Source organism: Mya arenaria, chromosome 11, assembly GCF_026914265.1.
Source record: "Mya arenaria isolate MELC-2E11 chromosome 11, ASM2691426v1".
NCBI classification, from domain to species: Eukaryota; Metazoa; Mollusca; class Bivalvia; order Myida; family Myidae; genus Mya; species Mya arenaria.
In genome coordinates this window covers 51,772,866-51,844,762 of record NC_069132.1, presented here as the reverse complement: position 1 = coordinate 51,844,762, position 71,897 = coordinate 51,772,866, and the positions used below count along the sequence as shown (strand labels likewise).

The window sequence follows — 71,897 nt, the reverse complement described above, 5'->3', positions numbered from 1 at the left end:
AAACAAAGTGCACGTGGTCGACCCCGATCACGTGGCCAGTCATCAACTAATCAGAGCAGACCGAGATCAGCCAGCGCTAAGCCAGCGATTACTACGTCACGAAAGAAGACACAGCTGACCAATCAGAGCGTGGTTTCAAATAGTGAACCTCCTACTGGGGATAATACCTAGGACGGTTGCAGTACTACCGGTGTATACATAGACAATGTAAATACCACAGTTAAATTTGCTTTATTGAACATTCAGGGATTAAACTTAAGCGTATAGACAAACTTGAAAGTAATGATTTACGATTGATATTTGGTTAGAATGATATTATATGTTTAACTGAGACTTGGGGAAGTGATCATTTAGATTTTACAGTTCGTGGATTTCAACATGTAGTCTTTAATAGAAAATAGAAACTTAAAGGCAGTACTCGAAATTCATGTGGAATAATTTTATATATTAGATATAAGCTAGCAAGTACAGATATGTGTGTTATGCAACAAAATGATTCTCATTTTTGGGTTTAATTAGATGGAAAACATTTTAATCTTATGACTGATTTGCTGATTTGTGTATGTTATATCATACCGGCTAACTCCAGCAAAAGTGCACTTGTAGAAAATAGTACTTTTGACAATATTTTAGACAATTTCGCCCATTTTCAGAGCACAGGTGGAGATAATAAACATACGTTTATGATTCTAGGCGATTTTAATTCACGCACAGGAACTTTACATGATTTTGTCGAGGATGATAATAATGAATTATCAAATCTAAATATTTTACCTGATGATTACATTGCAGATCGATTTTTTTTGGCCAGAAATAATAAAGATTTAAATGTTAAGTCGAATGGACGACTGTTGATTGATTTTTTAAAACAGTCCGGGATGAGAATAGCTATAGCTAACGGGCGTGTATGCGGTGAGTGTGGTGATTTTACTTATGTTGGCAGTAATGGGTCAAGTGTGGTAGATTACTGTATTGTGAGCGAACATTTATTCAATGTTTTTCAGTGTTTTGTCAATCATGGACCAAATATTTTATCGGATCACTGCCTAATAGATTTTTCATTGTTAAATAATGTTAACCAAAACGATTATAATATAGATTGCTAACAAAATGAAAGTTAAGCCCCTGGGTTAAACATAAATGCATATTATAAGTGGAACACAGAACATAAAGATGTCTATATGAAAAGTATTAATGATATTGATTTTATAAACCATGTACAAAAACTAAATAGTGGTATCAGTAATATTGCTTCAAATAGTGACATAGACTTATGTATAGAGACATTGTTATATCATATTGATAGTGTTTGTAAACCATTATTTGAGAAACATTCTAAAACATTTTCTGACTGTCATGATAGGTAGTGACGCCTTATTTTCAGATATATGTATTGAAAGTAGAAAATACTTTTATAACAAATTAAATATGTATAGGTGTGAGAAAACTGCAGAGAATAGAATAAGTATGATACAAGCAAGAAGTGTGTATCAGAAAAATGTAAGATCTTTTATTTACAATAGTAGAATAAAAACCCAAGATTTGTTAAAGGCACGTTCTAAAAATGCTAAGTTGTATTGGAATATGTTAAAAGAGACTGTCACACATAAATCACCAAAAAATATCTCATTAGAATGATTTGCTGAATACTTTAAAGCTATAAATAATCCTGGGAGTAGATTTTTTCAGGCTGATGCAGATGTATTATTTTTTAATAATCATCTATTAGGGAGTGAAATGAAAACTATGTTTGCAGAATTAGACATACCATTTACTATTGTTGATATAGATAAAGGCATATCAGAATTGAATCTGGGGAAAAGTGGAGGCCCTGATAGAATTATTATGAATTCTTGTATTATGGTAAAAATATATTTACTTTAGTATTAACAAACCTTTTTAATAAAATATTAAAAGTAGGCTATTTTCCTAAATCATGAGGAGAAGGCTATATAGTGCAAATACACAAGAAAGGAAGTGTTAGTGAAGTAAGCAATTTTAGAGGAGTAACTTTATTAAGTGTTATAGGAAAACTGTTCACCAAAATTATAAATACTCGCTTAACAAGATGTGCTGAGAATTATTATGCGTACGTCGAAGCTCAAGCAGGTTTTAGAGCAAAGATGGGCACTGTTGACAATGTTTTTGTTCTAAACGCATTGATAAATCATTGTTAAAATAATAATGACAAGCTATATTGTTTATTTGTGGATTATTCCAAGGCATTCGATTATATTGTTAGGCCAAATATTTGGCAAAAGATATATAGACTAGGTATAAGAGGTAAATTATTTAATATTATAAAGTCAATGTATAATACTGTTAGCTCACACTAACAATTTAGTGTTAAATTACTAGGTAAAATAGGTGATGCCTTTGAATGTTTAATCGGTTTCAGGCAAGGTGAAAGTTTGAGTCCATTTTTATTTGCAATGTATCTAAACGATTTAGAGGAAAAGCTTATGACAAAAGGTGCAAATGGCATTGATATAAACACACTAAAAATATTCCTGTTGATGTACGCAGACGATATTGTTATTTTTGGAACTACACCAGCAGATATGCAATCAAATTTAGATATTCTGGAGCAATACTGTAAACGCTGGAAATTAATTGTTAATAGAGATAAAACAAAGATAGTTGTGTTTAGAAAAGGCGGTAGACTGCGTAATGATTTGATTTTCCGTTATGAGGCTGGGCATATTGAGATTGTTAACAAATATTGTTATCTGGGTATTGTTTTCAAGCCTGGTGGTTCGTTTCAAAATACATGCAAAACATTAGCTGGCCAAGCGCTAAAAGCTATTTTCAAGTTGAAGAGATACTTATTTCATTTCACTAACATTTCCGTAGAACATATTTTAGATCTTTTTGATAAGCTGGTTATGGATGTGAGGTTTGGGAATTTACAGATGCATTGTTTGTAGAGCGCATACATTCTTTATTTTGCAAATCAATATTGAAAGTTAAGACATCAACGCAAAACGATTTTGGATATAACGAGCTGGGACGCTTAGACTTTGTTCATCTACTTTATGTATCTATTCTTAAATACTGGTTTAAAGTGATAGAGTGCTCGGATAGAAAATTTATTAACAATGTGTATAAAATGATATTAAGAGACATTGATATTAGACCAAGAAAACAGAACTGGGCCGGTAGTGTAAGAGACATGCTGTGTAATTTTGGGTTCAATGAGGTATGGTTAACACAAGGTGTTGGTGATATAAATGTATTTATCAGCTTGTTTAAGCAAAGAGTCAAAGATAACTTTATTCAAAATCTTAATAGTCGGATAAATGATTCATCTAGAGCAACGTTTTATATATATCTCGGTAATTTTGAATACCAAGCATACTTGAATATTGTTAATGTAGAAAAATATAGAATTGCTATGTCACGGTTAAGACTTAGTTCTCATCGTTTACTAATAGAAATTGGACGAGGGTCAAATGTACCAAGAGAAGATAGGATCTGTAATTTATGCCAAGTACTTGAAGATGAATACCATTTTTGATGGAATGTTATCTTTATAATACAATTAGAGATAAATATATAAAACGATATTATAGACTTAGGCCTAGTATGTATAAGACTGTACAACTTTTGCAGTCCGAAAACGTTAATACTGTCAGCATACATATAGTATCGATGACAACCATACATATGTATACGTACAAGCCTGATTTTGATCTTTCTGTTAAAAACTTAGTCCAAACTAGCAAAACATTATTGACGTTATTTGTACATAATGGGTACAGTAGTAACGAGAATTGCTAATCAAAATCCATGGTATCATTGTAGTGTTGTGCATAAGTCATACGGTTGATAGATATACAGTTAAGTTATAACTCATAACCGATAAAGACAATTATATTAAATTATATGAATATAGTTGTTAAATCTGTGAATATATAAATAGAGTCAATCAATCTGTTCCGCCTTACATGTATATATAAGTCATTGTATTACATTGATTTGATCACGGGTCATGTTGGCCTATTTCAAATATGTATTGTGTGATATATATTTCTTTGAATAAACTTTCTTCTATCAACGCTATTATTGTTTATAGTCGATACCCATCAACTCAAATGATAGCTTTAAAGCTGCACTCTCAAAGATTAATTATCTTTACAACTTTTTTATTTTTTGTCTTGGAAAGAGCAAATTTTTCGCAAATATCTGCAAACCAGTAATATAATATTGCTGACAAAAAAACGATCATAGATTTTCATATTTCCGTTCGAAAAGTAATGTTTTATGGCTTAAACCGTTCCTAACGGTTTAAGAAAAATGCATAAAACATCATTTTTTGTACTTAAATATAAAAATCTTTGATCTGATTTTTTGTCAGCCGTCTTATATAACTGGTTTCTATGGATTTTCGCAAAAATTGGCTCGTTCCAAGACAAAAAATAAAAAAAGTTGTCAAAACGTTCAAACTGTGAGAGTGCTTTAATGCAATCACATGCAACAATGTTAGTAACATACTAACCGATTAAGTACGTGAACATTCCCTGATTCATTTCTAAGATGGTTTTGAACACAACATCCAAATAACGTGTCTTTTGGGGGTAAATATACATCGGTACGTTAGATGTAATTAGCTGTATAATAATGTCATATTGTATTTTGACGAACTGTACATTGAATTATTGCAATTTAATGAAAAACCTATCAAAAAAGGGGACAGAGGAGAAAGCATTTAAAAACGTGTTTACAGCTGAATTACAGCTTTAGGCAGATGTCTATTCTCCCAGCACTGTTATGAAATAAAACGGTCAAATTTGAAGAAACAGTAGCAGAATAGTACCTGTTCAACAGAATAGCATTATATAATTTAAAGAGACGGATAATGCTAAAATTTTCCTCCAGTGTCTTGGCTTGTCTTCCATTGGCGGATTCAACGATGGCTATTTCGCTTATAACGATGGTAAAAACTATTGATTGCTACCGAAAGTCCGTATCAACGGAGGGTACACAGTGGTTACATTTGGGATGATTCAGGAGATATCGGAGAGTAAACAGTGGTAAATTTGTGGGGAACAGAGGGTTTTAGTGTTTAGTTTAGGTGAGGTAACATTACCTTCATGTTTATGACCATAAACTAATGCAACAGATACGTACATTTTTGAATGAATTATGTTTACAATATAGAATAACAACTTTGTGAAGTGACGAATGTGTCAGTATCAATTCCTAAATGTGGCCATTTGAAGCGGTATTTTAGCAAAGCCTCTGTCATTAACAATTATCAATTAATCATGTATTTACAGCGTATTAATTACAAATCAACATTGTAATATATATGACATCATGGATCGTTAAACATCATCATCGTTTTAATTTCATCGGGATAGTTCAAAGCCTCTGTCATTTTAATGCAAGCATCAGGTTTCTCGTTATACCTATATCTATACAGGTATGTATCACAAATCAGCATTTTAACCCGGGATACGACCATAGAGACTTGAATGTATGATACAGATCCCTGGCTTACTTTTAATAGTTGCATGTGGACTCAGTTGGGTAAAATCTGTAATTCAAACGGTAATATTGACAAACTGTATGAAGGAAAGCCACCACTATTTGATATTCATGAAAATCAGAAAAAAACACTAAACACAACAAAAGCCCCCTTTTTTGGTGTCATTAGAAAGGTTCTTCAAGTGTCATGTTGTGGGTTTATTCCGAATCTTATCAATTGTAGATAAAAAGTCATTATTTAATTTCAAAATTCCCATGTCTATCTACTGAGCATATGCTCATGTTTTCAATCTAGATCAGTGTTGTATACCACGTGATAAATTACGTAATATATGCTACGTCGGAAGGCAACATTTTTCTTAAAATGAAGACTTATATAAAAGATAACTTTTCTTTAACAACCCAATTTAACTGCCTTTGTTTTATGACGTCTCCATATTTACCCTAAATACAAATAATGGCCCTTGATTGACATTTTGTTTAATTTTTATTGCTTTTTACAGGCACATTTTATATTTTAACCAGTTTTTCACAAAGTGAACCCTGGTTATTAAATACGTCGTTGTTCAGGCGGGCGGCGTAAAACGCAGCTATGGTATCGAATAAGTTCAGTTTGGTTTGACATAAAGTGACTAAATTTGGTTTATATGAAGAGTTAACGGACACAATGTCAATGATATGGACACATTGTTTTGGTACCAAACACATTTAAAATGGCAGCGCCCAATGATATGGCATGTATTTTTGTTCATTTTCTCTCCATAACGACCGATGAGTTTACGAGACGTTTCATATACATCTGTATTATTTTCATCAAGTTTGACGCAATTATGATTGGAGATTTACAATGATGGTGATCGTATCCGATATTTTTTTCACATGAAGGGCAAATTATTTTATGTGCATGCGCACCGTAAGGCGATAGTATGATGATAAACATGACAGAACGATGGTGAACGATGGTGAAAACGCGACAGTACGATTATTAAAACAAGACAGTCAATGATGTAAATCCCACATACCCATGATGGAAACATGACAGTAAGAAAGGGAAAACATGACAGTACAATGACAAAAACATAACAGTACGATGACAAAAAAGGCAACAGTGCCATGCTGAAAACATGACATTCCGATGTTGAAAACATGACAGTACTATGGTGAAAACATGACAGTACGGAGGTGAAAACATGACATTACCATGGTGGAAACATGACAGTACGATTGTGAAAACATGACATTACCATGACAAAAACCTGACAGTACGTTAGTGAAAACATGCCAGTACGATGGCAAAAAAGGCAACAGTACCATGGTGAAAACATGGCATTACGATAGTGAAAACAAGACAGTACGATGGCATAAACATGACACAACCGTGATGAAAACTTGACAGTACGTTGGTGAAAACATGACAGTACGATGGCGAAAACATGACGGTACGATGATGAAAACAATGACAGTACGAAGGTGAAAACTTGACTGTATAGTGGTGAAAACGCGACAGTACGATGGTGAAAACATGACGGTACGATGATGAAAACAATGACAGTACGATAGCGAAAATATGACATTACAATGGTAAAAACGCGACAGTACTATGGTGAAAACAAGACAGAATGATGGCGAAAAGGCGCAGTCCCATGAGGAAGAAAATACATTACGATGGTGAAACATATAAAAGCAGGATGGTGAAAACATGACAGTACAATTGTGAAAACATGACAGTAAAATGGTGAAAAGGCGACAGTATGATGGTGAAAAAAGATAGTACGATGGCGAAAAGGCGACAGTCCTATGTAGAAAACATGACAGTACGATAAAACATGACAGTACGATGGTGAAAACATGACAGTACGATGGTGAAACATGACAGTACCATTATGGAAACATGACAGTACAATTGTGAAAACATTCAATTACCATGACAAAAACCTGACAGTGCGTTAGTGAAAACATGACAGTAAGATGGCAAAACAGGTAACAGTACCATGGTGAAAACATGGCATTACGATAGTGAAAATATGACAGCACGATGGCATAAACATGACATAACCATGGTGAAAACATGACAGAACGTTGGTGAAAACATGACAGAACGATGGCGAAAACATGACGGTACGATGATGAAAACAATGACAGTACGATGGTGAAAACTTGACAGTATAGTGGTGAAAACGCGACAGTACGATGGTGAAAACATGACGGTACGATGATGAAAACAATGACAGTACGATAGCGAAAAAATGACATTACAATGGTAAAAACGCGACAGTACTATGGTGAAAACAAGACAGAATGATGGCGAAAAGGCGTAGTCCCATGATGAAGAAAATACATTACGATGGTGAAACATAAAAGCAGGATGGTGAAAACATGACAGTACAATTGTGAAAACATGACAGTAAAATGGTGAAAAGGCGACAGTATGATGGTGAAAAAAGACAGTACGATGGCGAAAAGGCGACAGTCCTATGTAGAAAACATGACAGTACGATAAAACAAGACATTACGATGGTGCAAACATGACAGTACGATAATGAAAACATGACAGTACCATGATGGAAACATGACAGTACAATTGTGAAAACATGTAATTACCATGACAAAAACCTGACAGTGCGTTAGTGAAAACATGACAGTAAGATGGCAAAAAAGATAACAGTACCATGGTGAAAACATGGCATTACGATAGTGAAGATATGACAGTAAAATGGTAAAAATGCGACAGTACAATGGTGAACACAAGACAGTACGATGGCGAAAAGAAGACAGTCCCATGCTGAAAACATGACAGTACGAAGGTGAAAACATGACAGAACGATGGTGAAAACAAAATAGTACCTTGATGAAAACAAGACAGTATAATGGTGAAAACAAGACAGAATGATGGTGAAAACAAGACAGTATAATGGCGAAAAGGCGACAGTCCCATAGTGAAAACATGACATTACAAGGTGAAAACATGATAGTGCGTTGGTGAAACATGACAGTACGATGGCAAAAAGGCGACAGTCCCATGATGACAGTACGATGTTGAAAATGTGACAGTACGAAGGTGAAAACATGACAGTATGATGGTCAAAACACGACAGTACGATGGTGAAAAGAGGACAGTACGATGGTCAAAACATAACAGTACGATGATGAAAACGCAACAATAAGAAGTTCTTAAAGTGTAAATATGATGCTAAAAAAAGAAATGAAAATCAAAAAACAATTTGTTGCATTGTTTTCTTAATCCGATTGGATTGACCTAAAACATATATAATAAAATTCTGAAACGAAAACTTGTAATTTTATGCTGCTGATTTTATATAGTTTGCTTACGGTTACAAAATAATAATAATGCATAGATTGTACCTAAAACATACGTTTGCTGCATTCAATATTACGGAGGTAACGTTCATTTACATAGACAGTGCATACTTGTATATCAACGTAATGCACCAGTCAATTGTAGCCACGCACCAACCCCCCCCCCCCTCCTCCCAGGTCCGTGGAATAGCGGGGACTTTGACTTTTGGTCCAGCCATGATCCCCGTCCTTCGGGGAAAAACTACTGGTAAAATGCTCGCAAAATTTCCCCGTATGAACAATACGACTTGTATAGAGAAATTTCACATTTGTGTTCTAGCAACGAAATTGTAAGTTGATAATAAGGCGGTTATATTAACGTAAGAGCTGCAATAATTATGTAGATCTACATCAGAAATAATCGAATTAACAGCAAGTCGATTAAGAGAAAAACAATTTTGACCATATGAACTATATCGATGGTAACAGGTAGATTAAAAACTGACATTTTAATATTACATAATGTAGAATATCTCTATATGAGAAGAGAAAATGAAAGTGTACATGTGTATAAATTATTGTATAAGATAAGAGTTTGTATAATTTACATAAACAAGGACGGAAAACAAATTGATGTTGACGAATGCCGGAACTTTTGTTTAAAGCCTTAGAGGGAAGAATACATTATTACCATTAAATAATGGATTATAGCGCAGATATCTATAATGTGTTTGGCTCATAAATAATTTGCTTGATCAGCCTTGCTGAAAATCGTTTGCTTCTTTCATTTTCCTACAGGTGCACCACTACGAGTCAATGAAGCGTATGATATGTTGTCAGTTTTAGAAAACTATTACGACAATGCAATGTCAACATACGACAATCAACCTATTGCATTTACAGAACACTTTGATTCTGTTAATGTCTCTTCTGCAAAGTCATTACGTTATTGGAGTTTTACCTGTAAGTATTGAGTGACTTTTTAGCAACTTTAAACCTCTTGTTTATCACGGTTTCTTTTTGAAAATTGAGCCAGGAAAAAGTTCAAATAAATATTTTTTAAATGTGTACTCAGGAATAATATGTTGCGGTTAATAATTTCAGTACCCACCGTATAAGATTAAAGCTGGTTATCGGCAGGAAAGTTGTCAAACAGGACAATACTATCAAGAGGATATAAACGGAACTGTAATGTGCAGAAAGTGTTTCGTATGTCCTAAGGGATATATGGAGCTTTCGCCGTGTTCCAAGACTACCAACAGGTCTTGTACACCATGTGAAGTTGGGACTACTTTTAGTGACAAACCCGGAGGAATTTGCCGGAATTGCACTGAATGTAAACGAGGTCAGTTTATGAGAAGACAGTGTTTGCCTTATAAAGATACAAGGTGTCGAAAGTGTTCAAAAGGAACTTATTCGTTAGACGGAGAAAGTTTTGGGTGTAAATTCTGCTCTGTTTGCCAAGAGCATGAAGACGAAATATCGCTCTGTACTCCACGACAGAACCGAGAGTGTAGGCTAAAAGAAGGTATGTATACTGTTACTAAAATGTACTTATGACTACATTTATGTTCTGAATTGTCTTAACTGACTCACGCGATGCATTGACTACATATCGAATAAACCGTACGATACCATTCATGCACTATTTTCAAACGGAAGAAAATAGATGAAAGTGAAATGAATTGAAGTCCGTATTTTAAGTTTCCCTATATATGTATTTGAAACGGTGTTAAATGACATTGAAATTAATACATGTTTTGACCTTGTTTATCTTAACTGCATAACTATCACAATTTCACGTCCTACTTTAACTCTAAAACACTAGAATTTAAACCTCTGATTTGTTTTTGTTGTAATAATGTTATGAATTATTTCTTTCAGCGGTTTATTCCAACATAACCAACCCTTCGGATTCCGCACAAGAATACCAGACGGATTTCATTTTTTCAACACGACTTGTGCTCGTTTCTCTCTTAATAGTTATTGCTTGTGCCTTCTTAATCTCCTTGTTTGCAACTGTTTTACAAACAATCAGCTCTAGATTTCCAAGAATTAGCCTTCAAGTGTGAAGTGCTTCTCCATTATTTAGTGAATAACACGCATACACGAATAACTTTTTGGATTTAACATACGTGATAAGACATACATCTAATACCCTAAAAATATAATATAATCATAATAAAAATACAAAACACGTAAGTGTTATTTATATATATATATATATATATATATATATATATATATATATATATATATATATATATATATATATATATATATATATACTAAGGATTTATATCCCCAATGAATACTTATCAATTTAACTTTGCTGCTGCTGTGGATAAGGAACTGGACTTCTAACTTTAAGCTTTGCTTTGTTGAAAAAAGTAATGCATTTACTAAGGAATTAGATTGTTGAATTTAGACAAATAGCAAACAATCTAATAGTAAGCTCTTTAGTTTTCAATGCCCTGAAAATTAATAATTCAATTTGCTTTCAAAACTTCATGCCAAAACGTTTCAATGAATGCCAGGATAAAGACTCATGTTCTATTCATATAATTGGCACGATATTGATTATTCAATCCAGATTACTTTTTGCAAGCCTTAGGGTTTATATTGAGATTCATATAAAACGTGAAACGACTTGCTGATTCTTGTATACACTATTTAGAAATCATTGTCACTATCGGCAAGGTCTTCCATATATGTAATGTTATTTTGTAGGTGTACAACTAAAACCAGTTTAGCGTGTCAAATTGTTTGCTACAAGGCAATTGAAAGTCGTTCACCATTAAACATTGATGAGCATTGATATTTATTTGAACAGAAATATGTATTTTCAAGCCTAAAAGGATTCAATTTCTAATAACATTGAAATAAATAATGACAGGATGACGCCAAGCAGTGTGTGCAGTATGTTCACAAGCAATTGTTTTGTTCGTATAAATGGCAATAAATAGTGTAAATTGCACTGGAAATCACCTTTTAAAATTACTTTTTACAAAATATTTATCGAAGGAGATCGTCCGATTCTCCTCCCAAACACATGAATATATAAAACACCGAAAATACCAATATTCTTTAGAGTTTCGAAAGGCGGGGGCTCGTCCAAAAGTGCACCCCTTTGTAGATGGAGAGCATTTTATAAAATCATAAAATGGTTTATGGATGAGCTTGTATAAGAACGGTGTAACTGCGCTTTCAGTTGTTTAAATATTGCCAAAAAGTGCATTGGCTTCGGGAGTTTTAATTAAGCAAACAATCAGTATTAATTGATATAACCTCTATCGTTTGCTTTTATATCTTACAGCAAATGCACATGAAATATCAACGATATTTTTCAGTTAAGAAACCTCGTTTGAATGTCGTTCACCATTAAACGGTAATGAGCATTGATATTTATTTGAACAGAAATTTGTATATTCAAGCCTAAAGTTATTTAATTTTAGATAACTTTCATTGAAATAGACAATGACAGGAAGACGCCAAGCAGTGTATGCAGTATGTTCACAAGCAATTGTTTTGTTCGTGTCAATGGCAAAAAAATAGTGAAGATTGCACTAGAAATCACCATTTAAATTTACTATTTACAAAATATTTATCGAAGGAGGTCGTCCGATTACATTCGTCCCCTCCCCAAAAAAATGAATATATAAAAACACCAAAAATACCAACATTCTTAAGAATTTCGAAGGGTGGGGGGCTCGTCCAAAAGTACATCCCTTTGAAGATGGAGAGCATTTTATAAAATCATACAATGGTTAATGGATGAGCTTGTATAAGAACGGTGTAACTGCGCTTTCAATTGTTTAAATATTGCCAAAAAGTGCATTGGCTTCGGGAGTTTTAATTATGCAAACATTTAGTATTAATTGATAAAGCTTCTGTCGATTGCTTCTATAATCAGACAGGTAATTCATATGAAATATCAACGTCTCTTTCAAAATAATTCTATTATTTTTTTTAAATGAATTCTTATTTTCGGTAATTTTTTGCTAACGTACGAAGGGCAAACTTTCAGAGCGTCCTTTATAACATTTTGATTTGTTTTGTAATATGGACGTAACAATGTTTAAACATGTCGGTTATTATATTATGCGTATCAAGAGATTGTGGATCGGTTTACCCCATGGAACTGTCAAGCACTTTGCTCTTGGTGTTAAATGGGTCGACCGTAAGATGTCTGTGACTTTCATGACAGTAGTGTACCGATTGTGCTTATTTCAGGTTGAACCAATCATAGTTGGAGCAGGTACGTTTCAGGAACCGCTGGTCGACTGCAACATGCTTCAAGCCATAGCTTTTGCTCTTACCACGCGTCCCAACTTTTCTCTCTGACTGCAGTCCCTGATCTTTCTATCGATGTCAATTCTCTGAGCGTCTTTGACCCAGCTTCAATGTAATGAGTACTGTTTCGTAGCAAAAGTAGCAAAAGCTCTTTGTAGCACTGTTACATCATTGCTAGGTGTTTGCTCAAGACTGAAGACGATGCACTTAGTGTTGAAATAGTCCTTAGTACAGACTGTATCATGGTAATAGCTAGCAGATTATTTTTGGCAGAATAACGTGTTTCTACTTAGAATGCTTATATACGGCTCTTAAGGTACACATTATAAGTATTTAATATAACATACAAAACTTATTTACAACAATAATGATTACCCATTCAGTATATACATTGATTGTGAACTTTCGTGATAGTTCGTTCAGTAACCAACCAACAACTGTTCAAGTGTTCTAAGTCTTTATTGTTCAACGTTCTTTCTAAGTATAATAATCAGTATATAATACAGCATGACATTTAAGGTAATCCCACATCCTAACTGCCGTCCATTAAGGACCCAAGGCCGTGTATCTTATAGTATTATTAAAGTTCTAATAAACAACCTACAATACATGTTTTGTGTAGATGAAATACACTTTACAAAAGTGCTAGTCATACTAAGAGTATTCAAGATCGTTCAATATTAGATTCATACATATATGCTTAGAACAAAGGAAATTAACTTCTACCTGACTTGCCTACTCTTATTTACACACAAATAACTATTCGTAATTCCTATGCATTTCAACGTGTACAGCAATCGGTTAATTTGTAATGGTATTTTCAAACCATTGCAAAACACTCAATAACAAAGCGTTACATCGTGAGGGATGCCGCCATTGTAAGTTCTGCAGTCTTTTAAAAGCACTTATTTACTTGTAATCATTTAAGTCGAACCATATCGCAGATATAGAGCAAACATCATTTTATTCAGGATTTCTGAACGGTAATCATTTATCAGAACTCATTTTCAACGTGCTCCATGAAAGGCTACATGGATTTTTCTTCATTCACATGTAATCGTTTATAATCAGCAATATAAGTCATGGTTTGTGTATATACAGTAGGGTATATATTTACCAAACCGTGGGTTGTTATTAGTTTTACAATCATTAATGATCCGATTGTCCAGAACAATTCCATTTTCGATACAACGTATAGCAATTTGAGGACCCTGTTATGTATCGTTACTTGCTTGATCAAATAGAAAATATTAGTAATATTTGTGCAGAATAGGTATTAAACGTCCTGGTTAGTAAGAGACGGGTGCGACCATCTGTGAGTCAGCATTTTCAGACATCGTTTTACCACAAATATCAGGAGGATTTATTTTCGTCTAATCATTGTTATCCGGGTCATTCAACAATGGCTCTTTTCTTTTTGATTCAATAGAAATCGATTCATCATTCCTTGAATCAGTTTGATTTATTTCGGTATTCCTTGACTCAAAATTCCTTGACTCAGAATTTCTAAATTCTGACATCCATGAGTCAGCGTTTCTAGATTCAAGAGCTCTTGAGTCAGTGTTTCTAGATTCAAGTGCCCTTGAATCAGTCATTTTCGTCTCAGCATTTCGTGAAGTCGCTTTTCTTTTTTCAGAGGTTCCTTGTTTATGCCTTAATCTCTTTAGATCGTAGTGTTTGGTCCACATGAATGTTTGTTTACAATTTGTGCAGTACACAAAATCGCATCCTCCTGAAAATATAATTATGGTCGAATTTAGTTTCACCAGGATGTTTCCTGAACCAGGAACAATTTGATTTTCATTCTTCCTAAATCGCATGAATACAGTTTCATACAAACAATGGGAATGGAATGAGAAATTACTGTATACATTTACCGAATGAGAAATTACTGTATACATTTACCTTCCTTTTCTATACGAACGAGGCATTTCGGACATTGCTTTGTTGTTTTTTCAATAACGTCCTTCGTTTTTACTTTTTCTTGTTTCAGTCTCTGTAAAAACGTGTGTGTAGTTATATAACGTCATACAGCATATGTTATGGAAAAGTAATACAATATGTATTCTTCGCTTGTCTTGCATAAAATACATTTTAACATCAGCAATAGGTTTGAATGCTTAAAATCAAAGGTGTCTATTTGTATAATAACTGTACAGTTACCTTCTTTCGTTTAAGGATACGCCTGTGTGTGCATTTCTCACAAGTAGCATCCTCTTCCCAATCCTCATGTACACATTCTCCATTTTTAATCCCTCCATAAAACGGCTGCAAATGATATGTTATATGTCTAAGAACTGTACTGGAGATATTAATTGGTTTATTTTAAGAAAGCCTCTCCAGTAATATCCAAGTAGTGGACCGATACATACAAATCTTTATTGTCAGTATAGGTCAAGATTTGTTATAACTTGCACGCATTTTATTAAATTAAAGAACGTTTAAAATTTTAAACTAACGTGCTGTAAATCAAACCTGTATATTTTAAGTATGGATATTCTTAAAGCTTGTATAAAGACCTCTGAGAGTATTGATGAGAATCTCCATCACTTAAATTACCTTCTTACAATCGACGCACATGTAATACTGGTACCGATCCAATGCGTATCTGTCGCGGTCGTTGAAATACGGACTCTCTCTGTCCGTGATTTCCGCCGCAAAGAGTAGACCGTCTTTCCTCAACATGAGCATAGCTTTGTCTGTGATGTCTTCTTCTAACCCGGTCACAGATTGTAACATTGACCGTATTGCTGGATGTTTCAATTTTGCCTATAAAAATATCGATGTTAACATATGCACACCGTTATTTTTTAACATAACGGCATTTAAAGGGTCATTATAAAACGAAAACGGTAAGACAATTTTAGTATTTATTTCATCAAGAACACCATCACTAGAACAGCACATCAATACAAAGAAAACAAAAAGGGGCGAACAATCTGAACACAGGTACGAACAAACAAGCGATGTAAAATATAAGAAAGCAAAATCAATAAAGGGGACATAGTAACGCATTGGTCATAGAAATGACCTTCGTTCAAGTGCATAGCAACAATAAATATATATAGGTAAATACAGCGAAAGTTCAACCCAATGTGTACAACTATGATGTACAACTCAAATCACAGTAAACTGCCTTCGCATGTGTAGACCACGTGACAATTGCGAATGAGTGATTGCCATGTTCCAGTGGAAACTCCTCTTGCAATGTGGACAGTACATGTACTTGCAAACGCCTGGAATAACAATTTATTGACAGCTCTTTTTCATATTTCACCTTCACATAAACAATTCATAAATCACTTTTACTGACGACTATTTATTTAATGCCTTTCATATGTAATATAAATTCATTGATTTCATCGAGACAGTTAATTGGATAAGGCCTGCTAAGCTTGTCTTTAAAATGCTAAAACTATGTTTTGTATTGTATTTTTTATGTAAGTTATGCGGTCAATTCAGCTGGTACAACTGTTGAGGTTTCGTCGAAGGATAATCCCTGTAATGAATTATCTTATTCTAATGCAATCGTTTTCATACCGTTTCTTTCGATGTTCACCAAGCAGTGAGGACATTTCCTTGTTGTCCGTTTGATCATTTCTTCAGAACGTTCACTCTCGACTTCCCTCTAAAAATAAAGTTTGGAAAATAATAATAATAGATAAGAAAATAAACTACTGTTAAACGGCATATGTCACAATGTTGCTTTTGTAAATATCTGATTCGTCTCATTGTCTGTCCTTTTTATGGTCTTACAGTGAATGTGCAATCACACTGGACAAAAAAAGCATTTCATGGCTTGCTCATTTGCTTAAACCAGTTACACATAAAAATAAATCTGTTTTACATAGTTTAACCGAGTTTCACATAAAGTGCCACTGAAAAAAAGTTTCGACACTGTCTTGATCTTTCCTATTTCAGAATAAGTCTAAACTCGCGACGAATACCACTTTAAATTCGTTATGAGAGGCAGCACTTCTTTTATATTTGTTTGTGTTTGTTAAATCGTCGTTACCTCAATCCTCTGCCTTATACAGTGAGGACAAAGCACTGATTCTGGAACATAGTCTTCATCTTCATCAACAACACATTCTTCGGTCGCAGTTCCAGTAAAATATGGCTGAGGTATGGAAATATAGCAAAACCAATTATTATAGCCACATTTTATGATACCAAACTTAATGTTCAACACATAAAAGTAAAGTAGTTTTAAATCAAAAGTGGCATACCTTTTGGCACTCAAAGCATTCCGAAAACTTGTATCTGTTGGTCGAAAATCCTACTGGATCGTGGTAGAAACGGCTTTCCGAATGAAGGATATGGCGTGAGAACTCCAGTCCATCCCTTCTCATGTGCATAAGAGCAAGTTTTTGTACTTGTTCCTGAAGAGCTTTGAGCGGCTCGATGTACCGCTCCAACGATGAGTGTTCCAGGTCTTTCTTCGATGAAGAAACACAAAAGGTCGTTTCAGCTGCGTTTTCTTTCAGTAAATTACGTATGCTTATAAAGTTTACGTACCATCGTTTTAGTTGGTGAAAGGTCTTTGCAGTTTTAAAACATGTAGACACAAGAACATCGGTAAAATGTGAATGTTGTAAATAATGTACAGTCGAAACTCGCCATTTCGAATTATGTTATCTCGACGTTCTGGTAATGTCGTACTTTGTTCGCATATGTTGTACTGAAGTGAGACATATTTTTAAGTCGGTTATCGAGTTTTCGTTATCTCTAAATATTTTCCGACGTCTCGACTTCGGCTTAGCGAGTTTCGACTGTATTATTGGCAACTACACAATATATAATAACCGTAAAATGTTGTTGTTTTAAAGAAGCTTTTGTAAACCTCCAGCTGAATGTACTAGAGGCTTTATCAATATTACTATGTATATTAACTTATTATAAAAGAAATACATGTCGTTTCATAACGCGCAGTAAGGTAGTTAATCGAACAACATTGGTCAAGTGGGAATGCTAACCTACAGTACAGAGAAAATCGGTCTTTTACATCTAGTTCGAGCCAACGGACAATTCGAGACAAGCGAGTTCGAGCCAACTGGTTTCGACTGTAGTTAGAAAGATTAAACTCTGGTGTGTCTCTTGTTTAGTATTTATTTGTCCATACTCCTGGGTGTCTTTAAACTGGCTATTGGTTGAGTTTAAGGCTATTTGGTTCGTCGCTGTTGTTGCAATTGTTTTGTATTTTAGATAGGAACACTTTATGAAAATACTTACACTACATATCGGGCAGCGAAGGAAGTTGAAGTTGATTCTTGGACCGACCCAGCGCTTCTTTAGAACTTGTCTGATGCATTTCAGGTGGAAAATGTGACCACATTGAGACTGAAATGTTAGAAAATACCATATATATGACCATGCAATAATAATTGAATTTTTTAGTTGTATTAAAACTAAAAGCATTCCGTACTCTTCACCGAAAAATGTCGATATCATGCTTTACTCTCGTAATATTTATGATTGGCACTGAAATATTTTAACTAAGTCAAAAGTACATCATGTTTCTAGTATGTGCCTAAAACTCAACATATTTTAAAAAATCGTTAAGATCACTATCACACTGACACGATTCCATCCCAACATGTAATAATATGCAACCGGAAAAAAATGGCTGGAATTCATTGCATAAGGCCACAATTTGGCTGAGCAAAGATTGCTGGGAGTGTTTGTGAGCATATTTTATGACATATCGGCTATAATTGGATACGTTTGTCCTTGTTTATCAGACATTTATATTATAAAATTACGAAACTTTTTCGATAAGGCATAACATTAGATAATGTTGTACTATATGGTTCTAGTAACTACGATGTTGTTTTTATTTGTTTGGACGATTTTTATTCGAAGTTATACTGTATTATGCGAAGTAGGGTAAAAAAGTAAAGAGCAATATACGATTATTATCAAACACTTGTTAGAATAATAAAACTGGTGTGTTGTTTAACTACTATTTATAATTTCCACAACGCCAATAGCAATAAGGCTTCGCCTTCGTTGTCACTTGTCCCCTTAATAAAGGGTATCCGAAAAGTACGCAGAACCAAACGTTAATTATACAGAAGTTAAACTCAACAATCAGATAAAAAGGCATGGAACGTGGTAAAACATAGCAATAAAGGCAAGTATAACAATTATGATTTAGTTCATTAATATAGATGGAATGCAAGGTAAAATTCTGGTCTTGACTTTGAAAGAATTTATTTCTAAATAACATCGAAATTTTGTTACATTAGATAGGTAGTCTTTACTTAAAACTCAAATTTAGGGAAACAAAACGTGTATTAACTTCCTTTACGAAAGACAACAAAAACGACTTTTCCTTTGATCGAATATCAATACTCAATGAATTTCGCTGCTTTTCTTCCTTTCCCTATTACGAATATCCTGTTTTATACAAGTTTAATGAACTATTATTATTTCTATAACTACCTTAATGTTTCTCTAACTGTATTGATATCTATCGAATAATTATCCTGATAAAATAAAAAAAACAAACGAAGACACCAGTTCGATTTCATTATGAGAGTTATGAACACGCCCCATTTCGTAGCAAACGTCACAAGTACACATACATTTGACAGAGGTATACAGTACGAGCACAAGAATATGAATATAATCACTAGAATATGCAAAAACGGTCTTAATAGAAAATGTCTGACCTGAATGATCGGCAAAGCACCCAACATATCCATGCAGATGACACAGATATCCTCCTTGTTCTGTTCCCCATTCCCGCGGCAGTCGGGGTCCAGGCAGGGCGGACACTCGGCCTCATATCTGTACCCACAACACATATGGCCACAGTCAAGCTCCTTCGTGCAAACCTTTGACGATGCCAGCTTAGGGTGCTTCTTATAATCTGTGTGAAGCAAGACAATGTTTACAACATTTGGCGATTCGGTAACATTCTGTAAATAATGATTAATTATACCTTACTAGTAAACTAGTGAAATTATTTGAGTATTATATTGCAGACTAATAACTTAGTATACATATTTACCTGAATTATTATGAAGTGAGAATGTTTTAACGATTACCAATTCAATTTTAATCCAGGCTATATAATCATACAATACAAATTGTGGATTTGTATTTACGTTAAATGTTGTGTAACTGCAAGAATTCCAATTGGATATGAGACAAACAAAAACATCTCTCGCGTGCTAAACGCGTAACATGTCAGGAACGTAGATATAGCGACTACAACTTACAGTAAAATGTCGGAGGAGGTATAACAGTCCCCGTTTGCGTCAGGAATTTCTGTAAAAAAGTAGTTTCAGCATACGGAATATATCTCTCAATTGCATTATCCCCACTAAGCATTTTTATATTTCTAAACGATCAGATTTAGCAAGACATTTCTAGTATGCAACCATTTTGGTCAAAGAACATACAAAGCAGAACAAAGGCAGCCATTTTTGTATTATTATTTTAATATGGATTCAATAAAAAATACCAGTATTTAATGCCAATACTGTTTTACTAAACCATGTTCGCAACAATTCAAGCAGGCTCAAAGTCCATTTCATTAAACAAGGTAAGTTACTATTATATTTTAATGATGCATACTTTCACTGAAGTTGTACCTGAACTCCTTGTTCCGGATTACCTCCTCCTGCGACTAGGTAGACATCTTTTATACTGGTCCTGTGTTTCTCTGAGCTTCGAAATAGGCTACACATTGTGTGTAGGTGTCAGAGATAACGTCCGGTGGGTACATACTGAACCCCCTCCCCTGCGTCGGAAATGCAATGGATAACGCCTTCCTTTTGTGTGCTTCGTGTAGGCATTTCATAAGTGTCCGGAATGTTACCTGTATATATAATTGATTCAAATTTTATATTATATGCATTGACTCGAACGACAACCTATTCTTCAAAACTGATACTTGTATAGAACAGAAAAAAATATTTATAACGGTTAGTAGAGAGCGTTCCTCATCTATAATTAATTTACAAATAACTGTTTTTGTATTATTTTACAAATGCTCACCTTTAACGATTACAATAAGTAGAGCTCTTATCCAATGTTTGGTGATGTTATAACAGAAACTTCGAAAACGTATTATTTTGTTTCTCTACATATATATTCAAATAATATCTCAAATATTGCACCTTGCCTTTTGTGGCCACGTAGCTATCATTTAAAAAAAATATAACATTTATAAGGCTTATATTTTTTATTTTTTGACAAATCATATGCTGTATTTGTATCATTAAAGTAAAATAAGTTCAACGTAATAATACATTGAAATAAAAAAATAAAATTAGTCAAAGCGTCCTCAGCCAATAACGGGTTTCATTTAATTACATTTTACACTAGCAATGAACTTGCGAGATAAAAGCCATGTTCATATATTCTAGTTTATGGAGGTACCGTTATAAAATAAGCGTATTATATTAAAAAATAATCAATTTACATAGTCTATTCTTAGGTAATGACAGGCACTTATCCGTTACAGTTTGGGGCCACTCAAATATATTTTTCGATTCGATTGTTATTGCTTGTGAACAGAACTGTAAACAATGTAAACTGACATGTGTCGCACATATACCGTCTCCGTGGCCTTGTGGTTAAGGCGTCCGCCTACGGAGCGGGAGGTCGAAGGTTCGAGTCTCACAAGGGGCTTGTTCTGACATGGCCGGTTGCCGACCCAGCAGCTAGTTAAATCGAGGGGTACCGATTGCCTTCCTGCCAGGCGCCTGGCATTTGGAATAAGGAATTGGGGTAAAGATGTTCACGAATGTAGGTGTCTCATAAGCCCAACGGGCTGGCCCTTAACTGAGAGGGGTGACACTATAATAAACAAACACTTTTATAGTCTTTAAACGCTTCCAGAGCTATCATTTTTCTTGGAAAAACGAGCTAAAAAAGAAATATTAAATCTACCTGTCGAGCATCAACCAAAAAATATGGCGGCAGTGAAATGTGGAACACGTATTTGCATGCCAGTCCGTAACCTCCCGTTACCGCGAGACCACCGTACGTTATACCGTTGGGATAACGTCGGACGCACTCCGTTCTCAGGCCTATACCGGCAGCCTCTTGCAATGATGGGCTGATATCTAAGCCTTGACTGGTACTGTTGACAAGAACATCAGCCTGGTAAATATAAAGACGGTAAATTAAGCAGGATGGGTCCAATATTCCTGGTACAATCTGAAATCCCTTATATCAGGATCCAGCTTAGCTCATTAACTATGTTTAGTATAAATATCTTATTTTGGAATCCTAGTTTTTTAAAGAAAATCGAGCTGAATATCACTATAAACCATTATTCATTTTGTGAAATTTTGTTTGAGTAATATGATTAATTAACATGGGCTAATTAAAATAGAAAACCTAAGCTTTTTAGGCTCTAGGATTTGATGTAGTTTAAAATAGTACAAAATGAAATCCATTATGAGGCATAATTATACATAATAAATTATTTATAAGTTGAAGCAATATAAGGTCGTTAATGTTTTTGTTTTCTTTTTTCGTGCATATACATCCGCAAATAACATAATTATCATAAATATAAGCATAGTTATCAGTCTAAAAAACAATTTTACACAACGACAACAGATTACACTCCCTGTTATTATATATCAACCATGTATTACTTACCCTCACTGTCGAAAATCTCTTTTCAATCAAGTGCACCTTCATTTTAAACCATTATATCACAAACACCCTTATTCCGATTATTTTGATCATCTATAACGCCTTGTAGTATTTTGTGCCATAAATATTCATTATGATGAACAAAGCAAGTGTCAATTTGTGAATACAATTTGGCCAGCAGCCGATTGTAAAGAATGAAGTATTGTAAGATCGGTCATGTCAATAACGATTAAGTTATATCACTAGTTTAAGTTGCTTAGTTTAACCTTTTCAGCATGTTCAATATATTATTATGAGACGACTAGACAATAAATTTATATTATTATGAAAACAAGATTAGGTTTAAGATGTCGAAAAGTTGATGATGTGTTTTCGAAAAGAAAAAAAAAACATAGTTCTCCAAACTTGGTTTCACCACGTAACTGATTTCCGAACCGGTTTAACATACAAGGCAAATGTCAACAATTCGGAAAAAGTTACTTAGATTTAAATGTTCTCTTTACTTTTTATTAACACATGCCAGAGAATCAAGACATGATTATACAAATGCGGTTTCAAAAACTGGCTGAACATGCTGGGTCTACTTGATCTACTTTTTGTTTGTTTACTCGCATCATTGTTTGTACTCGTACACCGGATATAGTAACTTTATCTAAAACACAGTAGTTACGTTTCTACTATTCCTTTCTTATTACAAGCACAACTTGTTCCTGACGTTTTCAGCTGTTAAGCACACAAGTGGAACTTGTTATCCATTCATGGTGTTGGGAGTCGTGAAGCACCAGAAAACAGTCGTATCTTAAGTTCATGACTATGAAATATATCGGAAAATATTTAGTGGTGTCCGCCCTGTAAAACCTCAACTTTTAAAATAATGAATCATTACGTTGGTGTTTTAAAGTTTTGCCGTTTTTATAAATAACTAATGTTAGTTAAAAGAATCGGCGAGGTTACAGTCTTTGACGTTAGAGTGGGTTTAGGGCCGTACCTTGATCCGTGCGCCCCATTTCACAGGAATCACCAAAATAGGCTCTAAACCTGGAGAAGGTGTTTGGGATCCCCCCCCCAGTATTTGCGTAGTCTTAGATGATGTAGTGTTATAATAATTTCTATACCTCATTAACATGTTGTTTTTTTTACTATTGGTATTAAAAAAGAAAAGTTCTTAAGCTGGGAAATTTATTTATTAAGGATATCATTACTAAATAGGTTACATTTAGTACTTCTTTATATTTATTATGTTCCGTTATGTTAAAGATACACACTTACTCCCAAATAAGATGTACCACAATTAATACAATTGTTTTAATTTACGGAAACGGATTAATAGATATCGAGAACAATGGTCAATGATACCGTGTTTAATTTGATGGAGAGATGCAGAAAACATCCACTATGTTTAGGACACACCAGTCATTTAATACACGTGCGTTTTCAACTATTAAATTCACGGTTACAGTCGTATTATCAGTAATTACTAGTTTTAAAAAATGTATTATTAAGTAAGTAATTATCAAATTTAATGTTTGTTATACATGTGTATGTACTAATATTAAATACGAGCGTCACTCTAACATTTTTCCTATATAAACACTTTATACACACGTATGACAGATTACAACGGAGCTGATACACTTGTTAATGTGTAAGCTTAAGATAAAATGTTATCTGTTTACCTACTCAACTTGTTATGCGTGTCATTTGCCATTGTGAGATCAAGTGTAAAGTTTTGTACTCAGGGGAACTAAGAACGACAAAGTCTTCAAAGGCGGAAGTAAATTACTACATTTTAAAGGCGTTTAATTTGTTATTTAGGGATATAGCTTACGAGTTGTAAACAGTTTATTCAACAAGGAAACTAACAAACGACGGTGTGTTCGATTACGGAAGTAAATTACTGCATTCAGGTTTTAGAAATGTGGAAATTTTTAGAAACAATTTCACATAATGCTAGAAAGGAGAATTCTTCAAGTAAGATTAACGTGGCTTCATGTAAGATGAATGTGAAGATTAAAATTGGAAATCTGTCTGCTGAGGAGGTATGATTTGTCGTTTTATTTTGTGTGACTTTTTTAAACATAATGATTCACCATTAATTTTTATCTAGCATTTAGTTTTGTGTGGCGGCGAAAAAAGATCGTCCCTTCCACAGTGTATAGATTTATTACGAGATATTGTGTTTAATAGACTTTTAAAGAATCAGTAAGCCATTCAAAACACTGTATTGTCACTTAACGTAACGCCCAAGCGACATTGAAATTACTGATTTAAGTCCGCTACTTTTGGGTTTCATCGTACACAAATACACAAAATGGTTGTATGGTTTTATTGGCATGTAACATAATAGCAACTTGACCTTTTTTGTTGTGTGAATAGACAAGTGTTTCGGATTCTTATTGCGCAGTGTACATCATATAATACATTTCTTGCCAAAAGATAGTTCAGCCAGTATATATAAAGTATTTATAGTTGTTGAAATCTGCAATATATTTTTGCATTAGATTATAGCACACTTGTTAACACTCATATAGTAATAAGCTTAAATATTAAGAAACCAAACTTTAAAAAAATATATTTATATTTAAGAACAAATCTCTACTTTCACTTTCAACACAGGAATTGAAATCTCCGGTTGGTGATGAAGAAGCTCGATTTGACTAAGACTGGTGCTATCTTTCTCTGGGAAAAGTTTTGATTCTCTCAGATTGTAGACATTTCTTGGTGGTAACTCCTGAAGCATAAGCCGGATGATTCATCATAGACATTTCAAAGCACACTTGCGTGTTGCGGGTTTTGCAAATAAATTAATATTTTGGCGTTCATTGAAAACTGTACGTACATAAATATAATATATCCTTCATCTTCCCAAAGGCGATATTGCACTTCCCTTGTTCAGATGCCGAGTCCTCATAGTAAAACATAAGCTATACACCATATCCAGTTAATAGAATAAAAACCAAGTTATATGAAGATACGGGACAGACGTCTTACTGAGATCCCTGAATCAACATTTTCGAATCAATCTTATAACAAAAGACATCATTTTAAGCGGAAGGACTGGACGAAATAAGGGACAGCCTTTGTATTGAGCGCTCTGTACCAATGTTTTCAAATCAACCTATCTACCAATGACAAATTTTCAGATATAGAAACTAGACGAAATATGAGACAGGCTTGTGTATTGAGGCCTCTCAATTCAATTCTACTACCAATGGCATCTTTCGGGCAGATGTTTAGGTTAGACCCTACGAGACGAAACGGAATTCGTCCTAAGACTTCCGAATCAATACTGTCAAATCAATTTAACTACCAATTGCATATTTTCAGGCAGATGTTTTGGTGAACAGTGCCAATCAAACTCTGCAATTAAAGACTGGGCGGATATCGAACTCCATGCTGACAGTCGCAGGGCAAAAACTGCAACAGGAATGTACCAGACGATATCCAAATGGAATTGCTTTCGGAGAAGTTGCAGTGACCAAAGGATATGGTTTAAAATGCAAGAATGTATACCACGTGGCTGTACCTGTTTGGGATGCGTTTTATGTCGAGTCTTTACAGGTTGTTTCAGATATACAGTAACAGGCCCCAATGTGTAACAAAAAAACACATAATGTTATATTATTTTACACTTTTTGAAAGCGAACTTTCTCAGAATCTTAGTCGAAAACTTTGGTAAAACTTCCAAACAAAAGTCATTCTTCAGCAAAAAAATGAAATTGAGTAAAATATAAAAACTTCAGTCAAATGTTTATCTCAATCACAACTAATTTTACCACAACATAACATCAAAAGTTACAAAATAAATGATATGTTTCATATTTTAAACGCGCATTCTATTATAGAATATGTGTATTGAAAAGTGCGGTTGGGATTCACTCTTTTTCGAAATATGAACAAAATGTTTTCTAACATTTCCGTGTGCATTTTTCATTACTCTTGATGTTATATGTAACACGAGTAAAACACGAGTCATGTTATATTTTATAATGCGGTTTGACCTTTGACATTTCGAAAATACTCTATTATTATTCTATCTCGTTTAATTTTCATATTTCCTGATTGTTTTGTTTAAATATGCTGATGATTGTAATAATTATGACAGACCACCTTTAAGTAAAGGTTCAGGTTTTGTTATCTTTATTTTTTGCTCTATAACTCGCACTTTTTTACTCCTAGATTTTGACGCAAATCTTTCACTCGTGCCTGCAGCACGCTAACATGGACAAGATGACTTCAATCGCATTTCCAACTTTGGGATGTGGATATCTGAACTATCCACCCGAGGCAGTGGCTGAAACTTTGTTCCAGTGTATTTCAGTGTTTGAATCGGACGAAAAGCTTAAACTAACGCTGCAAGAAGTGATCATTGTCGTTATCCCCGGTCGTTCTGTCGACGACACTAAGCATTTGAAACAGGTATTTTTCTACTGATTTTTATTGTGGAGATACAGTGGAAACTTCTGGCCGAGATGTAACAATAATCTTTTTAAAGGCACAAGTTCAAGGCTTAAGAAATTCAACCACAAAGTATGAATGACATATCTATTTCCAGGTGTTCGAGGTTGCACGGTCAAATATACTGGAATCATCATCGGGAACATGCCATGGAAAATTGGCTAAAGGTAATGCATTGTTTTAATGGTTGTTTTGAAATTACACAATATTATAATTTACGGGGTTAGTAGGTGACCCAATATGGGATAAACTGGGCAAAGGAAACCATATCGGGTGAGAGCGAACGTATAACGTATAAAACACGTCGACAACCTGTTTACATGTTTAAATGTTTCAATTATTTATCGGAATAGGCAATTAAACGCCATTTCGGTACGATATAAATTTGTGACCCAAAATGGAAAAATATTGGGTCACCGCGTGACCAGTCCTGGACCAATGGCGTTGCTTCATTCATGTTTGAGGAGTGATATAGCTTTATATTATCAACGAAAAACTTCCAAGAAATTCATTTCACTAAACAATGCGAGCATTTGACATGCCGTGTTTGAAATGGTCTTGATTCAATAATTTCCAATTTCTAGAAGCGATATATTAGTTTAGTTTATATAAGGGTATTAAGCTTGATCAAAAAGACATTGTATCGATTTCTTTCCGTTTTCTGTGTTAAACCAATTACTGGTGTCCAATTAAAGAAGCCAGGAGGCTATCTTTAGATTCGTACATTGCTCCATCGCTATACTAGTATCGCCCTCATATTAGTTCACTTATGTAATTTACATTCTGAAAATCGTCTTCTTTCTAAAAGATTTTACGTCAACTTGCGTGAGGCAACTTGCGCTAAATTCATGTGACAAAACTCTCCACTGCGGTCATAAATGCGGTGGATATCGATATGAAAAGGATTGCCCACCATGCTTGAAGGTGGGATGTAAGGCCACCGGCAAGCAAAACGAAAATGATACTTGTGTGATTTGCTACACCGATGAACTGTCTCGCGCTCCAGTTATTATGGTAAGGAACACTTACAAGCAAGAAGATTTTATAATTAAGGAAATCATTGAAACGCATTATTTCCTATTGTCTATGATTTATTTTAACCATTTTGTGAATAATATGTACAATCATGAATCATGTTGATTTATGAAGGAAATCTAATGCAAAACCCGCCCCCTCCCACCATTTCAGATCAAATGTGGACACATTTTCCATTTGCATTGTGTTGAAAGAGTTCTTCAAAACAGATGGGTCGGAGCGAGAATCAACTTCAAATTCATGAACTGTCCATTGTGCAATGTACGTGATTTTTCACTAATTTCAGGTATCAGTAGCAAAATCAGTTTAATGTCAGACGTACACTAAAAAATATGCAAATATTGCATGTTATTTGTTTTTGTCAGTTATGCTTACCATCGTTCCTTAGGTTAAGATTGACCACCCAAAGCTGAAGGTTTTACTGGAGACGCTCTGTTCTTTAGAAGACAAGGTTAACAAAGTAGCAATGGCAAGGCTTGAAAAGGATGGCCTTACCAAATCCAAAGAAATTACCAGCCCTGGAGGACAGTATTTCAACAACCCAGCCGGATTTGCTACAGACAAATTTATTTTCTATTCATGTTATGCCTGCAAAAAGGTAACCAACCGTCTCTTAGCACTTGCCTTGTATTGGAATAAAGGGCACTATTTGCGTTTATTTCTTTCAAGAATCGTAACTTATATCAATAATACATTGGAAATTACGGGGACAAGCTCACTACTCAAATATTTATCGAAGTCACAAACACAAGATTATTTTTCACCAATTGGAAGATTTGAGGAACAAAACGTCATAAAATAGCACTGATAGGCCTTACATGAATCAAAATATAACACAAATGTTCGGGAGTGCCTTGGTGAGTAATAAGTCTACATTTGAAACATCGATTATTCAACTTAATATTATAAACAAAGTAATGTTTAAATCGCCTCTCTTTCTTTAGGCCAGTGTATTTATTAGTATTTATCAATAACAGCATTAATTGCTGGTTATATTTGGTTCCTTGGACGCGTCCGAAGTGTAATGCATCTAACCTAAAATACATTCTAAATGGGCTTGTGATATGTTACAAGATGACAACCTTTACCATAATGCAGAGAACGCCAAAACGTTAACTCATGTTCTGTTCATTTATAATCTCATTATACAATATTATATGGCAGTCAAACGAAGAATGGTCAAATAATTAACATGTAAGAAATTGCAAATGATCATACCCAATATCTGTGCTCTGATTTGTCTATCGATTTGGAGCGGTTGGGTGGGGTCAAAATGTATATGCCACATGTAAGAAAGTACAAATTATCTAACCGAAGTGTTTCAATACTAGAGCGGACAATTATACACTTGTAAAGAGACGATGGTGGTGGAGGTCAAGGTATTTAACCTCATAATTTCATGACTGTCTCCTTTTGCTTATTTCAGCCTTACTATGCCGGTGAGGATTCGAACGGCTGTGCATCAGCGATGGAGGACACTTTGGAAGAGGCCAATCTTATTTGTTCTACTTGTCTTGCAAGGAAAGCACCCAAAATAGTAAGACTATATATTCATCCCGAACAACACCTTTGTTTCTGCAGCAAATGCTGACTCAGTACAGTTCTTGTGAGGATATAATTGTGTTTTATTATTTGCCCGAAAGTACGATAGTACAAAAAAGTACATTTTATGTCAAAAACAAAATGCATTGTTGTTGTCTTTTAAAACAAAATTTCAACACAATGTTAAATATGCCTTTTGGTATAAACAAAACATCATACTTTGATGTTGCTCAATGACTTATTTTATATTTGAAATATTCTGCCGTACATTAAATGCATGGTTTGCAAAACAAGATTTATTATCTACTGAAGGGAAAGGACATACAGAAAGAAGAAAATGTGGAATCACAGAAGAAAATCAAATCAACAACGAAGAAGTGTCCACATTGTAAAGTCAACATAGAGAAAAATGGTATGTGTTTGTACATTATTGGCAATAAAGCAACAAAAACAAGAACAAAACCTTAATGTTGCAAAACGTAATACCTTACTTAATTAATACTGAAAAACAAAATCAATTATATGTACACCTCGCTAAGTATTCCTTTAATGAACTGCCTTGCGGCAACTGCGGTAATGAACGGGTGAACACAACATCTTGTCGGATATGTTCGGATCGCAAAACATCGCATAACAATAAACATGCACATCGTTTATCTTGTTATATTGTCTGTATTGTGTCAGCATGTCCCGTAAATAATTAATCAACATTGTAGAATGTGTTAATTAATGACATGTTTAAAGTATTGTTGCCATTAGTGTTTTAATTTACGTTTAAAAGTGTATTGTAACGTCATTTGATAAACTGTTTCTGGTTACGATCAGGTCGTTCTATTTCCTTAATTGGTAAGAAAGGATTACTGTAAGGTTTTCGTAAATGAAAACAATTTTTTTTTAACAATTATTGAATAAAACAATGAAGTATTGGTGTAAATTTAAGAAATGTACTGCGGGATTGATAGCGTTATCGGGGATATGAATGCTATTATGCTGGTTTTAAAGTACGCATAGAGTCCGGACACTTGAACCACTCCACTCATACCCGGATAATGACATAAATTTCGCAATTCATGCATTAAATAAAAGCAGTCTATTAACTCTCGTGTTGGCATTTCATCTTCTGGTACTAGTTCATGTTTCATTTACATTGTTTATTTCAGAACAAAGTAAAACAATTATACATAATGGTCTACATGGATGAAAATTGCTTCAATGAAAGACTTTTTTTTCATTCTTTATGTGCAGTGTGCGCTTTCGAAACATGTGTTCAAAAATATATGTGTTAATTGTATATTTTAGCTGGGTGTAACCAGATGACGTGCTTTGTGTGTGGAACCAACTTTTGCTGGTTGTGTGAAAAGAAATGGAAAGCCAGTTGTGGGTCGCATCAGTTTGATGGGACTGAATATGCTCAAGATCGTTACTTATATTTACTTGATGAAGAGAGTTCCGACGACGATTTTCCGCTTGTTGTTGACGAAATAGATATGAGGGAGCGAGCTCAACGTCAACGTAGGCGTATTGAACGACGTCTTTACCGTATTTAACACAAATACGTTGCTCGGATTTAACTAGGTGATATACAATGGAAAAGAAGTCATTGCACATTTTTAAAACAAACGCAATGTACGCACTATATATTATGGACGTTTTGTTTTTACTTTCTAGAGATATATGGGTATTCCTTGTATTTCATTCTTGTCGAGTTATTTTTGTAACTGAATGATTTGTTTCAAACAAATTATGTACGTTACATGGTTTTACAAAAATACGGTATATGTTAACTTACGAAAAAAGTACAATGTGATAGAAATCATTCAATATTATAAATTTTCAAAGCTTCAAAGTTTTATTTGCATAACCTTCAGAAGGTCATGACCCATGTGGACAAATATCATATTCAGTATTTTCAGGTGAACGCAAATACAACAAAGTAATACCATTCTAATAACCAATATTATACCTCACATAAATTTGTCCTTTCTTATATTTATAATCTCGATCGGTCCGTATATCACTGTATTTTGATGAAAATCCAGTTTTATGACGTCAGCGGTCCATATTATATTTTGGCCGGTCCGGACCTAGCCAAAAATGTAATATGAACCGCTGACGTTATACGATTGGTAAGTGCGGCTTGCTATTTTCACAACAGCGGAAACTTGTCGCAAGTAAACATAATCAGGTTTGTTAAATAAAACACATTTAAATCGCTTTAAAAATATTGTCTTGTATAAAAAGTGTTCGGTATAATATAAGAAATATAACACACCACTTCGGGCCATATGGCATTAAAAGGACCGGTCAGTCAGCCCCCGAAGGTGAATGGACCTCGGCTAACGCCTCGGTCCATATACACCTTTGGTGGCTGACTGGCCGTTCCTTATAATGTCATATGACCCTCAGTGGTGTGTAATATTTCTTAAAAATTAACTGAATATACATCAATCGGAAAACATCAAGCAATAAAGCATTCTATACACACTAATACTTTCATAGTATTCATATAGTTATGTTTGATTAACTCAAATCATTAACAGAAGCGAGACGCAATTCAAGCCTCAAAGCTTCCTCCTCCATTCTGTCGTGATTATTCTGATTTATGCATATTTATCACATGTCTATTTTCCACGTATTTTTGCTGTACTTAACAAACGTAATTTTCTTCCGTATCGTATTTGTGAATATATTTCACATGTCTATTTTCCACGTAGTATTGCCATAGAGAATCTTTTATTTGTGATTTGTATAGTTTGATTTTTTATTTAAATCAATCTTGTTTAAGCCACCTTCTTTTACAAAAATATACTATTAATCAGAATAAAGAAACTGTTTCGTGATTGGTTGAGACAGTTCCTGATACTGACTGAAAGGCAGTAATAAACGTCCTTTTCTTCCTTCTCGATGTTTGTTTCATAGTGTCTTATTGCACTCAGCAATAAGCTCCTTTCATCATATTAGCAAACATGATAAAAAATCAGACATTACATATCATTATGTGCCAAATTTCAAATTATTTAAACCACATATAATTTTAGATGTGAATATTTGGGGAGGCACTTACAACATCACTTAAGTGACAAAAAATATTCAAAATGAAAACTAAAATCTAGTATATGTACAAAGTGTTTAAATCTAATACATATCATGAACCAGGAAAACGACAAGCAACGGTCATATGATACTGTTATTAACATTATAATTTTAGTATGCCTGGAAATAAGTACGCTAAACTACTTTACCATCCCAAATAATATTCATTTTGTGAAGGAAGTAAATATTATTATCGTTTGTTCATAGAATATTGTTATACGCAAATATTTATACGATATATTGTTTGTTCCTTTATAAGTAACCTTTGCAATAACATTTAAGTAATTTTGTACCTCTAATCAATTGTAGAATAACTTCACACAAAGCAATACACCTGTGATATCATTGTTGATCAAAATGATTTAATAAACATGTTATTTGATTAAGCATTTTGTTTCGTTATATGAAATACCAAGTTCTACCAAGTCTTCTACATTCAGGACAGTACCTTATCATATCACAGTGTGGCCAAAAGAGAAAGATATTTTTTGACATGCCGCCATTATAATGGTTGTGTATTATATTCTCTCGAGTGGAATATTTAGATTTATTAGAAAATAAAAATGATGCTTCATTGCTTTAAAAAGCAAAAATATCAAAATATATGTTCTGAAATTTAACCTTGTTCTGATCTTCAAACACCAGCGCGCACAGGACTACGACGTCGTTCCGAATTGACATTACATGCCCATACTGTTTGGCGCGATTTTTTTAAGTAAATATAATTAAAAACTATGCTTTTTTAAGGCATTTAAAAAAAATCTCAAACAATTTCGTAACAACTTTGCAATAGTTTTCAGCTTTTAAAAAAGACATAAGATAATATTTAACTCCTGGCTCCGCCAATCTTGAAATTTTAGTTTTGGTGCTCATTCGTTGAAATATAAAGCGATCTCACATTAAAACAAGCATTTTTTCTCTATTTCTTCGCGTAAATAAAAGTAAGGATTAAAGAAGGAAATGTTTCAGATGAATAGTCTTCTTTTGTTTAATAATGTGAATTCGAACATTCCTGTCAATGTAATACCGCCTTAGTCGTTGACAGAGTTGCCCAAACTGTCGCTGTCAATAAATAGTTTCAAACAATCCGATATTATAATCTTAAAATGTACTAGAAACCGGACAGTACAAAAACCGGTTAATAAAGTATTTCCTCAAAAACAAACCTTGAATTGTCAATGCTAGCAAGTAGGATGCCGAAAATGTCAGATTTAACTGAAAAATGCAACAGGCATGTTGCTGTCTGATATAAGTTTCCCCTTTTAAAAATGATGGTTTCCAAGTCTAAGTTATATATATTGTTTATGAGTACAGATCAATATACCGACCACATTTTAAGGGATTAACGTGGAAGGGAGAATTTATTAACCTCCTTGATTCGAAATTATCTGTCTCCCAGAAGGTATTTATTAACATCATTACTGCTGAATGAGCTCTCTCACAATATATGTTAAAATCATTCCTTCTAAATGATCTCTCTAACAGAATACATGAACATCCTTACTTCCATATGATCTCTCTTACAGATGGTATTCATTAACATCATTGCTTCTGAATGATTTATCTAACATAATATATTAATATCCTTGCTGCTAAAGGATATATTTAGCACAATGTGTTTATGTTAATAATTGCTTTGAACGATCTCTCTAGCAGAATATATTTACTAACATCACTGCTTTGTAATGATCTTTCTAACATAATGTTTTTACTAACATCATTGCAATATCAAGGTCAATGATCCAAGCAGCAGGACGAAAACTGTCTGAGTAATGTACCAGACGATATCAAATTGGAATAAAATTCGGGGAAGGGCGGTTACCGAAGTAATGTACCAAACTATATCAAAATGGATTGACATTCGGGAAAGGGCTGTGACCGAAGTAATGTACCAACCGATACATATGCAAATAGAATTACATTCGGGAAAGGGCGGTGACCGACGTAATGTACCAGACGATATCAAAATGGAATGACATTCGGGAAAGGGCGGTGACCGAAGTAATGTACCAGACGATATCAAAAGGGTATGACATTCGGGAAAGGGCGGTGACGAAGTAATGTACCAGACGAAATCAAAATGGAATGACATTCGGGAAAGGGCGGTGACCGAAGTAATGTACCAGATGATATCAAAATGGATAGACATTCGGGAAAGGGCGGTGACCGAAGTAATTTACCAAACGATATTAAAATGGAATGGCATTCTGGAAAGGGCGGTGACCGAAGTAATGTACCAGACGATATCAAAATGGATAGACATTCGGGAAAGGGCGGTGACCGAAGTAATGTACCAAACAATATCAAAATGGAATGACATTCGGGAAATGGATGGGACCGAAGTAATGTATCAAACGATAATCAAAATGGAATGACATTCGCGAAAGGGCGGTGACGTAGTAATGTACCAGACGAAATCAAAATGGAATGACATTCGGGAAAGGGCGGTGACCGAAGTAATGTACCAGATGATATCAAAATGGATAGACATTCGGGAAAGGGCGGTGACCGAAGTAATTTACCAGACGATATTAAAATGGAATGGCATTCTGGAAAGGGCGGTGACCGAAGTAATGTACCAGACGATATCAAAATGGATAGACATTCGAGAAAGGGCGGTGACCGAAGTAATGTACCAAACAATATCAAAATGGAATGACATTCGGGAAATGGATGGGACCGAAGTAATGTATCAAACGATAATCAAAATGGAATGACATTCGCGAAAGGGCGGTGACGTAGTAATGTACCAGACGATATCAAAATGGAATGACCAGACACCTACTTAACCATTCCCCTTGTCTCTCAGCACTTTCAGTGCTTTGATTTATTCTTGAAACTGGTCTCAATAATGTTATCGAACGCCTACTTTAATATTTTCCCAAGTCTCTTAACCTTTACGGTGCTTTGATATGTTCTTGAAACTGAGATTATAATATGTGACAAACGATCAACACGTTTCCAAGCTGTAACTTTTTATTTTAAAACGTTATTGTAACTGAGCAGAGCTAGTGACGATGATCATAATCACATGACGTCATTCAATAAGTAAAAATGATCTTTTATTTGAAACACTCTAGTTTAACTTTATAAAAAAACGTCGTTTATGAGACGTATAAAAAATTTGCATAAATATCTGTAGACAAACTGTTAATCAAAACACTTATATAGCTGATTTTAAACTTATTCGTACGTGAATGCACAGATCTTATCTGCTTGACAAGTGAGAAGACTGCGTAGGTGATCACTTTTGCTATCAGTCAAAACGTCTTTTTCTATCAATAACAAGAGACGTTTTATTGTAATATTTTACAGGGACAAGCCCAGTAGTCAATGATTTAAATAACCCTCTTTAGACATTAAGTTCGGGAAAAACATAAATTAAACGAGATACGTATAACAACAAAGTCGGACTACAAACGTTTAATATGTAAAGCAAAAGCATGCAAGATGTAAAGTCATTGTATACCAACTTCTATGTTTCAAAACATTGATAACATTTGGTCAGTTTGTCGTTACCTGACACTTTTTCAGGGTGTTTTGCAAAGGACAAAGTTAATTCAAATAGCAAATAAAGGACAAAGTCAATTCAAATAGCAAATAAAGGGCAAAGTTAATGCAATGGCAAATAAAGGACAAAGTTAATTCAAATAGCAAATAAAGGGCAAAGTTAATTCAAATAGCAAATAAAGGGCAAAGGTAATTCAAATAGCAAATAAAGGGCAAAGTTAATTCAATGGCAAATAAAGGACAAAGTTAATTCAAATAGCAAATAAAGGGCAAAGGTAATTCAATGGCAAATAAAGGACAAAGTTAATTCAAATAGCAAATAAAGGACAAAGGTAATTCAAATAGCAAATAAAGGGCAAAGTTAATTCAATGGCAAATAAAGGACAAAGTTAATTCAAATTTGCAAATAAAGGACAAAGGTAATTCAAATAGCAAATAAAGGGCAAAGGTAATTCAAATAGCAAATAAAGGACAAAGTTAATTCAATGGCAAATAAAGGGCAAAGTTAATTCAATGGCAAATAAAGGACAAAGTTAATTCAAATAGCAAATAAAGGACAAAGTTAATTCAAATAGCAAATAAAGGGCAAAGGTAATTCAAATAGCAAATAAAGGACAAAGTTAATTCAAATAGCAAATAAAGGACAAAGTTAATTCAAATAGCAAATAAAGGACAAAGTTAATTCAAATAGCAAATAAAGGACAAAGTTAATTCAAATAGCAAATAAAGGGCAAAGGTAATTCAAATAGCAAATAAAGGACAAAGTTAATTCAATGGCAAATAAAGGGCAAAGTTAATTCAAATAGCAAATAAAGGACAAAGTTAATTCAAATAGCAAATAAAGGGCAAAGTTAATTCAAATAGCAAATAAAGGGCAAAGTTAATTCAAATAGCAAATAAAGGGCAAAGTTAATTCAAATAGCAAATAAAGGACAAAGTTAATTCAAATAGCAAATAAAGGGCAAAGTTAATTCAATGGCAAATAAAGGACAAAGTTAATTCAATGGCAAATAAAGGGCAAAGTTAATTCAATGGCAAATAAAGGACAAAGTTCATTCAAATTGCTAAACAATATTGGATCAATATTTCTTAAGTTAAACAAGAATGGACATTTCTTTAGCATATTATTTTGTATTTTATTTATTTCAGTGATTGTAAGTTAAAGATAGCATAATGTTCAACATTGCTCCAGCTAGGCCTAAATAGCAGGGACGAGGCACCCTGCTGCCTTTTTACTACACCCTGCTCTGCCCTTTTGTTTGACAGAGTCAATATTTAGAAATAAATAAAAATAATAAATACCAAAGTATAGAGAATAGCCAAGGTATTCATAACAAACTATTAGTATTGAAAGTAGTTACAACACATACACAATAATAATTGAACATTGGTCCTTGCAAGTGCCCCATTAAGGCTCATTCAATGCGCATCAAAAGTGCCCTTTCTGACCTAGCACCCTGCCCTTTTCAAATCCTGGCTGGAGCACTGGTTCAGTATGATTGACCTAAACTAGAGTAATAAATAACCTGGTATGACTATATCGATCCAATTTGAACATCACCCAGTGGAATCGATACGTTGGTACGTTGTGAATGACTTTCTATCAATGGCGTTCCTTTTCGTTCTGAGAGATCTCCCAATTCATCTCCAATTTTTGTTAACTTTACAATGGGATGCAGTGTACGGCAATTTCTTTACTAGCGCTTTATAGCATTTTATCCTGTACGAGCCTTCCGAGTTCAGATCTCATGATATTGACTGTGTATTGACTGGATGCAATCGGTTGTGTGAAAGTATTGTTTACTCCATCGGTGAAGTTCGATATTAAGGACACAACGATTTGCAAAGCATAGCTACATTTAGGTCAGTTATAGGATATACAGTATACGTCAGATATGTAGTATGGTTTTACTAACAGAAATGCGGAGATGTATTTGGGCCAAATGCCATTCAATAAGCCATTTATCAAGCATGCCTATTGTCGCCTTACCAAATATGGACTGTTAATGGTCTCACAATCGGTTTGTTTATCAATCTACAAAAAAAATCGTTTTCTTTTAATTGATTTGCTTGAAAGAAACATACATGGTACACACTGTGATTATGGAACAGCTGTATTGATGTCCTATGACACTTTAGATGAGTTATGTAATTTTCTTTTTGTTCAGTTTACAGATTTTGCTTATGAATTGACACCGGTCTACTTGGATTTCTTTTAAAATTACTGGATAATTAGAACAGCGCAGTGCAGAATTATTGTTTAAGAACATTATTATTATTGGGTGATAGTACAGAAGCATCTTAGATGAAATCTTATCATTGACATTTTCGTTTACTGACTTATCTAAACACATAGGATATTTGTGGTTAAATTCAGATAAAAAATGAATATATATTATTATTATTTCTATGCTAAAGCAGTTAAAACTATTTGCAGTTCTAATATGATTTTGGAGTATACAATTTCCCTTATTCATCCAAAGCTTGTGTCACACGAAACTCATTACTAAATCATTAAACCTTTAGTTTTTAATTGTTAGTATTACCGCATCATGACCAGCATATGAACCCTACTGCTTCTGAGGTTAGTGGGCCAAAGGTCAAGGTCGTTGGGACCGTAAGCTGACCTTACAGTTTCCTAGTAAAAATTGAGAAACGCTTAGGCCTAGAGACCTCTAACTTGATAGAGGTCCCTCATACACGACCAGCGCTCTAACTATTTTGACGTCAGTTGGGCTAAGGTCAAGGTCGTCGTGACCTTGAGCTAAAAATTATATTTCTTTTAAATACCTTTTCTTGCATATTTTGAGCTACGGAGTGATTTTTTCTCGACATGAATATACCCGCCTCTTTTTCCCTTTAAAGACACCCATCTGAAAACAAATAAACACAATCGTTAGATTCTTGCCTTATAATACCTGGAAATACAGAATTGGAATTACGACGATCATTTGCTTTTAGTATTAATTTATTTGACACAAAATGAACCTTAAAGTCCGTGAAGCAGTGTGGTAGTTGGTCATACTTTAAAAAGATCAAAAATGATATTAATTCAGTTAATTGTTAATCTGCATGTTATGAAATTGCTACAGTTTTTTTCACAATTCGTTTCCTACTAAATTAATATTCATGATCACCACAACCTATTCATTGGCACCACGTTCAGAAAATCGAGCATAGTGCAGCAAGTATAACAAATAAAGTTCTAAAATTTGTAACGCGGCAACCTTTTGTCAATAAAAAAGCCACACACATGTAAAGAAAATGCTTAAACCTAAGGTATGTAAACAATTCTCACGAAAATCCAGATTTTTATGTTGTCAACACTAACGTCTAGCAAGTTATGCAAGTTCTAGACGATCAGATATTAAATTTTATTCAGAACTTTTACCTTTAGAACAACTCATGGCCATTCCTTTGTGAAACTACATTCTCCATTTTTTTAAATTTACTCGTATAAACCTCTAAAAATGAAAAATAAGAAACTATACTCACTGTTTACATCCATATTCCACTCATTGGCACTATAACGGAAGACGCGTTGGAGCAATTTCAACACATAACAAAATGTTATGGCTCCAATGATTACCCGGCGTGTAAATGTACACTTTATGTGGCTTCCTTGGAGAAAGGATATTGTAAGGAAGCGGGAAACTGCTGCGAAAGAACTTAGTCACAGAGCCCGACAGATCAACATCCGTGATGAAATTGATCGATAGAACTTTTCAAAGAGATTTACTTTGCTGAAATATACTTTTAAGTGTGTGATCACATGACTTAAACGGTATTTTGAAAAACCATTCCGCGCGATTTTAAATCAGAGAAACACAGCTGTGACAGCGACATGATTGTTGCGTTTATTCCTTTTATCATGTAAAATTATGTATTATCGGCCTTATTCTAGCTCGCATTCACAATTCTAGGCTTGTTTTGAGGAAAAACTGTACTTTGGGACAATCTGGTGTCTAGTCCCTTTAACAATTTTGCTACAGAAATACCTTGCTAAGAACCACACAACACGATGGAAACTTGAAGAAAAAATATGCTTAAAAATCATAAAAAGCTCTCGATATTTTATGAATTTTTCCATGCGATTGGCGTTTTTGTCCAGTTGCAATATAAGTGACAACAGTATAAAATCAATACACGAATTTCTATAAAAAGAAATGCAAGTTTCTCGGAATCCGCTCCCTTTAATTGCGAAAGGTAGTGCTCTTCAGTAGGTGAAATAAGAAATGATAGGAGTAGTAGTAGTAGTAGTCACAGTCGTAGTCATAGTTCGTGTAGTAGTCGTACCATATTCGTAGTCGTAGTGTTAGAAGTAGAGGTGGTAGTTGTAGTGGAAATAGCAGCAGAGGCAGTAGGAGCAGTGGCAGTGGTAGTGGCAGAAGTAGTCGTGGAAATAGTGGGAGTAGAATACTTTTAGAAGTAGTAGTAGCAGCAGCAGCAGCAGCAGCAGTAGCAGTAGCAGTAGCAGTAGCAGTAGCAGTAGTAGTAGTAGTAGTAGTAGTAGTAGTAGTAGTAGCAGTAGTGGTAGAAGTAGTCGTAGTAGTAGAAGTTGTAGTAGAAGTAGTAGTAGTAGTAGTAGCAGTAGTGGTAGAAGTAGTCGTAGTAGTAGAAGTAGTAGTAGTAGTAGTAGAAATAGAAGCAGGAGCAGCAGCAGCAGAAGCAGAAGCAGTAGCAGAAGCAGTAGTAGAAGTAGGTGTTGTTGTAGTAGTAGAAGTAGTAATAGTTGTAGTAAGAGTAGTAGTAGTAATTGTTGTTGTTGTTGTTCTTGCAGTAGCGTCGGTAAAGTAGAGGTGGTAGTAGTAGTAGTAGTGGTTATGGCAGTGACAGTGGCAGTCGTTGATGTGGTAGTTGGAATAGTTGGAAATGTTATATCAGTGATAGAATAGTGAAAAGTAGAAGTTGTAACATGTGTGTTTTCAAATACACTTCGAGTTTCTTTTTCCAAATACTTGTAATAGAATCATTGTTTGTGTAAACACTCTTTTTACAAAAACAAATATTGATAGAGCTTAATATATAACCTTCAATTTAAATATGAAATATGGAATTTATTTGTATATTCACACTTTCAAAATAGAACTACATACTTAAAATACACATTCACATAATAATGTTATAAAAATACATTGATTCAACATATACATTGCAAACATTTGGCATTTGCCTATTTACACATGGATAAGATGTATTTTATACATATGACATAACAACAACGTCTAACAACACACCAATCAATTAAATCATTAATCCTCCAACCGAATGGTAGTGAAGATTTTCACATGTTCCCTCATTTATTTGACTGCATCATGTACACGAACTCTGAAAAGAAAGAAAAATAACATTGTTTTTTAATGGTTCTATACAGGGTTTGATTCGTATTAAATCATCATTGTTATGCACAAGTCAATTGTAGCCACGGCCCCCAGGCCCAGGGAAAAGCGGAGACTTTGATCTACGGTCCAGCCAAGCCCGGGTTAAAACTCTGCCCTGTGGGGACAAACTGCTGTAAAATCCCCGCCAAATGCCCCCGTATCCCAGGGACCGTAGGTAAGGCTCATTCCCCGCTAGTTTTGACTCGAAGAAAAAAACACCGGGGAGGGGAGGTTATAATTGACTGGTGCATTAATCCGAAATATCGTTAATCTGAACTTTTTATCAGGGTCCCGACGACTTCGGATTAACGGTGTTTAAATGTATATATGTACATTAAATCATACATGTTTATATGTATCAATAACTAAATGATAAAGAACTATAAGAACTGGTAAGAAACTGAATCTATCGATCTCCGTCTATGCAGTTACAACACTATGAGAAAGGGACCAAGAACATTACCAATGTTTTGAACAAAATGGATATATAAGTGTACCTGGTTGAATAATATATCAAAGCAAAAACACGTTCTATTTATAAAACGAACGCATGAAGTTCCACCCACCTTCATAGTTGACCTGGCCATCACCGTCCATGTCCGCCTCTTTTATCATCTCGTCCACCTCCTCGTCCGTGAGTTTCTCCCCGAGATTAGCCATCACGTGACGTAACTCCGCCGCTGATATTTGGCCGTTGCCGTCCTTGTCGAATACCTGGTTTAGATAAGAAATTGTAGGAAATAGAATATTTAAAGATGCACACTTACTCCAAAATAAGATTTACCACAATTAATACAATTGTTTTCATATACCAAAAAGGAAGATTACATGTTGAAATCAATGGTTTTATGAAGGATATCGAGTTAAATTTGAAACAAAATAGCAGAAAACACGGTATTTCTACCTATGAGACTATAGTGGACCACAGTAAATCTTTAAGCATTCACTAATCATTCAATAGTTTTGCGTTGTATGCTATTAAATACACGGTTACAATCTTGTTATCAGTAATTAATATTTTCCATAAATGCAATATTTAGTAAGTAGTTAAAGGTTTATCAGTCAAAATTGATGTTTCTTATACATGTGTATGAATTGATTTTGAATAAGAGTGTCACTTTAAAACACTGAAAACTGTGATGGAGTCGCGGTGGGTTTCACTCAAAATGCAACCAAATGGAGTGGACAGACTTTCATACACTCAAATAAACAGTTAAAAGACAGTTTTGCAATATTCATCAAACCCTACCCTAAAGGCCTCTCGTAGCTCCTCCTCCTGGTCGCCGTCCTTCATCTTATTAGCCATCATTGTCAGAAACTCTGCGAAGTCAATCGTTCCATTGCCTGGAATTAGTATGACACTAAATTTTGAAATCATATGTTTTGTAATTGTTTGAGAGTCTGTGTAGTGGTCGCCTACCAGCTAGTCGGCAGCGAATAGCTTTCACTGCATTATGTTCATGTATTTCAAGAATCATAAGTAGTTGTTGTTAAACTGTTATACATCATAAACCAGTTATACAAATCCCGTTTCGGGTCTGACATTCCCATTTGCTTACACAAGGGTCTGTTATTTTATGTTCTTTTTATACATAGCACAGAGCATTACAGTGTGAACGGGTACCCAGGTAAAATGTAAGTACCCGTTTTCCTACCAATTTAATTACACAATCTAATGTTTGGTGTATTAGTAGGTTTTTTAAGGTCAGCCTTGTCGCCTACTGCTGGTCCAAATGAAAATAAATAAAAGGGGTGTATCTTTCAGTTTTAATGACTTACATGTAGCTCACATTATTTGAAAACGATACCGAGTTAATGCTATTATTTTAACATTCGGAACTCCTCGGCCAGTTTCATCGAAAACAACCTCGGATGTATATGGACGGTTGATATACTCAAAAATTGATATGTTTAAGTCCGCTGCAAGTAGATCGCGTAGTAATTTATTTCATCAGATAAACTTAATTAATTTACTTTTTGGAATCTTAATTTTTTTGCAATAATACACTTCAATGATGACAATCAATTTAAACTTAGATCAATAAATACGAGCTAAAACACTACATTTAATTAATGATATCATTCAAACATTTACGGACTACTTCTACTGATGTGGCGGCATGCATCCGAGGTTGTTTTCGATAAAAATGGCCGAGGAGCTCCGAATGTTATTTTAAATCTTACGAACTACTTCTACTGATGTACCGGCATACATCCGATGTTGTTTTCGATGGAAATTGACCGAGGTGCTCCGAATGAAGAAAGGTTAGAAACAACATAGTTATGCTAGTCGATAATTGTAACGATGTATACCATTGGTAAATTGACGTAGCGCTTATCCAATCAGAACGCGATATTGAAATAAACAGGTCATCGATCGTTATATTGTACAATTTAAATAGATTTCCTACAGGAAGGTTAAAGGAGAATGTAAATAGCAAAACAAAATGAAAGCAAAACATGTCCATGTTTGTAATCCTCTGACTACTTACCATCAATGTCCACCTCATTGATCATGTCTTTGAGGTCGTTGTCTGTGGGCTTCTGACCCAGGGACTTCATCACTATGCCCAACTCCTGTGTGGTGATCATGCCATCTCCGTCCTTGTCAAACAGGCTGAACGCCTCGCGGAACTCTGGAATACAAATCTTAAATATTAATTAAAAGTAAAGTACTACTTTGGCTTTAAATAGCCATTAATCACATTCGGAACTCCTCCGCCATTATTCTCGAAAACAATCTCGGATGTATGCCGGTACATAAGTTGAAGTAGTTCGTAAATCTCTGAATTATATCATTAATTAAATGTTGTGTTTTAGCTTGTATTTTTTAATTTTAAATCGATTGCCAGTGAAGTGTATTATTGCAAAAATAATAAGATTCCTAAGAGTTATGCCATTAAGTTTTACTGCTAAATTAAACTACTACTCGATCTACTTGCAGCGGACTTAAACGTACCGATTTCTGAGTATGTAAACCGTCCATATACATCCGAGGTATGAATAGATTTACTAGAGTATTTAATTTCAAAGAGGTTTCAGACGGGATGACGTATTTAATTTCAAAGAGGTTTCAGACGGGATGACGAATAAAAGTGCTCCTGATGTTATAAGTAGAACAACAACATCAGTGTGTACACCACGTGATAAATTACGTCATATATGTTACGTTAGAAGGCAACATTTTGCTTAAAATGAAAACTTAAATCATATCATTTCTACCATTTTAAATAAAACAAAGGGCAGTCAATGCCGCTTAAATCGCCCCGCCTTTGTTTTATTACCGGAGTTTGATTAGGTAAATAGTTTCTTCAAACACTTCGACAAATCTGTTTTCAAAATATTGTTTTGACAGTGCTCCATCAGGCGGCCGTTTTATGAAAAGGTTTGTGTTTTAAGAAACTAAACTCTCAATCAATCTCTGGTAAAAGATCGAAGGCGGGGCTCCGTAAGCGGCGTAGATTGCGCTATGTTTCATTTAAAATAGTGAAGAAACAGTGAAACAGTGAAATTGTCCTTGTTTAAAGTCTTCTTTCGAAGCAAAATATTGCCCTCAGGCGCAGCATTATAACGCAATTTATCCCGCTGTATACACACACTAAACAAAGCTCTAACAGTCTTCCGTTGAACTTATTGTACAGCGTCAGCAATGTGCTGCTGTTGGTAAAAAGCAATCTTATACAGTCTTGTTTTTTTTACATGTCCACAGCTCAAAGTATGTAGCCGAAATATATGATGATACAAGTCGAATTGGTATTGCATGGTTAGCATACGATAGACTTTATAAAATCTTTTAAGAGACGATACGAACGGGATTAGAAAATGACGACAAAGACCGAAGGACGATACGGCTTTAAATACAACACGGTCCAGTTTTGCGGACGATACGGCCCAGACAGTTGTACTCTACTACCCATATAAATGGATTCGATACGACCAAGATCGGCACATCTAAAACGAACCAGACGAACAGATCATACAGCCCAGATCGCTTTACCAATCTGGGCAATATGGTCTCTTAATCTGGGTCATATTGTTCGCAAATCTGGGTGGTATATTCCATCTATCTGGGCCGTATATTCCGCATATCTGGGCCGTACTTTCCGCTAGTCTGAGCCCTATGGTCTACACATATTGGCCGAATCTTTCACCAATCTGGACTGTATGGTCTACAAATTTTGGCCGAATCTTTCACCAATCTGGACTGTATGGTCTACAAATCTTGGCCGTATATTCCATCAATCTGGACTGTATGGTGTACAAATCTGGGCCGTATAATATATCAATCTGGACTGTTTGGTCTACAAATCTTGGTCGTATATTCCACCAATCTGGACCGAACAGTCCATAAATCTGGGACGTATATTCCACCATTCTGGATCGAAAAGACCATAAATCCAGGCCGTATATTCCACCATTCTGGACCGAACAGACCATAAATCTGAGCCGTATACTCCACCATTCTGGACCGAACAGTCCATTAATCTGGGCCGTATATTCCACTATTCTGGACCGAACAGTCTACAAATCTGGTCCGTTTATTCCACCAATTTTGACCGAATGGTCCAAAATTCTGGGCCGTTTATTAAACCAATCTGGACCGAACAGACCATAAATCTGGGCCGTATCTTCCACCAATTTGGGTCATACGGTCCATACATCTTGGTCGTATCTTAAACCAATCTGGGCCGTATCGTTTGTCAATAAAGTTTTTGTTTACTTAAACTTCATTTAAATGAACAAATTGTATACCGTGTGTGGGTGCATTTTATATCGTGCAGTCACCCGTTCCTCTAATTGGGCAATTGATATCTTTAAATGAGGATAATGCACGAACTAGAAGCTTGTATTACACAATAGCAGGCATCTGTTTCAGTCAATATGTAGTTTTGTGGACCTGTTAGCGGGTGTTGACGGAGGACGTTAGACAAGGTCAATGTCACTTTACAGGTTAGCGAAAAGACGTATTAACCGAAACAGAAGCCTTTAATTGTAATTCCACATATCATGTGACAGCTCTCGACCAATCACATTTGCATTTACAAATGAGCTCAGGTTTGCAATATAATACATAAACAGCACATTAAATAAAGGTCTTACCATGTATTTGGTCTTCTGTCAGTGTGTCCGACTGAAAAGAATAAACTTTACATCATGTATTTGGAAACTAACTCACATATTAAGTTCATGCACTCTGCAAGTTACATACTAGTAATGACGATGGTGAACAAGTATAACTTCATGTATACAAAATACGAACAACGTCATTTATAAAGTAACATAAAAGCTCATGTTGTGACTTAAAGCTACACTCTCACAGATATACCATTTTCACAACTTTTTTTTTATTTTTTGACTTGGAAAGAGCAAAATTTTGCCTAAATAACTGCAAACCAATGATATAAGATTGCTGACAAAAAATTAAATCGTAGATTTTCAAATTTCCGATCGAAAATGATGGTTTTATGCCTTAACCGTTACTAACAGTTTAAGAAAAATGCATAAAACATCAATTTTTGAACTTAAATACAAAAATCTGCGATCTAATTTTTTGTCAGCAGTCTTATTGAAATTTGTTTTTTGTCTCTTTCCAAGACAAAAAATAAAAAAGTTGTCAAAACGTTAAATCTGTGAGAGTGCAGCTTTAACCTGTTACACAAAACTCGACGGCAACGACGACGATGAGGACGAGGTAGACAGGGAGGAGACGTGGAAAAGGGGAGACAAGGATAATGGGGAGACGGGATAAGGAGGGGGCATGAGGAGGAGAGGGGCGATGAGGAGGGGGCATGATGAGAAGGGTGGCGAGGAGGAGGAGACATGAGGAGGAGGGTGCGAGGAGGAGGGAGCATGAGGAGGATGGGGTGAGGATGAGGTGACATGAGGAGGAGGGGGCTAGGAAGAGGGGGCATGAGGAGGATGGGGTGAGGATGAGGTGACATATGGAGGAGGGCGAGGAGGAGGGGATACGAGATGAGGAGGGGTATACAAGGAGAAGGTAGAGATGACGAGGAGGGGGTAGACGAGATGAGGAGGGGAGACGAGGAGGAATGGAGACGAGAAGAAGGGAGAGACGAGATGAGGAAAGAGAGACGAGGAGAAGGGGGGACGACGAGGAGGGGGCATGAGGAGGAGGGGTAGACGAGGAGGAATTGGGACGAGGAGAAGGGAGAGACGAGATGAGGAGGGAGAGACGAGATGAGGAGGGAGAGACGAGATGAGAAGGGAGAGACGAGATGAGGAGGGAGAGACGATGAAAAGGGGGAGATGAGATGAAGGGGCATGAGGATGAGGGGTAGACGAGATGAAGAGGGGAGACGTAGATGATGATGATGATGATGATGATGATGATGATGGTGTTGGTGGTGGTGGTGGTGTTGGTGGTGGTGGTGGTGGTGATGGTGGTGGTGATGGTGGTGGTGGTGGTGGTGATGATGATGATGATGATGATGATGACGATGACGATGACGATGATGATGATAGCGGATTCATAGTCAATATTTGTTTGAATCATTCGGAATACATGCAAACATCTTTAAAAGCAGAAGTCATTCATCGAGCTAATCATTTGAACAGACATGCAACAAAATTGGAATTTGATCAATTATCCCTTTAACAATTTTCTACCTATTTATACATGTTAATCATTTAATGACATTTACGATTTCTTTTGGTTCTTGAACAGTTTCCCATTTGAATTATATTGCCAACTGAAACAATTTTCGAAATATATTTTTTTACATCGTTTATTTAATGTAATTTAAGTCCAGAAAAATATCAACTCACCATATTTAGATTGTCATTTCATGTTCAACTTATCCAGTTGTGTTTATTAGTTAATGCAATTTTACTTAAAAGAACTTTCTTTACAAATTAATACATAATGGTACCAAGTTTAAATGCACTTCATGTTAAATGTTAAATGTACATTTGTATCCTTGTTAATTCTTAAGTAGTAAACTTAACAAACTTGACGCGGTGTATGCTTTGTAAATACCCGGTCAATGATTTAATATTCCATCATTGTGAACATTCAAACAGAATGAACAATTTGTAGACCCCAGATGAGATAGAATTGAATATTATTCTAAAACAAATACAACCATTTGGAGCAGTGGATTTATGTATCATTCTATTCAGGTTATTGTCCGATGTCTTAAGGTGTGCGTGCTATATTAAACATCAAATACAGAGAATTGCTTTTCGGTTTAAAAACTGGGCTGGGTAAATTATTTCTGTTTAAAGTTGTATTCATTTAAGGTCGTATTATCAAGGGCGTGCAAACAAAGAGTGTTGGGTATTCTACACAGATGCACGTGCAAATTGAAATTTATCATGTTGAATTTATTTTAGACACTTTTTCTATAATACATTGAATATACTATGCCACCATGGGCGGTTCCAGGAATAGACGTAAGAGGGGCGCAACTTAAATGCACAACCCTTTGGCTTTCTCCCTTCCGTCATAACCAAATTTTAAATGGATTCTTTTTGGTAGTGGGGTTTGGGGTTCAACCCCATTGAATTTTTCCCAATATGTAGTCAGAAATGGTGCATTTTCAGAGTAGGTAATTGTATATTTTTCTCTGAAATTAACAAAGAAATTAAACTAAATCAATGGATGGGGGTGCCGGGTACACCCCCCCCCCCCCCCACACACACACACACACACATTTCATCCGCTAGTGTGGTCCTGCCTTAAAACATGGTTCGGCTAAAGAAAGCATGTAGACACTATACTGTTTCAGATTTGCTACGTTACAACAAAAATTATGAGTCTAGTTATGCTTTATCTTCTGGAAATTAAACGTGTCTGCCTAATCAAATATTTAAAGATGCACTCTTTCACCGAGATAAGATTTACCACAATTAATAATATTGTTTTATATTCCAAAAATGATGAATAAATGCCGAAAACAATGGTTCTTATGAAGGATACCGATTTTAATTTGAAATAAATGAGCATAAAAAAGTATTTCTACCTTGAGAGAATATAGCACACCACAGTAAATCTTTTAGCATTCACCAATTATTTAATATTTTTGCGCTTTCTGTTTTTCAATGCACGGTTACAATCTTGTTATCAGTAATTATTTTTTTCCATAAATGCATTACTTAGTAAGTAGTTAAAGGTTTATAAGTCAAAATTGATGTTTGTCATACAAGTGTATGTATTGATTTTGAATAAGAGTGTCACTTTAATGATTTGCTCCATAATGCCGGGTTTAAAGATAACACAATCAAAGCAAATGCCAAAATTGGCGAATAAATAAAATGTATATAAAAGCATAAAGAAAAACTTTCAAGGGATTAGTTTATCTTTAGTACAAAAGGGAATAGCCAACAGCAACTTTAAGGATTATATTGATACACGGAAATAAAGAGATAACAGTCTTATATATCTCGTTTATAGGGGGATCTGTTTAAAATATCACATTTTTAAAATTGAACACGAAAAATAAATTCGGATAGCTTTGGACAAATCAAATAAAAGTCTACAGACAATACATTTCCTATATATTCTATAGACAACTGACCAATTTGGACGCGAAATAACACATTATGCCTTACGACCCCAACTTATATGACTGGTGTCCAAGCATGTTCGCTTGTTCCAAGACAAAAAAAAATAAAAAAAAGTTGTCAAAACGGTAAATCTGTGAGAGTGCAGCTTTAAAGTAAATTCAGTGCTGATTATGACGAAAAATATCCCATCTGTACATTTTCAAAGAACAAAAAGCTTGCGTCCAATAAATGAAATCGGTACAGGTTTAAAATGTTATTTTTCAACTCATAAAAATCGTTGAATGTTACAATAATAATTTGGGCGCAAGGAACCGAGAACTCCGAAAACTGGTACAGCTAAACCTAAACAGTTTTAAAGCTGCACTCTCACAGATTGAACGTTTTGACAACTTTTTAATTTTTTGTCTTGGAACGAGCCATTTTTTGTGAAAATCCATGGAAACCAGTTATAAAAGACTGCTGACAAAAAATTAGAACGCAGGTTTTTATATTTAAGTTAAAATATTAATGTTTTATGCATTTTTCTTAAACCGTTAGTTTAAGCCATAAAACATTAATTTTCGAACGGAAATAGGAAAATCTGCGATCTAATTTTTGTCAGCAATCTGATATCATTGGTTTGCAGATACCTACGCAAAAATTTGCCCTTTCCAAGGCAAAAAAAAAAGGAAAATAGTTGTAAAAATCTGGTAAATCTGTGAGAGTGCAGCTTTAAAGGAACTAGACATGACGGTCCCAAAACCGGCATATACATTACTACCTCAAAACAAGCTAAGAAGTGTCAACACGAGCTAGAATGTGGCCGAAAATATGATATGAAGCATATACACAACAATCAAGTCGTCCCACACGCCGTGGTGCCACGTTTTTATTGCGCGAATCGATTTTTCAAAGCACATTGCAAGTCACGTGATCGATTCAATCACTAACATGTCATCATTTTCAGCAGTATCTTAATCAGTATCATAATATCTTTCAAACGATTTCATCATCGATTTTAATCTGTCGGGATCTGTGTCTACGTTGTTTCACAGCATTTTTACGTATATTTAGCATGTGAAGGTCACATCATGAGTGTGATCAGTAGATACACAGACGTTAGTATCAAACTTACTGGGTACACTTACCCCAGTAAATTTTGAATTGGAAAACATATAAACATTTATATAAGTTTTTGTCAAATTTTCTTGCAAATGTATCACCTGGTGTAAATTCCCTTTAAATCAGTAATGCCTTGATTCCAATTACTATAAAAGTACCGCACAACACGCAAATCCTACAATTGAAAAATGTAAAATTTTAAAATCTGCCGTAAAAAGTCAACATACCTTCTTCATAAAATCGGGAATTTTGTACGGATTTTTCCATGTTTTCCGAACTCTTGCGCGAGGCATTTTTGTCCTGATGCAATAGAATATCAACTATCGCAGACAAAATGAATATATGTTATCTTAATGTATCAATGAAAACAACACACAAACTAAAACTGTTTTATTGTCAAATATTTAAAAAAAAATCAGATAGCGTGTGTCCTCAAAAATGAAAATGATATATTGTATACCGCAAGGATTTCGTCTTAATTCCTTGGGAATTTGGATTATCGTCGCATTTATAACATTATGTAACTCTTTTGAATATTATGTATTTTCAATTAATTTTGTTATTTGTAAAATATCGGAATTTTCGATTTATTGATGAACACGAAGATTTACGATTATAGCTGACTGGATAACAGATTAAAATAACGAAGAGAAGAGAGTAATGACATTGAAAACTGCAATGTATATAACAATAATATTTACTTAAGTTAAGATAAAAAGGTTAGAGCATGAACATACTTTTTTTCTCTTTTATTAAAGTGACAATCTTATTCAAAATCAATACATACATGTACACATGTATAACAAACATAATTTTTGAGTGATAAACCTTGATCTTCTTATTAAATAATGCATTTATGGTAAATAATAATTACTGATAACAAGACTGTACCCGTGCATTTAATAGCTGAAAACGCCCAACTATTAAATGACTGGTGTGTGCTAAAATATTTACAGTGATCAACTATCGTCTCATAAGGTAGAATATCGTGTGTTCTGCATCTTTCTTTCTAATTAAACACATAATCCTTCATAAGAACCACTGTTTTCGATATTAATTCAACCTTTTGGGTAAATTAAAACAATTGTATAAATTGCTGCACATCTTATTTGGGAGTAAGTGTGCATCTTTAAATATTCTATTTCCTACAATTTCTTATCTAAACCAGGTATTCGACAAGGACGGCAACGGCCAAATATCAGCGGCGGAGTTACGTCACGTGATGGCTAATCTCGGGGAGAAACTCACGGACGAGGAGGTGGACGAGATGATAAAAGAGGCGGACATGGACGGTGATGGCCAGGTCAACTATGAAGGTGGGTGGAACTTCATGCGTTCGTTTATAAATAGAACGTGTTTTTGCTTTGATTTATTATTCAACCAGGTACACTTATATATCCATTTTGTTCAAAACATTGGTAATGTTCTTGGTCCCTTTCTCATAGTGTTGTAACTGCATAGACGGAGATCGATAGATTCAGTTTCTTACCAGTTCTTATAGTTCTTTATCATTTAGTTATGGATACATATAAACATGTATGATTTAATGTACATGTATACATTTAAACACCGTTAATCAGAAGTCGTCGGGACCCTGATAAAAAGTTCAGAATAACGATATTTCGGATTAATGCACCAGTCAATTGTAACCCCCCCGCCCCCAACACACACACACATCCGGTCCAGGGGTAAACCGAGAATCTTTTAGCAAAAAAAGATCGGTATTTCTAAATACATATATTTTGCAATGAAAAGAAGAACATGACTTGGTTATTTGTACAAACTTACGCTTTATTTTACTTTCTAAAATGCATTTAATGTTACACACGCTAAATGTTAATGCCACACTTCGTTTTCCTCTGAAAATGTTATACTTGTATTACCATCCTGTTTGTTAACTTTATAAAAAAAATAAGTTTTTTTATGCGAAATAAACTACTATTGTAAAAAAATAGTATTGTATAAATTGTTGCACATCTTATTTGGGAGTAAGAGTGAATCTTTTAGCAAAAAAGATTAGAACATGGAAAAAAAAATCTGTTTTTATTAATAGTTTATAAATTTCATTTATGACCACAAATTGACTACTCAATATAATTATAACTCATTATTCTATTTTAGATATGCGACCTATAAATAAGCTAGTTATTATTCAGAATAAAGTTAAATATTGATGCCTTGTTACCCAGTATATTTTGGTACACATTGAAAGGACATTGCTTGCTGATTGCCAATTTGATAAATAAATGACCAAAAATAACATTATTTTATTACAGTTGGTAAATTAGTTCTTTATTACAAATCGAACGAAATAACAATTTTCAGAAAAGCTTAGGTGTGACATGTTTTAGAAAAAAAAACTTCAGTGATTTTATACGGGTGTCTTACCGGGTATTTACAAAAACATTTCAATTGTTGCCAAAAAAGCACGAGGTCAACTTGCATCCCATATTCACATATTTTTGTGTATCGGACTCCTAAAATCGGCAGTCGGAACAACTCGGCCATTTTCCTTCGAAAACAACCTCGGGTCAATGCCAGTGCATTAGTTAAAGTAGTTTAAGTAGTTCGAAATATTCATAACAATAATAATGATTAGATGTAGTGTTTAAACATATCAGTATTATTACTTTGTCAAAAATGATTAACAGGGAAATGTTTTATTGCATAAATCATTAAAATTCCTAAAATCCTTAGGCTTAACAGCTTAATTGAAATTACTACGCGGTCTTCTTTCATCGTTGTCTTTGATGCAAAGAATTCTGACATTGTAAGTCCATATCAGAGGTTGTTTTCGATGGGAAAAGGCCGATGTGTTGCGATTAATGAAATAAGCTAATAGTTCAACGTGCACAAAAGATAAATGCAATGCCTAAATAAACAAACAACATGTTCGATTACAACTTGCCAAACTACACTAGGAGTTCTGACGGCTTAATCGATAAGAAACATCAAAGACATACTTTCGTATATACGTATATTATACATATAAAACTTTGCATTATAAAATAATTATGAGGTTTTTATTTTATTTTGGTAATTCTTACATAATTTTAGTCGTTTATCATTCAAGGACACTTAAAAGCCTATTAAAGTGATACTCCGATTTAAAATCAATATATACACATGTATAACAATCATACATATTGAGTGATAACCTTTAACTACTTACTAAATAATGCATTTATGGAAAATATTAATTACTGATAACAAGACTGTAGCCGTGTATATAATAGCTGAAAACGCACAAAGATTAAATGACTGGTGGGTCTTAAAAGATTTACAGTGATCAACTATTGTCTCATAAAGTGGAAATGCCATGTTTTCTGCACATTTCTTTCAAATTAAACACAGTATCCTTGTGAGAACCATTGTTTTCGATATTTATTCATCCTTTTAGGTAAAATTAAACAATTGTATTAATTGTGGTACTTATAATGATACTTATTATGTAGGAGTAAGAGTGAATCTTAGATAAAAGTTTAAAAAAATAAATAACAAATAAATGATGGTCATTGGTCATCTTGACCTAATTGACCATATCAGATATGTGCCATGTAAGAAAAAGGCTTCATCGTCGTTTTTATGTACACAGCTTTTCTCATTAACCAATTCTCTTCGAAAACTTCTATTTTCCCGAGAGCCATGTGATGAATTCTGCAAAAGAAAAGTACAAGTTGGCTAGATTTCATCGAAAAAGTTATTTGTGTGATGGTGGAAGAGTTATGGAAGAGTTTTTCGTATAGACGATTCCAACAATAAAATTACTTGAGTAATTATGGAAGAGTTATGGAAGCGTATGTCGTAAAGACTGACAATTTCAACGAAAAGTATATTTGTGTGATTATGGAAGAGGTATGGAAGCGAATGTCGTATAGACTGACGATTTCAACGAAAAGGATATTTGAGTGATTATGAAAGAGTTATAGAAGCGAATGTCGTATAGACTGACGATTTCAACGAAAAGGATATTTGAGTGATTATGAAAGAGTTATAGAAGCGAATGTCGTATAGACTGACGATTTCAACGAAAAGGATATTTGTGTGATTATGAAAGAGTTATAGAAGCGAATGTCGTATAGACTGACGATTTCAACGAAAAGGATATTTGTGTGATTATGGAAGAGTTATTGAAGCGAATGTCGTATAGACTGACGATTTCAACGAAAAGGATATTTGTGTGATTATGGAAGAGTTAAAGAAGCGAATGTCGTATAGACTGACAATTTCAACGAAAAGGATATTTGTGTGATTATGAAAGAGTTATAGAAGCAAATGTCGTATAGACTGACGATTTCAACGAAAAGGATATTTGTGTGATTATGGAAGAGTTATAGAAGCGAATGTCGTATAGACTGACGATTTCAACGAAAAGGATATTTGTGTGATTATTGAAGAGTTATGGAAGCGTATGTCGTATAGACTGACAATTTCAACGAAAAGTATATTTGAGTGATTATGGAAGAGTTATGGAAACGTATGTCGTATAGTCTGACAAATTCAACGAAAAGGATATTTGTGTGATTATGGAAGCGTTTGTCGTAAAGACTGATAATTTCAACGAAAATGATATTAGTGTGAGTATTGAAGAGTTATGGAAGCGTTTGTCGTAAAGACTGATAATTTCAACGAAAAGAATATTTGTGTGATTCTGGAAGCGTATGTCGTATAGACTGACAATTTCAACGTATTAAAAGGATATTTTTGTGATTATTGAAGAGTTGTGGAAGCGTATGTCGTGTAGACCGACAATTTCAACGAAAAGAATATTTGTGTGATTGTGGAAGCGTATGTCGTATAGACTGACGATTCCAACGAAAGGGATATTTTTGTGATTTTGGAAGAGTTATGGAAGCGTATGTCGTATAGACTGACGATTCCAACGAAAAAGATAGTTTTGTGATAATGGAAGAGTTGTGGAAGCGTATGTCGTATAGACTGACGATTAACGAAAAGGATATTTGTGTGATTATGGATGAATTATTGAAGCGTATGTCGTAAAGACTGGCGATTAACGAAAATGATAGTTTTGTGATAATGGAAGAGTTGTGGAAGCGAATGTCGTATAGACAGGCGATGTGATCATGTAGTCTTGTTGGCTAGTTTTATGTCGACTTGCGAGTTATAGCACGCCATGTCGCAATAATCATATCGACATCTCTAGTAAATATGAGAACAAGTTAACATTAGTATTGCGACAAGTCGTTATTATTATGACATGTCTTGTGATAACTCACAGGTCGAAGATAAACAAGTCTACATGACCACATTTTCTGAGTATACAATATGCTCCTCCATAGTGTGTCAATGTCTTTAGAATTGAAAGCATAATAATATTTTTTTTAATGATAAATATTATCAAAAGATGCAATTTCATAATTTACCGCTGAGTTAAACAACAGTTTTTATTAAATCCATTAAACACAATTATTATTATTATAAAGATGCGGTTAAAATGTAATCATCTTAAAATGTTATTAAAGGCCTAATTTAAGGAATGTTTGGCATGATAATCCCCTGCTTTGCATCTCCTGCTAATTGCACTGGTGCAACAGTAGATGCCAATTTCCTGTGTATTCGTTTCTTGGATTAGGGCCATTTAGGGACCATTTTTATAATGAAACCCCTGAAACTGCACAGCAGGATACTCAGATTTGAGATCTGATAAATTAGGCAATTAGATTAAGATCAATAATAAACAGACGTTGTGTATAATACACGGTTGTTGTTTTTTGTTGTTGTTGTGGTTTTTTTTGTTGGTTTTTTTGGGGGGGGGGGTCACTTATAGAAGGATTAAACTAGGCCTGAATATGTTAACTTATTTAAAATTTTCAAAATAAAAACCCAATTCAGATGCTATACCGTTGTATGCTAAGAATCCGGTATTGTTTGGGTCAGCGTCTTTGACCATGTCTTCAATTTCCTGCTCTGTGACCGCAGCACGAATATTCTCCATTATGTACCGAAAGTCCGAAACAGAAACCTGGTAAAATTATCATAATAAGATTGGAAAGCAATTAATCAGTGATAGAATTGTAGTGTACGCTAAATATCTACTTAACAGATAACATACTGTTTCAAGTACGGATTTTGATCCAGCTTACAGTCAGAGATGGATCCTATACACACGTGTGTTGTCTGTCCATTTTACCAATTCTAAACAGTCTTTAGCAAAAGCAAGGTTCTAAATAACACTTAAAATTACATAATACATATGATTGTACTTATAATTTTAAATATCCAATACGTTCCAGTGTTTCTTTTGATTGTTAAATCCAATTATCTTTTATTGGAATATACTTGTACGTTATACATTTATATACAATATTCAGTTAAGAACAGAGGTCTAACCTGTCCATTCCCCTCCTTGTCGAAGACCTGGAAGGCAATCCTCAGCGATTCCTCGCCCTCATATTCTTTCAGCTTCTTCGCCATTATGGATGTGAAGTCTGGGAATGTTATCTCTCCGATACCTTTAAACAAATACAGGCCAATGGTTCAAGTGCACATATAAGCGGATAAAAATACAAATTATGCAGTTGTTGCCAGATATATGAACAACAACAACAACCAACAACAACAACAACAACAGCAGCAGCGATAAAATTATCAAAAACATGTGTTTCACGACAGTCATGAACATCTAAAATCTATAAGCAAAGCCTTGCTTTCTCTTGAGATTATTTCTTGATACCAGTGCACACCAATGTTGCTTAACACTTGAAGCTTGAAAAAAGACAAAGGAACAATTTGAATTACAAACACACACAAAAAAATCATTAATTCTTAAAGTGGTGTAGAAGCCAGTAGGTGCCCCCCCCCCCCCACACTAAAATCGCCTTAGTTTACTTTTTATTTAATTATAAGAGAAGAAAAGTAATAAAATACGCCCAAAATGCACCATTTCGACTAGAAATTTTCGTGGGGGGGGGGGGGCCAACCCCCCTGCCAACACTTTATTAAACCAAATAGATTTCTGAGGGAGGGGCGGGAGTAAAAATGGTACGCCCATAAGAAACGCCCCCTCTAACGTCGAATCCTGGATCCACCCCTGGAAGCCGTCCAAGACAGCTTTAATCCAGGAGATGCAGACTTGCATATAAAGCATCACCGCCCAATATGTAGGTTAGTCAAACCCAACCGGTTCAGGTTCCAGATACCCATCATTCTACAGTCGAAACCCGTTGGTTCGAAATCCCTTGGCTCGAATTCCTCGTTGGCTCGAACTAAATGTAAAGGACCGATTTCTTTCTACTGATGGTAATTATTCCCGCTTGGTTCAAATTTTTCGAGGGTCGATGTATTTTCGCCGGTTCCTGGGAGTTCGAGCAAACGAGGTTTGATTGTACATACAACTCTTATCAACAACCCACCATCGGTGTCAACCTCGTTGAGCATGTCCGTGATCTCGTTGTCGGTGGGGCTGTACCCCATGGCCCTCATAACGGCGCCAAGCTCCCGGCTGCTGATGGACCCATCTCCGTCACGATCATACAGCCCGAACGCCCGCTTACAGTCTACAGATGGGAGAAATATCAACCGTTTACACTACCATTATACATGTTATTATTATTTATATGTATTATGTAGGTCTAGACAAAGGTAAAGTTCAGATTCTCAGGCGCATATAAAGTTTCAATACAATACATGAAGTAGTTGCAGAGTTATTGAATTATACTGAGTGCTTGTCTTATTAAAGTACATGTAATATAACAAATACGTGTCCGAATGCATGTTTTAATTACAAATACGTATAAGAGAGCATGTCTTATAACAAAAACGTATAGGAGAGCATGTTTTATAACAAAAACGTATAAGAGAGCATGTCTTATAACAAAAACGTATCCGAGTGCATGTTTTAATAACAAATACAAATTATCTAGAGTGCATTTCTTATAACAAATACGTATCAGAATGCATGTTTTAATAACAAATACGAATTAAAGTGCATGTCGTATAACAAATAAGTATCAGAGTGCATGTTTGAATAACAAAAATACGAATTATCTAGAGTGCATGCTTATAACAAACACGTATCAGAATGCATGTTTTAATAATGAATACGAATTAGAGTGCATGTCGTATAACAAATACGTATTAGAGTGCATGTGTTAATAACAATTACGTATCAGAGTGCATGTCTTATAACAAATACGTATTAGAGTGCATGTCTTATAACAAATATGTATCATAATGCATGTTTTAATAATGAATACGAATTAGAGTGCATGTCTTATAACAAATGCGTATCAGAGTGCATGTTTTAATAACAAATACGAATTTTCTAGAGTGCATGTCTTATAACAAATACGTATAAGAGTGTATGGTTTAAAACAAAAACGTATTACAGTGCATGTCTTATTACAAATACGTATCAGAGTGCATGTCTTATAACAAAAACGTATAAGAGTGCATGGTTTAAAACAAAAACGAATTACAGTGCATGTCTTAAAACAAATATGTATCAGAGTGCATGTTTTAATTACAAATACATATAAGAGTGGATGTCTTATAACAAATACGTATCAGAGTGCATGTTTTAAAACAAAAACGTATCAGAATGCATGTTTTAATGACGAATACGAATTATCTAGAATGCATGTCTTATAACAAATTCGTATCAGAGTGCATGTTTTTATAACGAATACGAATTAGAGTGCATTTCTTATAACAAATACGTATCAGAATGCATGTTTTAATAACAAATACGAATTAAAGTGCATGTCGTATAACAAATAAGTATCAGAGTGCATGTTTGAATAACAAAAATACGAATTATCTAGAGTGCATGCTTATAACAAACACGTATCAGAATGCATGTTTTAATAATGAATACGAATTAGAGTGCATGTCGTATAACAAATACGTATTAGAGTGCATGTGTTAATAACAATTACGTATCAGAGTGCATGTCTTATAACAAATACGTATTAGAGTGCATGTCTTATAACAAATATGTATCATAATGCATGTTTTAATAATGAATACGAATTAGAGTGCATGTCTTATAACAAATGCGTATCAGAGTGCATGTTTTAATAACAAATACGAATTTTCTAGAGTGCATGTCTTATAACAAATACGTATAAGAGTGTATGGTTTAAAACAAAAACGTATTACAGTGCATGTCTTATTACAAATACGTATCAGAGTGCATGTCTTATAACAAAAACGTATAAGAGTGCATGGTTTAAAACAAAAACGAATTACAGTGCATGTCTTATAACAAATATGTATCAGAGTGCATGTTTTAATTACAAATACATATAAGAGTGGATGTATTATAACAAATACGTATCAGAGTGCATGTTTTAAAACAAAAACGTATCAGAATGCATGTTTTAATGACGAATACGAATTATCTAGAATGCATGTCTTATAACAAATTCGTATCAGAGTGCATGTTTTTATAACGAATACGAATTAGAGTGCATGTCTTATAACAAATACGTTTCAGAATGCATGTTTTAATAACGAATACGAATTATCTAGAATGCATGTCTTATAACAAATTCGTATCAGAGTGCATGTTTTAATAACGAATACGAATTAGAGTGCATGTCTTATAACAAATACGTTTCAGAATGCATGTTTTAATAACGAATACGAATTAGAGTGCATGTTGTATAACAAATGCGTATCAGATTGCATGTTTTAATAACGAACACGAATTAGAGTGCATGTCGTATAACAAATACGTATTAGAGTGCATGTGTTAATAACAATTACGTATCAGAGTGCATGTCTTATAACAAACACGTATTAGAGTGCATGTCTTATAACAAATACGTATTAGAGTGCATGTCATATAACAAATACGTATTAGAGTGCATGTCATATAACAAATACGTATTAGAGTTCATGTCATATAACAAATACGTATTAGAGTGCATGTCTTATAACAAATACGTATTAGAGTTCATGTCAAATAACAAATACGTATAAGAGTGCATGTCTTATAACAAATACGTATTAGAGTTCATGTCATATAACAAATACGTATTAGAGTGCATGTCTTATAACAAATACGTATTAGAGTGCATGTCAAATAACAAATTCGAATTAGAGTGCATGTCTTATAACAAATACGTATTAGAGTGCATGTCTTATAACAAATACGTATTAGAGTTCATGTCATATAACAAATACGTATTAGAGTTCATGTCAAATAACAAATACGTATTAGAGTGCATGTCAAATAACAAATACGTTTAAGAGTGCATGTCTTATAACAAATACGTATTAGAGTTCATGTCATATAACAAATATGTATTAGAGTTCATGTCAAATAACAAATACGTATAAGAGTGCATGTCTTATAACGAATACGTTTTAGAGTGCATGTCTTATAACAAATACGTATTAGAGTGCATGTCTTATAACAAAACGTATTAGAGTCCATGTCATATAACAAATACGTATTAGAGTCCATGTCTTATAACAAATACGTATTAGAATACATGTCTTATAACAAATACGTTTTAGAGTGCATGTCTTATAACAAATTCGAATTAGAGTACATGTCTGATAACAAATACGTTTTAGAGTGCATGTCTTATAACAAATTCGAATTAGAGTACATGTCTGATAACAAATACGTGTTAGAGTCCATGTCTTATAACAAATACGTTTTAGAGTCAATGTCTTATAACAAATACGTATTAGAGTGCATGTCTTATAACAAATACGTTTTAGAGTGCATGTCTTATAACAAATTCGAATTAGAGTGCATATCATATAACAAATTCGAATGGCTTGATTAATTACTTCATTTTATCGTTTTCGTGTATACCAAATATGTCGTTTCATGGACAAACGTTAACTCGTATCAAAAACTCAACTTTTAATGACATACATCAATGATTGAATTATAAAGCATATATTTCGTATAAAATTATTTTCACAATTCAGCATCAGTTTTTAACTTCTAAGCAAGTGTTCAATATTTATTTATAATCAAGGAATATTTCATGCTTGTGATTTAATCTATAAAAAGTGAACAAAAGTATAGTAAAAACAAAACAAAAAATGTGCATACATTATGCACATTCATTTCGAGACAGTGGTGTACCTTACAATTCAAAAGTCTTGACGTCATAAAAATGTCAAAATTTCATATTACGAAGAATGAGTTATTAACTTTTGATAGCAGGCACGTAGCTGCCTTAACGCGAGGACGCGGCTGAATCCACATGATTCTGACACAAAAAAGTCAGCCAAATTTGACTTACTTATTGCGTACTTAACTACAAGAACCTAAAACTGTCCATTTTTCAGTACTAAATAAAACACCTCAGAACGCCGAGAATGCAAAAGATTGCACCATGTTTTTTTTCAAAATTTTCCGAGGGGGACATGCCCCCTAAACCCCCTAGCACAATTATAAATCCATATGAATATAGGGCTATCTACGCCCCTGGCATGCCTGGATAGCATTTTTTCACAGAAAAGAGCCAACTTGTGAATTGTTGCCCTATCTTTGCTATTCATAAGTTCTTCAAGTGTGTAAGTATTTGAATGAGTAATGTTATACATGTAGTATTATATGTATTTCTCCATATGTTTGTTAGTATTTAAATGCGTAATGTAAAAGTATTATATTTATTTCTTGCTATCATAGCTGTATGTGTCACTCACCCAGAAGTTCTTCATCAGTAAGTTGTTCTCCCTAAAATAGAAATTTTATTATACAGTCGAACCCCGTTCGCTCGAACTCATAGGGACCTGCGAAAATACCTCGAGCCTCGGAAAATTCGAGCCAAGCGGGAACGTTTACCTTCAGTTAAAAAAAACGGTTCTGTACAAGCTCGAGCAAACGAGGATTTCGAGCCAAGCGATTTCGAGCCAACGGGGTTCGACTGTAATTCAAATATGTTGCTCCGTATTCTTATTAGTAGTATCCTTAACATTTTTCATATACCGTCACCTTTGTGCAAGAACTCAACATCTGCTTCATTTTCTATATGCAGTTGTTGAGTTATTGCACTAAGGTGGCGATACAATGTATTCCATTACAATTATTTATTATTTTAGAAAATATATATCGTATTTACTTATAATAGATTCATGTACATTCAGCCATGTAGACTTCTTTTAGTTTATGTCGACTAAACAAGATATAATGCGAAACGTCGTCAAAAGTATGTCGACTGTTTCACTTATTAACTGGATATGTCCACTATCGTTTTGTGGACAAAACACGTTATGTATGCTTCAAATACAAGGAACTTAACATCATGATTTATCTTTTACAAAGTCAACATTTTCATTTTAATAAGTGAACAAGTCGACACTAAAAATATCGTAAATTATTGAGTATTAATTCGTCAAGTCGACAAAAAAGTAGACATAAATATCTGATAAAATAGTGCCTTATAACTCGTCGACATCAAACAAGTCGACAATATCAGTTCGTCAGTATATGCCTCCATACCGTATGTATAAAAATAAATATATTTACCATTTTACGACATAAGCCTCTCCAAACACTAATCAAAATATTTAATACTATCTTTGCTACATATTTGTTTTTGTTTAATAAATGAGGTGGTCTGAGTGTATATACTTAAAGCATTTGTTGATTAAAAGATCAATGTTGATGGTTATACGATCTACCTTATCGGAGTAGCTCCGTGATTACAAATGGGCTATTAAGGTCCATGTTATGCAGACATTAAAGCACTATTGTTCCAACTTCTACCATTAAAAGAGAGCAGTGCGGTTAGTTTGTTTAAGAGTCTATTTGATGCAGGTGTAAACCCCCTCCCCTTGAATAGCATGGACTCCTTAATTTTCTACCATATAATGTTTGAGTCTGCGTACCGAATAATGCCAAACTGCGTACCGCGTACCCACATCTTAAAGGCGGAGTATACAGTCGAACCTCGTTGGCTCGAACTCCCGACCGGGACCGACGAAAATACCTCGAGCCTCGGAAAATTCGAGCCAAGCGGGAATGCTTACCTTCATTTTATAGAAATCGGCCCTTCACATCCAGTTCGAGCCAAAGAGGCATTCGAGCCAAGCGAGTTCGACCCAACGGGAGCAGATTGTGGTTGACTCTTAGATTAATAGGTTATATTGAACCAATTAAATAATTTGTTATGATCTGGTACAACTGTATCGAACTGGCCGAACACCGTCTTTATTATTCATTGCAATAATACATTTATATACATATTTTAGATTAAACCTGGTGATAAGAATGATACCAATATCAAATACATAATAATAAGAGGTTAATATACGGCGCCGGTGTGCCGTCTGTCCATAATGGCACACCTGGTCCGTAATGGCCCGAGGGCTTTAGCGGCGCCGTATATTAAACTTTTTATTGCATTTTTTTTTCATGTTATAAGAAAAACAAAACATTTCCTTTACTCTTCTATAAGTATTCATTGATTGTTTAATTGGACACTTATCAACTATCGCACCGATTGACCTATGACGTAGCTATTATTCAATTAATTGGTATTCTAATGGTACGAGGATTTGTATAGGTTATCAACCACAAATCAATCTGAAGATTTACGAAAACTAGCTAATTATGTATACAATCTCCTTTTGAACATTAATAATTACTATTAAGGGGAAGTAATCATGAGTTGTTATTTACACGTTGCTTGTATCGATTAATTACCCTGACACAACTCATGCCTTTCTTGTATGTTATGTATTTTAGGCCAGTGGCCTTTAATTACTCAAACAAGAGGCCCAAAAGGGCCTATGCTCTACTGGCATGGCTTTTGTGGTCATATCAATCCAGAGCATGTATGTATGGGTAAAAGGCAACAGACATATAGTTTATGTTTTGTGTTTGGGTTACCTGAAAACGTAGCACGTTCAACATCTGAGCCCAGAAAGTATTGTAAGCAGATTAGTTGCATAAACTATTTTAATATGTGCCAAGTAAAAGTCATCTGACAAAAAAAATGCTTTCAAAACTGTACTCATAGTAAAATTTTCTGTAGTTTTAAAAGTTAAAAATAGTTGATCAAAAGGTCAAAGTCAAGGGCATCCTAGGACAACATTGATCAATTTGAACAAACATTCACAATCAATTGTGCTGAGATGGATGCACGAACACACAAAAAGATTTTCAAACCTTTCCAGATTTATGTTTACCAAACCTGTGAACCCTGGGTGTGGCCAGTAATGACACCAGGCGCATAACTTAAACATTCACAACCAATTTTGTTAAGATGAATGCGCAAACTACAGAACTTAAAGCTAAAAAATGGCCTTTGGGCTTTCAACAAGAACAAGGCAGAGTAATTCACAAAATCAACTGCAGAAGCAAAAAGCAAATTTTCTCTCAAAATCCTAGACTTGCAAATTGTCTCCCTTAACTCTAGACTTGAATTAACATATACATATATATATATAACTTGGCTAAAAATAGAATTCGCTCATGCAGACCTGGCTAAAAATAGAAAGCATTTCTTTAAAACTTTCATGGCCCATAATCTAGGCATTCATGGGCGGATCTTGCTGGTTTTCGAAAGGAACCAAGCTTTAATGGATATCTAGATACTGTACAAGTTTCATCGAGATATAATCAAAACTGAAGACTGTATCGTGTTCACAACCAATTGTTTACACAATAGCATTTTTATACTATCAAGGGCCATAATCTAGGCATGCATGGGCGGATCTGGCTGGTTTTCGAAAGGAACCGAGCTCTAATGGATATCTAGATACTGTACAAGTTTCATCGAGATACAATCAAAACTGAAGACTGTATCGTGTTCACAAGCAATTGTTTACAGACGCACGGACGCACGACCGCACGGACGCACGGACGCACGGATGCACATACTACGTACACATTACCATCGCATAAGCTCTTCTGGCCTTTGGCCAGTAGAGCTAAAAGCTGTTGTCTTGACTTGACTTGAAAAGTAAGGTGTTTTATGCACTTATATTAATATAAAGCATACTAATATTAAGAACATGAACTCCTTATATCGTCTCAATATGGTGAACATTTGTGGAGAGTTATGTTAAAATCCTTCCAGCCGTTCAAAAATTATGGACCAGATACAATTTGTGATGGACAGACAAACAGACAGATAACTCAAGCATAAACAATGTCTCCCCATTTATTGGGGAAGGCATGATCAACAAGTAAATCCAGCAACCTATGTAGTGTTTATCAGTTCATGTTAACAACTATAGGCCTCCATTCAGCTATTTCAAAATCCTTTAAGTAGTTCAAGAGATCTGGAGCGGACACAAATAATTCTCATATTAAATTCATGTGTGACCTTGACCTTGACCTTGAACCAAGCAGGTTATAACATGCACTCTGCACATCGTCTTACTATGGTGAACATTTATGGCAGGTAATTTAAAACCCCTTCAAGGGGTTCAAGATATATGGATACAAATTGTAGTCATATGACCTTTGACCTCTAAGTATGACCTTGACCTTGAACCGAGCTTGCTGTAACATGTGCTTTGCACATTGTCTCAATATGGTAAACATTTGTGGCAAGTTATTTCAAAATCCTTCAAGCGGTTCAATACTATGATTATGGAGCGGCCACTATTTGTGACGGACCGACAGACAGACGGACGGACAACTCCAGCAAACCCAATTTGTTTCCCCATTTATGGCTGGAGACATTATAAGACACTTACTCAGAAGTTTTCCATAAGTTATACTTCATGAAGATGAACAGTGCTTTTCGAAAAAACTCAGTTAATCTTGAAGGTACAAACATGACAAAAGCAACTAACAACATTCTAGAATTTTATTAAAAATAAATCATAACAGGATATCAAAAGTGCACTGTAATGCTAAAAATTATCATGTATCTGTTCAAAACATGAAGTTATGAGCAACCAATATATGAGTGTAATATGCCATGGTAATACTAGATTGTACACTGAGTGAACCCTAGACTGATACAGCAATTACCCAGACAGTCAGACTTTCATAAAACAAGGGCATCCATTCATCTGGGAACCTACAATTTTGTACCTGTTTTATGAATTTAATACAGTGCAATACTACAGTTGAATAGACAAAGTTATTCCTCTGTCTTCTATGCTATGCAGGCAACACAAAAATAACTAAGGTGAAATGAAATTCATGAAAAACATTCATACATGTGTCCACATACTTAAACAAGTACAAATAATACATAATGCATATTGCAAAGCCAACATTTTTAGATCTCACCTTGGAGGAATGAAACATAAAAACCTTTATCCCTGATTTTACTATTCAACGATTTATTTGCTTTAAGAATTATTTTGGCATTCATGTAACCTACACACTTGATAAACAACATATTATAAAATAGAAATAAATTAACGTTCATCATTTAAATAATACCATGCACAAGGTACTACATGAATGATACATTTCTATGTGCACCATGGCGAGCAGAAATAGGCCTTATAGTGTTTTATTTAAATTTTCTGATATTCTAAACATTAAAATTACATGAAAACTACAAATGAGCATAAACACACAAGAACAGTAATGTGTTCTGTAGAGCACTGCCATTCTGTGTTCAGTCACTAGAAAATCGACCTATGACATCATATTCCCGATGATATCATACTTTATGCTTGTCATTTTAACTTCAAATAAAATTTATTAACAAATATTTTGACATACAGTCACAACTCGCTATGTTGAGGTCATAGGGACCCCAAGAAATATTTCGATATAACTTAACATTCATTATAACCGAAAAACAAAAAGTGCATAACTAAGCCTAACACTTTTGAAAAAGTTTGACATTTTCAAAACATCGAGATAACAGAGTGCATCAACAACATATCAATATTCATTTATTTTAAATTCACAGCATATCACTTTGAGGTTCATGCCAATTAAACATGCCTTGTAATTTATAAAATGACTATTTCTAACATTGCTATGTCTATTTAATAACCTCACAAGGAATGCATCAATAACAAAATAATATTCATTCATTTTAAATACACTGATATATATACCCTTTGTGGTTGATGCCTATCAAACACAACTTGTAATTTATAAAATGACTATTTTTGTACTGCTTCTACAATACCTTTCACTTCACTTGGATGCAACAATAAATTAATATTCATTTATTTTAACTACCCTGAATATACACCCTTTGTAGCTGATGCCATTAAACAGAACTTGTAATTTATAAAATGACTATTTTTTGTATTGTTTCTACAATATGTCTAACTTCAATATTACAATTTCCCATAAACATTCATACAATGATTTTTTTTCTATATTGCTTCTACAATATGTCTAACATCACTTTTTTAACTCCCATACACTTTCTCCATAAGTGCATGATTTTGACTGCTCAATTCCCCCAGAGTTCTTTGTGCCTCTCTCAGCTCAGCTTCAAGCGTTGCCACATTGAGACTCAAATGTAATACCTCATTGCTAATATTCTCAAACTCTAACTTTTTATCCGACTCCTTCCGTTCATTGGATTTTGATGAGTAATAATACTCTGCATAAAGTAATAACACTGCTACGGAATATACAGTGAATTCTCCAATCAGCTCAGCGCCAAGTTCAACAGCTCTTTCACTGTTCATAGGTTGAATATCCTTTTTTAATGGACCACTTTTAAACCCAAGAAGCTTTGTCCTCATCTGGATGTCCCACCGATGATAAACTAAAATGGAGCAAAAGGAACAGGTATGAATAAGGCCTAAAAAAAAATTGTTTGGTTAGGGTTACATCCTTAAAAAAAATAGGTAGGGTAGATAGCCTTTTTTTTTTTTTTTTTTTTATTAGGTTTTATATAAGGATATAATTTTCATCATTGGAGAATGGTGTTAAAGTTATATCCTGTATTAGCATATAAGGTTTTAAACTAGTCATTCTAAAATGCCGTTCAGGCTTTTTTTTTTAATGATGGTTAGTCCAGGCTAACCATCATTAAAAAAAAGAGCCTGGACGGCATTTTAGAATGACTAGGTTTTAAACTACACATTGAAAAGCAATTAAAAAAAAAGATTTTTTTTTTTTTTTTTTTTTCATTTTTTTTTCAAACTGACTATAAAAACGGTAGGTAGGGTCGGGTAATCCGAACCAAATGTATTTTTTTTTTTAGGCCTGACATGAAATACAAGTATATTGATCAAAACAATGATGACATTTACAGCCTTACATTTGTGTAAATCAACTGCTTTAATGTTACTTTTTAAAACCTGAGAAGATTCTTAATTGTCTCAGATTGACTGTCATTACTAAAATATCTTTGATAAATGTGTTTAAATGGGGGTGGATCCAGATTTGGCCACTTAAGGGTGTCCAGAACCAAATAATTTATGTCTTAAGTTTTGGGGTCCTACTTCATAAATATTTGACTATTTTTAATCTGAAATGAAAAGTGAAACCACTGCCTTCTAAAACTGATAAGGTTACAGAAACTTTACACTCACACAATTTGAGGACATGAAAAAGAGTCAAAACTTAACAAAATAGATATCTTTGTTACAGGTAATAAAAACAAAACAGTATATTGGTAAAGCTTACCGTTTGCTGGTGCTGAACATATTTTCCTGAATGCTGGTGAAGTTTTGGCACGGTGTTTCACTGCATTAGTTAAAGGTTTGCTTAACTGTTTGGCAATAAGAGTAACTAATTTTATGATAGGAAACGGCATCACTACTTATAACCAGCTGACAGTCCGTAAATTTGAGATTTTCGGTTTGTTTAGGAGAAATTATTTTTTGACATTTCGTCAGTCCTTCAAATCGTTTCTAAGAGTAGCCTCCCCGTGGATACTCTTTTAAATGAATCCCGTACCGTTTTCGTACCGCGCCGACTAGAAAGTTAAATGCATAATTATAGTAATGATAATATAATAATAATAATAATAATAATAATTTATTTAAAGAAGGTAACACATTAAGACATAGGCATCATATTATGATAAACATAACACACGTCTTATTTACAATGCGGCCTTCTGAAAGAACATACACACACACACACACGCACACGCACGCGTACGCACGCACACACACACACACACACACACACACACACTAAATTAGATGTGATGCAAATAATACTCAAAACACAAATGAGAAAACACATTTTGAACAGTACCGCAAAAATACATATTGTTAAAAAGTATTATTACATTTTTTCATCATGGCCTATAACTAGAATTAATGATCGTTTTGACATGTAAAATGCTTAGAATGGGATTTCAGAAAGGTACGTATTAAAATGTAATACGAAAACATAAAGAAACATGAATATAATACATTCATTTAACACATCAATGCTTAATAATACATCAATTTGTACCTAAATGTTAACAAGAAAACTCATCAAAATTGTTTAATTGAGTCAGTAGGACAGTCACACATTTATTTAACAACTTACTCAACATATACATACGTATAAACTATACCTGTGGTATGCATGGAATTATGCATACAATTTTTACAACGGATTTTGCGATTGATGATATAAATAGAACTTCTTGCAGCGGGTTTGAATTGTCTTTTCCGTGTTAGACTTACGTATTTCTTCTGGTAAAAAAATCCAAACCTTCCCACTGTAGCATGCAAACTAGTGTTTCTTGTATTGTGTTTTATGTCGAAAGTGAGCAATGTCTTGTCGCGTGGAAGATCGTAATCCATATCTTGTGTTGCTAGATATCTCAATAATGTCTCTTATGTAACTCGGTGTAAGATTATTAATAGATTTAAATACCATAACAGTCGTTTGATATCTGCAACGGTATTCAAATTGAAGCCATTCTAAATTTTTAAATAATTATTGTTAATAGTGTCATTATGATTATTCAACTATCTGAGGTTCTTCCATAACACCCTAGAATCTTTACAGTTTTTTTCAGCTTTATTGTAATAATCTTTCTTGGTTTGACGTATTAATCGAGTAACATTATTTCTTGAAAGTCTATATTCCGACCACTGTTTACGCTTTTTGAATCGATTTCTTTCTTTTATAGCCAACCTAATTTCGTCAGTATACCAGGCTGGTTGTGTTTCAAATTTTATTCGTTTTTCTTTCAGTGGCGCATGGTGCGACAACACCTCATTCAGTCGCTTATATAAAACTTCCATGGCTTCATTAGGGTCTTGAATTTGTTCAACCTCATTTATATTTACCTTGTTAAAATCAATGCAAAAGGAAATTTCATTAAAGTTTCTGAAAGACCTATATTTTAATGTATGATGTTGATGCGTGTTTTTGAAACCTTTTGTAAACGGGCAGCTCTAGTGAAACTAACTGGAAAGTGGTCACTTATACTTAGACTTGATACAAATGCTTCACATACTCGATCCACTGAGTTCGTATATACATGATCTATAATAGAAGATGTTTTCTCTGTTACCCTTGTAGGAACATCTATAAGCTGGTTTAATCCGTATTTTATAATACAATCCTGCCATGCGGTAATTTAAAATGACCCACATTCGGCATTATAATTTATGTTAATGTCTCCTATGATATGATACTCTAAATTTAAGTCTTCAACATTCTCTAACTGATTACTGAACATATTAATCCATTCTAACTTACTATCAGGTGGCCGA

The 71,897-nt window shown here is 34.3% G+C and overlaps 3 protein-coding genes and 1 pseudogene across 4 annotated transcripts; 1 reads left to right on the top strand and 3 right to left on the bottom strand.

Annotated features, from left to right (window-relative positions):
* Window positions 1–13,556: 13,556 nt before the first annotated feature.
* Window positions 13,557–22,791, bottom strand: LOC128209853 (uncharacterized; annotated as a pseudogene).
* A 1,666-nt stretch (window positions 22,792–24,457) lies between these two features.
* Window positions 24,458–33,211, top strand: LOC128209377 (uncharacterized). 2 transcript variants are annotated; one of them, XM_052913399.1, is made up of 10 exons: window positions 24,461–24,740; window positions 26,029–26,262; window positions 26,881–27,120; window positions 27,257–27,326; window positions 27,968–28,173; window positions 28,348–28,455; window positions 28,583–28,792; window positions 29,621–29,731; window positions 30,049–30,148; window positions 31,036–33,211. In XM_052913399.1, exons 1-10 carry the CDS (start codon window positions 24,618–24,620, stop codon window positions 31,281–31,283), a joined length of 1,650 nt encoding a protein of 549 aa, XP_052769359.1. In that variant the 5' UTR covers window positions 24,461–24,617; the 3' UTR covers window positions 31,284–33,211. The 2 variants fall into 2 exon arrangements, with proteins under 2 accessions (XP_052769360.1, XP_052769359.1); XM_052913400.1 differs by lacking the exon at window positions 28,583–28,792 and having other exon boundaries at window positions 24,458–24,740.
* Window positions 33,212–41,375: 8,164 nt separating this feature from the next.
* Window positions 41,376–63,898, bottom strand: LOC128208607 (uncharacterized). Its single transcript, XM_052912158.1, has 12 exons — window positions 63,808–63,898; window positions 62,985–63,015; window positions 58,721–58,864; window positions 57,699–57,820; window positions 57,210–57,330; window positions 54,978–55,004; window positions 47,377–47,615; window positions 46,821–46,851; window positions 44,213–44,356; window positions 42,970–43,064; window positions 42,287–42,434; window positions 41,376–41,667 (listed from the first exon to the last, which is right to left on the bottom strand). The coding sequence occupies exons 1-12, from the start codon at window positions 63,808–63,810 to the stop codon at window positions 41,636–41,638; spliced, it is 1,137 nt and encodes a 378-aa protein (XP_052768118.1). The 5' UTR covers window positions 63,811–63,898; the 3' UTR covers window positions 41,376–41,635.
* A 3,195-nt stretch (window positions 63,899–67,093) lies between these two features.
* Window positions 67,094–70,083, bottom strand: LOC128207587 (optic atrophy 3 protein homolog). Its single transcript, XM_052910619.1, has 2 exons — window positions 69,856–70,083; window positions 67,094–68,989 (listed from the first exon to the last, which is right to left on the bottom strand). Exons 1-2 carry the CDS (start codon window positions 69,983–69,985, stop codon window positions 68,625–68,627), a joined length of 495 nt encoding a protein of 164 aa, XP_052766579.1. The 5' UTR covers window positions 69,986–70,083; the 3' UTR covers window positions 67,094–68,624.
* Window positions 70,084–71,897: the final 1,814 nt, after the last annotated feature.

Coding starts and splice junctions, on each gene's coding strand:
- LOC128209377 (XM_052913399.1), top strand. CDS start 24,618: ATGTGGAAATTTTTAGAAACAATTTCACATAATGCTAGAAAGGAGAAT. Junction 26,263..26,880: donor TTTATGTCGAGTCTTTACAG/GTTGTTTCAGAT, acceptor TTTTACTCCTAG/ATTTTGACGCAAATCTTTCA. Junction 28,174..28,347: donor CTCGCGCTCCAGTTATTATG/GTAAGGAACACT, acceptor CCACCATTTCAG/ATCAAATGTGGACACATTTT.
- LOC128208607 (XM_052912158.1), bottom strand. Junction 58,865..62,984: donor TACTGATGAAGAACTTCTGG/GTGAGTGACACA, acceptor TCCCATCTGTAG/ACTGTAAGCGGGCGTTCGGG. Junction 57,331..57,698: donor ACAAGGAGGGGAATGGACAG/GTTAGACCTCTG, acceptor TAATTTTACCAG/GTTTCTGTTTCGGACTTTCG.
- LOC128207587 (XM_052910619.1), bottom strand. CDS start 69,985: ATGCCGTTTCCTATCATAAAATTAGTTACTCTTATTGCCAAACAGTTA. Junction 68,990..69,855: donor ATGTTCAGCACCAGCAAACG/GTAAGCTTTACC, acceptor GCTCCATTTTAG/TTTATCATCGGTGGGACATC.